Source organism: Lolium perenne, chromosome 7, assembly GCF_019359855.2.
Source record: "Lolium perenne isolate Kyuss_39 chromosome 7, Kyuss_2.0, whole genome shotgun sequence".
Classification (NCBI taxonomy): Eukaryota; Viridiplantae; Streptophyta; class Magnoliopsida; order Poales; family Poaceae; genus Lolium; species Lolium perenne.
In genome coordinates, this window is record NC_067250.2 from 2,720,341 (window position 1) to 2,791,979 (window position 71,639).

A 71,639-nucleotide genomic window follows, 5' to 3' on the forward strand; every position below is an offset into this window, starting at 1 on the left:
GCCCACAATGGTAACTGGAGAAATGTAAAATAGCATTAACAGACCGAGCAGCCAATTTTCATCTTCATAATAATATATAACCTCTAGTTGCAGACTTGAATTCCTGAGTGAATGTGTGTCCCTCTGAGCACTCCAGAATGAGGAATAAAAATGGACATATTTTGAATCAGGAATAAAATCGGGTATATTGACCGTAAATCCGTAATACCTTAACCATCTTGGGACCCCAAAGGTTTAGTCTTGCTTGATTCACATCCCCTGCAATGTAAGGACATAATTTGAATAGCCAATATCTTACTCTTACCTAGACTATGGAGGATCACATCGATCAGATATGCAAGGAGAAAGAAAAGACCAAAAGAAAATGCATGCGTAGTGGACAAAATCTTATTTTGCACACTGCCTCTGTGCCTCACATACACCAACTCTCAACTCCAGATGTGAAATTCCTGGGCAGAGAGAGCGCCCAGGTCGCTGGATGAGAACCTTCGAAGGGTGGCTGGCAGGGCACACTCATGGGGAAGATGCTCGTCAACGATGCCTACCAGAACGGTCTGCACCAACAGGAGATCAATGTTGACTGACGGATTGAGTCGGGCCTAAAAAAATCCACTGAGGACGCGGGCTTGAGGTGTCACGACTCACGAGGATGGGAACGGAGAAGCTATAGAGTAGGGGCAGCTGGTGCCTCAGTGGGGAAGATGAGGAATACAAATTCTTCAGTTACATGTAAAAGTTAATAGTAGGCGCAGGAGGTGAAGATGAAGGGGCGAATCCATTAAGGGGAGATTAACTGAGTAAGCTAATGTCCAAGGCCCAAAGTTGTTGGCCATTAGACTTTGTCCTTTCATGGATGAGCTAGTGTCCAAGGCCCAAAGTGCCTTCATCAAGAAGCGGAGTATCCACGACAATTTCCTCTATGTCAAGAACCTCGCCACTAGACTTCATAGAAGCAAGACTCCGACACTCCTCTTCAAGCTTGACATCCGAAAGGCTTTCGACTCCGTGCGTTGGGACTACATCATTGACCTTTTGCAAAGACGGGGGTTCCCAAGCCGTTTCCGGAATTGGATTGTCGCCTTGCTCATCTCCTCTTCTTCGAGGGTGCTCCTCAATGGGGTAGCCGGCCGTCCCATTAGGCATGGGCGTGGCTTGCGTCAAGGCGATCCGCTCTCCCCGCTCCTCTTCGTGCTTGCCATTGACCCGCTCGCCAAGCTTCTTGAGTTGGCTACCTCTCATGGGTTCCTACAAAAAATTCGCCGCCGGAGCACCATCGTGAGGACTTCCCTCTATGCGGATGACACGGCTATTTTTGTGAAGCCGGTGAAAAGCGATATTACGAACCTTGCCGCCATCTTAAACAATTTCGGGGACGTCACCGGCCTTTGTACCAACTTCCAAAAGAGTTCGGTTGTGCCTATTCGTTGCGGAGAGGTGGACATGGATGATATCCTTCATGGCATACCGGTGGAAAGAGCGACCTTCCCAATCAAATATCTTGGGTTACCTCTTACGGTGGGCGCCCTTAAAAGTGCGCATCTACAACCGCTCGCGGACAAGGTGGCCGCCAAAGTTCCCGCTTGGAATGGAAAGTATGTCACTATGGCGGGCCGCACCGCCCTTGTCAAATCCGTCCTCGCGGCTCAATCGATTTTCCATTTGACAACGCTTGTGGTTCCCCCAAGTATCCTCCTCTCCATCAAGAAAACTCAACGGGCTTTCCTTTGGACGGCAACGGACAAGGTCACCGGCGGGCAATGCAAGGTCAATTGGGAGGTGGTTTGTAGGCCTAAGAACCTCGGGGGCCTCGGTGTTCTCAACACCATTTTCTTCGCCCGCGCTCTTCGCCTACGTTGGCCTTGGTTTGAGTGGAAGGACCCCAACAAGATTTGGGTTGGTTTGGGTAACCCTTGCAATGAGGTGGATATGGACCTCTTCTACGCCGCCACCACCATCCTTGTTGGCAATGGAGAAAAGACTCCTTTTTGGGATGCACCTTGGCTACATGGAGTCAAGCCAAAGGATGTTGCCCCCCTCATCTTCTCTATCTCCACTAGAAAGCGTTGGAACGTCAAAAGTGCCCTAAGTAATAATGCTTGGATTGCCAAGATTGATATGGAAGCGACTTTCTCCATTGCGCACGTGCGACAATATTTGTCTCTTTGGTCTAGGCTTAGTGCCTTCGCCTTGAACCCCGGGGTTATGGATGAGATTACTTGGAACCTTACGGAGAACGGCAACTACTCGTCCAAGTCCGCGTACAAGGCACAATTCTATGGGTCGATCGAGGCCCCTATTGGCTCCTCGGTGTGGAGTATTTGGGCTCTGCCGAAAATCAAGTTCTTCTCATGGCTCTTTGTCCAAGATAGGATTTGGACTAGTGACCGTTTGGAGAGGCGCCATTGGGATAATTGCGGTAATTGCCCCCTTTGCAATAGGGTTCTCGAGTCCGTGGAGCATCTCTTCGTCCATTGTCGGTTCTCCATCCGCATTTGGGCGCTTATCAAGGATTGGCTTGGTCTTCATCTTCTTTCCCCCCAACACTTGGACTACTCTCACCTTCATCGATTGGTGGTACTTGATGACGAAGCATAAGGGCGTGGCGTCCATCACTCTTCTTGTGGCTTGGGAAATATGGAATGAGAGGAACGCTAGAGTTTTCAAGAACAAGCACGCCCCCCCTACGGTGGTTTTCGACAAGATTAGAAATGAAGCTAGATTGTGGGCTCTCGCGGGAGCTAAACATGTGAACTCTTTGATGCCGCGAGAGTAGTCGCTTGTTTTTCCTTTTGGGGTCGTTCTCTTTGTAAACTCTCCCTTAATTAATGGAATTGGGCAAGGCTTTTGCCCTCTTTTCAAAAAAAAAAAGTAAGCTAATGAGACTGTTGCTCTGCCGTGAAGAGGAAGTGCCTTTCTCGGGAGTGGGTTTCGGTTACCAATAGGAATAATTTGGTGGATAAACCAAAAGTTCATATCAATCGGCCGGCCAGCTAGTGTTGTTTTTTTTCTAGCTAATGACGTGGTGTACTGATGACATGGTTTAAAAGGAGTAATGATGTGGACCAATTAGAGGCTTGATGAGGTGGATACCTTGCATGTGCAGGAAAATGGGATCACCTATTAAGAATAGAAAGATACATTCAGTGCTGCTCAGTACAGCTTGAGAAAAGAGGGCAGATATGAACATCATCTTCTTCACAGGTGATGAGACCCAATAATGGCATGGGAAATTTGTATGAGAAAAATCGCTGAAACCAAAAACAGAAAACAAAGTAGTGTCACTCATTACAGTCTAACCAACTTCAGGGATTCGATCTCTTGCCTGCCTTGCACCGGCTGAGTTTGAAGGTCAGAGCATCTCCACTCGTCTCCCCACAGAGCCCTCCACGGCCACTTTTTTTCATCCGGACAGCGAAAAACGGCCCAGTCAGGCCCCCGGTTTCTCGTTTTGATCCGGATTTGAGCCTATTTTCGTCCGGACTCCCCATGCCATCCTCGGTTTCCCGGGGGTCTCCCGGGGACTCCGGATGAAGCTAAACCAACCGCCCACGCCCACGTGTCTCCTCTTTCGTCCGGATTCCCCGAGCCGTCCTCTTTTTCCCCGAGAAACGCCGCTTAGGAAGCACACGACTGGAAATATACTGCCCCCCACGCCAAATCTTCCTCCAATCCGGACGAAAATTTCGCCGGATTTGGGCGTGGGGAGCGCCAACGAGTGAGGATGCTCTCACGCCACGAGATACAGTCTGAACTTTTTTCCACATGTTCTTGAATTTTCATTGCATGATCGTGAATCACGAAACCAAATTGTTAGTGGAATTCATAGATTGACCTGGGGATTAACGCACCAGCATCATCATCATCATCGAAGGGGCAAGATTAATTAGATGCGGGCCAGTGAGCACAAAAAAATCCATCGATCCCAGAGGGGAAAAAAATCCCAAGCCGTCCAATCTTTGACGCACGCATCTCTCTTTCCCCCTACTGGTCTCCAGTTTGTTTGACTGGCTCCCCCATAATTATCATCGGCAACCATCCCAGCAGTGCCGGTTGGTGGCTGATGCCTGATTTTTTTTTTGAAACGGAGGCAAAAGCTTTGCCTCATCTATTAATTAAGAAAAGGGTGTCCGTTTTTAGGAGAAAACCGGGCGAAAACCTACAACGACATGATCAAACCCACACAAACAATACACCCACAACCAAACCTAACAGAGTCGCACCCACTCTAGCCAACACAAGAACAACATAGCCAACACTAGAACAACGCAAGGAAGACCCACTAAAAAAAACATGACAACTCAAAAAGAGTCCAACGATCAATCAGATGTCGAAGCTTTTCTTGCTATGGCTCTCTTCCTTCTTTTGCCCCTAATAGATACTTTCTTGAGAGACTTCTCCACCTTTCTGATCATGTTCTCCGAAGCCTTCCCCGCCAAGACGCAGTCAATATCCTTGCCATATCCAGGGGTAGCCGCTTCTAAACTAGCGAGTAAGCCGCAAAGCTCTTTAGCAAAAAGAGCATCAGAGCTAGCAGCCAACACTCCTCCACAATCCAAAGAGGCGACAGACTGGCAAGGCTCCGACTGCGGTGCCGAGGGCGTCATAGCCACCGCCAAGGCCTTCAAAGAGCCCAACACCAACGGAAGCACCACAGAAGAATCCTCACACAACTCATGTAGCTCTGGCATGATCTGCAACATCGGATCCAAGATCCCATCAATGCCCTTGCTCTTAGGGCTGCCACAAGGAGAGAAACTACTGTAGAGATGTTCTTCATCAACCACAAATGACTTCTGCATAGCGGAGTCCAGCGGTAGCGAATCCTGCATGGTGGCAAGCTCCTGCCCACCAGAAGAACATGCCTCTATCGGCTCCAAACAATTACCAACGCGTGCCAACAACAACTTGAGACTTGCCACCTCTTCACGAAGGAGGCGAGAAACCTCCTCGACGCGATCAACAACCAACTGAGCGAGCTCCATGCGCATCAAAGCAAACTGGCACTGAATGCGCGAGTCCAAATTGGCGTTGACATTGAACTCCTCACAACACCTTGGAGGTGGCATTGGCGGTGATGTTGTAGGCGAGGACGAGCAGCACACGACCTCAGCCCAACTCCGAGACTCTGAGGTATGACGAGGCTGAGCGGACGGAGAGTGGCTCCTCTGGCAAGGAGCATGTGCGTCCGGATAACGAGTACGAGTGTCCGGAGAGCGAGAACGAGCGGCTGGAAAGCGCGCACGGCAGAATCGCTCCCAATGACCAGGTTGACGACAACGGATGCACATGAAGGGCGCATGGCATGCGCTAACCTGGTGGTCACGCTCGAGACACCGAAAGCATCTCCCACGAGCCCAATGCTTGAAGGCGAGACTACGCTCGAGACCTTCCTTCCGCGCAGTGCCGGTTGGTGGCTGATGCCTGATGGTGCCGCTGCTAATTTCTCTGTCCATCCCAGCAGCGCCAGTTGGTGTCTGATGGTGCTGCTAATATTTGCTCGCTGGGCGACACGCAAGGCCCTGGTTTGGCTGTGATTAACGGGGTAGGGTGCTTGGCACTGAAGAAACATCGTGACCTGCTAGTCCAAGGGGGCCTGTCCCGAGCAGTGCCTCTGGGACGTTAACCATGTTGTCGTCCAGCGCGCATCAGCAGCTGGCGGACGTCCTCCCGTTTTTTACCTGCTACGGCCATGCTCTACCATCCCAACACTGGCAGCCAATACAGCGGCGCTGCGCGGCTGAGCTTGAAGCTTTGGGTAGACACCAAGGCGCACCAGATCCTGTTTGTGCAACGGCCAAGGACGGCGAAGGACACCGTCGAGTTCCTCTTCTCCCTCCAGGCCCTCGCCGTCGGTACCACCGTGCCTAGAAGCTGTTCGGGGTGGCCTCCATGTTCGGTAGCACCTGCGGGGCTAAACGCCATCGCCAACATCGCGAAATCGATGCCACTGACGTCCTTCCTGGAAGAGTTCATCCAACGTACTCATGCTTAACGTCAACAAGCATGGCCCTTGTAATTGCCTCATCAGCAGCTTAGCGACGGCTCCACCCGATCTGGAGTCCAGGACAGCGTCGTGCAGGAAACCGCCTCCGCCGGTGCACATCCTTCGACTCCAACCTTGAGCAGCGCCTGCTGGTAGAGTACCTGTACGGCACCTCCACCTATTCCTGGAGTAGCGGGGACGGCACGGAACATGACCTCCTCCTGTGCTGCCGCTACGGACATGATGGTTCCTATGCTTCCAAGGAGCCCGCCTTCACCGCTTTCGTGCCCTCACTGAAATCGTTCCGTCGTGTCCTCAATCGGAGGCTCAACAATATATCGCATGCTATTCGTCGGGGCTGCCGGACGGTGGAAGCTCGAATCGCCGAATCGATCGATCGAGAAAACGTAGGAGCGCTGGACTTTTTATGCACCCGGATTTTACTTCCTTTCTTGTGTTGGAATTGGAGTCCCGATCGGATCGAGCTATCTATTTTGAGATCGGAACGGAAGAACATTACGAACTCTCCTTGTTTGATCATGACCAAACGACCAGCACGGGTGATGCGTTGATCGTTTTTTAACTAAAGCGGTGGCATCCCTGTAATTTAGATAAACAATTAGGGGTAGAAACAGATGGACCAACAAGAAGCCTTAGTTAGAGATAGTTTTCTAAGATGGATTAAGTCCCTGCCTTAGTGTCTTTTCCATCTTTCTTTCTGTTTAGTTTTTATTTCTTCTTTCTTCTTGCTAATCCTCAGGTGACTGAGAAATCGTTAAGTCTCAGTCGACCTGTATGGCTGTTCGATTTACTTGAAAAATGAAAAGTAAAACGCGGGGCTACATGATTCGAACTTCAGACCGTGCAGTGTTAGTTCGGCAAGAGAGACCACAACGTTAGGCAATGCTCCATGTTTTGTTCGTGAGTGCTTTCAATACTACAGTTCATTTTGCACATATTTTCTTTTTCTTTTTTTCTTTCTTTTATTTGTTTTCTATATTCTTTATTTATTTTCCAGAATATTATATGTAGAATCTTGTTCTTTTTTGTATCAATTAACTTTTGATACATTTGAGTTTCGTGCAACTTGTATGTTTTTATCCTCATTATTTTTGACACGAGTCACAATTTTTCTCAAGAAATATGCAACTAGAAAATGTTTTTCGAAACAAGTTGCACTTTCATCAAAAAAGCTCTCAAGTAGGAAGATGATTTTGATATGGGTTGCACTTTTCTCAAGATATGTGCAACTCTATTGGTTTTCGATACGAGTTGCATGATTCTCAACAAATATGCAACTCTCTTAAGAAATATGCAAATTTTCCAAAAAAATGTGCAACTACAACCGGTTTTCGCTACGAGTTGCACTTTTCTTGAGAAACATGTAACCGATCTTGAATTAGTTGCACCTTTATCAAGAAATATGCAAGTAGCAATAGGGTTTTCATAAGAGTTATACTTTTTATCATGATATGTGCAACTCCCACCGGTTCTCCTATGACTTGCACTTTTCTCAAGAAATGTGCAACTGGTCTTGAACTAGTTGCACTTTTATAAAGAAATATATAAGTAGCAACATTGTTTTGATATGAGTTACAGTTTTCATCAAGATATGTTTAACTCGAACTAGTTTCTACTATGAGTTGCACTTTTCTCGAGAAACGTGCAACCCACACCTTTTTGAAGAAATATGCAAGTAGCAATATGGTTTTCATAAGGAGATATGTGCAACTCCAACCGATTTCTGCTATGAGTTGCACTTTTCTCGAGAAACGTGCAACCGGTCTTCAACTAGTTGCACTTTTACCAAGAAATATTTAAGCATCAACATTGTTTTGATACTCCAACCGGTGTACGATTTACACTTTTCTATCAAAATATGTGCAACTCCAACCGGTTTCTGTTATGAGTTGCACTTTTCTCGACAAATGTGCAACCGGTTTTGAACTAGGTGCGATTTTATATTGAAATATGCAAGTAGCAACAAAGCTTTGATACGAGTTACTTTTTCAAAAAAATTGGGCACGAGGTTTAGATGTTACATTTTAAAGAATTTTTTCTCTCTTCCAAAGTCTCACGTACAAGCTAAGTACATTTTTTTTAGAGAAACAAGCAACCTCATTTCACTTTGCTAATGATTCATTCGTGTGGATGGCCGCGTCAAGCCAAGCGCTAGCTGCATGCTACACCGAATCGGTTGGAAGGAAAATAAAAACATGAAAATTAACATGATGCTACACGCCGTACACAAAACCGATCGACTGAGACACAACTGAATCTCAGTCACCTGTGACTCAGCCGCATAACAGTAAAATTGAACAACCTAGGACTCTTCACAGCGATTTGATGTTCTAGCCCGTTGGATCATGTTATTCAACGTCTCAGATCGCCGGATCGTCCCACTAACAGTCCTGGAACTTTTTACCATCAGATTCGCTTGTCCCGTCCAGCTCACCGTGATCGGGCTGCTTCTCCGGAGATTGATCTGGAGGCTTTCTCGTGAGTCAGGTCGATTTGAGTTTGATTGAGTTTGCTCTAAGTTTGGAGGGAGAGGGTGGAGCAAACGCCCTTGGATGAATGGATGTGAGGAGTCGATCCAAGACCTGGCAGGCGCCACGTCAAGTCAACCGAGAAAACTGTTTAAGAACTAATGAGTGAGAGAATCAAGTGATCTTTCATTGATGATTGTTGGGGGTATATATACCCACCGAACAGACGCCTATAAGGCGGTTACAAAGACATCCCTTCGGGATTACAGCGTTTGGACAAAAGTAACTACCTACTTAGCTTATGATCTAAGCAAATCTTAATAACTTCCTAGTTAGCTTAGTATCAAAGCTATCCTATTTCTAACACTCCCCCTTGGACAATGCTGTCTCTTGTATAATCTTCAAGACCTTCTCGCATAGTCTTGAAAGTCTTCTTGCTTTTTATGTGAGGATGTCCTTGTAAACAATTGTGATCTTTGTATCATCTTGAAAGTCATCATCTTTAAAATCTCTCCCCCAAAAACCCTGTGGGAAAAATATGAGGAGAGTTGTAGTTGATATGTTGTTAAAACTCCTTTAAACCCTTTGGAAAAAATAAGGAGAAAATAGTACAACATGTAAAGATTGTTGTCTCCATGAGAACTCATATGAGAAAACCATAGAGAAGGGAAAAACCTCACGAATGAGTTTGGAGAACAATAAATATGCCTTTTGTACTTCCTTTAAAAACCCCAGCGGGGAAAATAGGAGGTACGACATATATCTTGTGTAAATATTGCAAAGAGTGCAATATGATGTGCCACGGAAAACTCCTTTAAAACCCAATGGGAAAAATATAAGGAGAAAACAATGTGGCATATCTTAACACTTGTATTTATATCGTCTCATTAAAAACCTTTTATGAGAAACCATTAGGAAAAACTCATTAAGGGAAAAAGAGTACAATATATGATCTAATGATCATCAACGGGTTATAATTTGGGAGTTTTACTCCCCCTGGACTTTGCAAGACTAAGAGTTGTCTCACGCCAATCCATGAACTTAAATTCAGGAATATGGGAATATGTAAAGCACTGTGAATAAATCTGTTAGATTTCACATGATATGTTTGCAAAGTGTTTATCTCCCTAGTTTGGAAAATATTAATTTAACCCTTATGCATTTGAGCAATACAAGTGGTATAATCTGATAAATAATGGTGGGTGATTCTGTTGAATCTCAACCACATAATCTTGAATGTGGTCAGTTGAGCCTATTTTGTTCTCTTAGTTAGAAGGCTCTTTCATTGAATTCAGTCTATGATATGGCATTTTCGGGATCGGTAATTATAGCCAATGTAGATTACACTATGGTCAAATCTTGATATTCCTAAGGGAATTAATCAAGATCGTTTGAGCCTTAAATATATCGGAGGATATTACTTACACTAATCTTTTAGTTGGGGCTTGCACTTTAAAGAAGTTGACAACAAAATATTCACATTCATGATGTAGTTTGTATTGAGATATGGAACAAGAGGTCCAATATCACTTCATCACTACTACAATGTATGAATGAATTTGTATCCCTCTTAGGGATATTGTGACCATATGTATTTTTGATTTGATTTATCCATATTTAATTTCTCCAAAACTTTATGGACATGTAAAGACTGATATATATGTATTCCAAAGGAATATACTCAAGTTATAAACTTGGTTAATACTTGGTTCAATCCAAATCTCCGTCTTGATATGATTGCAAGGACCTTTCATGTATATTATATACTTTGATGATAAAAGCATTGATATATACAAATGTCATGTAGAATCCAATTAGGGATTTTGTTTATGACAACATATAAGCAATCATCACTGTACGAGTAATCCTTTATAAGAAGGACCTCTTATAGTCAAATGTACCACACAATTTGTGTTTGACTATTTTAAGTCATAGAGTGACTTTTGTATTATTACACATATGTTGCGATTTAATTTTGGATTTGGATTTATAAGTCTTAAGGACTTTAATATAGATATCCAAATTGAGTGACTCATATGATTATGTAATCACTACATCCATCAGCTACATGGATAGTTTATTTATAATTGCCAATAATATTAGTATCGAAACATAATTCCACTTATACCAATAGGGTATGTTACATCATATATAATTGATGTCGGGTCTCTGCGTGAACCCTTGCGCTACAAGCCTCACTTTATCACCACCTCATTGTTTTTTTTTGTTGTTAACAAAAAGTCATTTGCCTTCCAGAGGGAAGATGCTTATGAGGAATAGGTATTACGATGGTAAATATCTCCCTTATTGAGTGAGTGCTATTCTTATTCAATTGCATCCTTCTAGTTGAACCAACATATGAGTGCTTTAGGCACTCTGCCATGGACTTTGGTTCAGGGCCCCAAAGGTTTTAGCAATTTTAAGAATAAATATTTGTCGACAAAATGTAGTCTTTGTTGTATGATTCTGTTGAATCAATAAGATTTGTGGAAATTTGATTAAAATATTTGAACTCCTCATGATTTCCCATAACAATGGAGTCAAGGTGTTTCGATGTCCCAACACCTAAAATTATGTGCACATTTGTGCTGGGTTTGGATGATGAGCATCCACTATGTGTTATTCAACTTGAGGTTGAACTACATTTACTTGTTGAGGATATAATTTCCTCTATTCCGCGGAAGCATGTGAGAATTTATATCTCATGTGGCCAATTTTCTCCCCCTTTTGCTCTCATTTTGGAGGAAAGTGGTTACATTAGGTACCTTCACTCTTTTGGCACATAGGTTGCATGCATAATATGATTTTGTGACATATTTGTCACGAGTAAATGTATGTGGCAGATTTACAATGTGTTGCAAATTTATGACTAAACTTGTCGTTTAGATTCTCAAGTACGTGAATATAAGGACTGAAAGTCTATGACATTTATTATTTATTTATCGGCATTCTTTGTGGTACTAATCTTCCCCTAATGCCGAAAAATGTCGTTATTGCAAATGCAATCAGCGTACGGGCTATCAATAACTCCCTTGTTAGGGTCTTGAGGCATTTGACGGATAAACAATTATACCTAAGTTATTTATCACATAGATCCCAAATTGATGTGAGGGCCCATGATGTACGATGGGGTGGTGATACCGGTATATAACCGAATTATCGCAGATGGGAAATACTTGTTTGATTTCCACGTACTTACTACAAGGGAAAGTAGTATGATAAGCAACTGTAATGATCTAGATTAGATCTACGGCGTGTAAGACCGCATGTCTCCAACAATATGTTGGTATATCAAAATTTTGTTGCAGTGGCCATTTAATTAGTTTGATTCTTTTGACAAAGAATTTAGTTGCACTATTCTGGGTATGTACACGCAGGTACTTAGTAAAATCATGAATGCTCATAAAAAATATTAGTATTGATTTAACCAATATATATAATATTTTGCTCTTAATTTGATAATTTGAGCAATTAATTTAGTAAAATCATGGATCTGTGGAGATTAAAGACCCATGTAAGACCATCCACTAGATGTGTCTATCAATACCATGAAATACTTATATGACCCGGATAGTTGTTGAATAGTCAACAAGTATCTTCTTGAATAAATTCAAGTAATTTGAGTGGAGTGTGAGAGACTTAGAAGAAAAAAAATTCTCATGGCACATTAGGTGCTCAAAAAATCTAATGATTTGAGAATTTTGCAACTTGTAAATTGTGACCAGCAAAATTTCACTAATTTTTCGCATTATCCCTATAATGGGTGATCAAGGAGATTATGAAAAATCTTAGATTCATCAAAATCTGAAAAAATTAGTTTCGACGCAACAAAGTTTAGTATGAATTTACTTCATACATTGAAATGTCATGTATGAGAAACATGATATTAATGGACAACATACCACATTTAATAGTATGCGTATATGTTAAATGACATATTTGGATAGTCATGAGACAAAATGAAGTCCCAAAAATCTATTGGGAATTTTATTCCACAAGAAACATGTTATTGTGAAGGAGTGTATCTCCTGCCGGATTACACTTTTGTTTTCTTCATGATGAAGAATATAAGTACAATCCATAACCATATTATATTCTGGTGTTTATTGAAGTGAGCTTCAAAATTATCGAAGTGACCTTCAAAATTATCCAGTTGAACTCATATTATATGATGAATTTAGGGGAATAATCCAACCAAAAGTCTTGGGAATTGGGATTTCATATGTATAATGATTCATACAATAACATCTTTGATGAACTTGAGAGTTATGTTATCCCCTTTTAACACGGCCATTATGTTTATGCTTGTCATTTTACCTCCACTTTACATTGATTTCTCATGGTTCTTTTCAAGACCATTGAGATTCTTAGTATTATGAGTAATACTTGAATTTCAGGTCGTGCTATATATCACCCGTAGGGTGTATCTAATGAATCTTCATAAGAAGATAACATATATATATATATATATATATATCCTGAAATAAAGACGATGATGTATGTGCATTACCATCAAAGTAGGATGTAAAGTGCATTGAGGTTTTTGAATCAGGCACATATTTGAAATTGCCTAATCACAAAATATAAACTTGGAGTTGATTTTATAGACAACAGAAGTGAATAACATCAATGGACTAGAAATCCTCAAAAGTGAATGAGAACCTATTAACATTGTATTTATACAACAAATATCTCCTTGGTGGAGATTTTAGAGAGGAATAGATATTTATCCATTTTCTCTCATCTAATATGAGTTTAGTGAATTCCTTTGATGGAGATTTTAGCCTTGCATGAGATGATCATGCAAATCATTTACTATGATAGTAAATAAGTTTGTGAAAATGCTTCGATTGAGCATATTAATGGCCGAGGTAATTCCTTAATTAATGACCATGGAGTAGACATTCAATATTGAGATATTAAATGATACTTCTATCAATGCTTTGGACTTCTTACCCAAAGTGATGGGAGATGTTAAATTCATTGCCAAAACATAGATATGTATTTTTGACATTGGTTATTTATAGTGAATACAATTATCACCATATAATGGAGAACCTATAGTAGTTTTGTGAGAAACTCAATTAGTGTCATGTATGATGGATTTTTGTCTTGATAGACATATGACACGATAATAGTTCTATGATGTAGGTTCCATAATTTTATGTAATACCAATGTAAAATAAAGCATATAGTGATCATGCCGGAATTCAATTTTACTTTGATAGTAAAATTTTCATTTGGTAAACAACAAGTATGCTCTAGAGGAACAATTGAATGTTAAGCTAGTGCTTCCATGCATGCCATATATGTGTGTTGATCTCAAATAGTAAGTTAACACATTGTAGATTTTTCCCATATTTATGGAGTACATCTCTCATTAAAACATGGTGGATAATGAAAGATTAAATTTGAGGTAGTCACATATTTTATTGGCAATTGTATCTCATATTTTGAATGAGAATTTCACAAGAAAATTTGATTTAAATTGCAAAATAAAATTGTTGTATCAAATTGCATGTTATATAAAATGCTAGAGGCAAATATATACAACACTATATATTTCAGAAATATGCGAAATTTGAGTAAAATATTCTAGCCCAATATGTGGAAGTTTGAGGGCTTGACGTGGTACTTTTACATGATGTAAAATTGTACATAATTATAATTGTTTCATGCAATTTAGCAAGACCATATTATAATTATTTCATGCAATTTAGCAAGACCATATGATCTGTAGTAGTTGTAATGCTAAAGGCTTAAATGTAAACAACAATAAGCAGTTGGTCGAAAACCTCGGTAATGTAAAAATATGCAAAGTCCCACGAATAGGATGACTCGTCTGTAACATGCAAAAGCTAGAGAGCTAATTTGTAAGTATCAGTTTAGCCTAGAGTCTGAACCAGAAACTACAGGGACATTTGCATAAATTACTAAATCTGAAGGAGTAAACGAAAACAACCAAGAGATAAGGTTTCCTATCCTTCCTGCGTGGATAGATAGGAATCAATGGATTCGTTTGCTTCTGCCCAACTTTGCTGTGCGATGGCAACCCGGCCGGTCGCTGTGGCCACCGCATAAATTTCTGTTGTGGAGCCGATTGAGGAGAAGGGGTGTGAAGGCCTGAAGGGTGGACTCGTTGCATCGATTTCTGGCGCCGCCTAGAGGACGAGCGCACCGCGCGTTGCCAGTGGGCATCGCGGGGCACTGGCCGTGCTGCAGTGCTCAAGAACATCGGCCCTGCGGGTTGGTGGACGGAGGGCACCGCTGCGTCGCCGGCAGAGGCCGCGGCCGCGGCCGCCGCCATCGGTCGTCGCCTTCGCCGCGCCTGGTTGCCACGCCACCACGAGGAACCGGGCCGAGGGCCACGGCCGTCTCAGGAGGACGAGCGCCGGGGCCGGCGTTGCCTCTGCGCTCGTGTGAGCATGGTCGAGGACCGCTGCCGCGGGCGTGGGACGCCGTGATTGTTCGCGCCGGTGCGAGTAGACGAGGGCCAGTGACGAAGACGCCGGCGGAGACGACTAAGCTTCCTCCCTGATATTTCTTTCCTTCCTCTTCTCAATCTCTCATGTTGCTCTCGGTAGAGGCAGTGCTGATAACGTGTTTAAGAACTAATGAGTGAGAGAATCAAGTGATCTTTCATTGATGATTGTTGGGGGTATATATACCCACCGAACAGACGCCTATAAGGCGGTTACAAAGACATCCCTTCGGGATTACAGCGTTTGGACAAAAGTAACTACCTACTTAGCTTATGATCTAAGCAAATCTTAATAACTTCCTAGTTAGCTTAGTATCAAAGCTATCCTATTTCTAACAAAAACAAAAGTCAGTTCAAACTGGCACTAATTAATTACACATGGGAGCAAACGTGCTACATACTACTACATTCCTACTGAACGGCGACACTTTTAGATTTAGCACCCGTTTTTCTTTTAACGCAAATACAGTCGGCAAGACCTCCACTGCGTCAACTTTTTATATATATGGATATGTGCAATGGAGGAAAAAACGAACAGAATTACATCAGCTCTAACCAATCCTGGTTCCATCTCTAAGACTGGCTTAACCCTATGTCTAATATCTTAAAGAGGGTTCTTAAAAAAGTACAGCAGGCAAGCAATCGTAGCAACTTTGAAGATATTTTCTTTTCTTTTTTGCTTCAATCAACATATTAATGAAATGAAAATCAGTATTCCATTCTTCTCCAACCTTCCACCAAAGATTATGACTGAAGTCACATGAGAAAAATAGATGCAGCATAGTTACATCACAATGTTCACCGCACAACACAAATGGTTTATCATCAATAGGGGAATTCTTTATTTCCATAAGATTCCTTGTAATACCTCAGTTCCAGTAATACCTATTGCTATATCAATGTCAGCAAGTTCAAGAGCAGGGGCAGTCCTTGGTACATAGGGAATTTCATCCTTGGTTCCATTAGAGTCCCCAGTAGGAGGCACCAGAAGTGAAAACAATGCACATGCAAAACGTGTCAAGGCCTGGTCATCAAAAAGGCTGGAATTCCTTTTAACAAGATACATACTGACTCCATATTAGAACTTAAATAATCATATGCACTTGAGTACTGCAAACATGCCGTTTAGAAATGTAGACTGGCCTCTGATCTACACGAGAATCATTAACTTTCCGAACCCCCCACAGGTCTCGCTGGACTTGCAGTTCAAGAAACCAGTTGAGGAACCCTTTCCTGACTCAACATAAAATAGAAACCGTAGAACAAGTGTGCACATCAGGATCTGGCATTAAGATATTCCGTATCGTTAAGATTGTGCCATTGTAACTCTTGAAATCTTGATTACATTTTTCTATCTTCTTATCTGGTTCAGATCGCCATCATAACAGCCAATGTAGTACCAAAATCTAGGATATATTTCAAGGTTGCTCCACGCTGGAAGTGCCACTTTTGACCACATGCTTAATACATGGATGTACATGTAAAAAGAAATTATTACAAAGAGGAGCATACAGCCAAGCATCAACAAGAAGCAAAGATTGCCTGGCTCATTCAGCATAGCCTAGATCAGGCTGAGCTGCAGAACCAAAACGATCCGCACCAGGCACCACATCGGCAAAGCAGGCAAGATCGCATCAAGCTGCAGTAGCAGGATCATATAACAAGGGCGTGGCAGGTGAATATTTGGAGGTGTGGGAAGGGCGTCAGCTTGCGAGCTGACTTTGGTCCAAGCAGACTTTGTGGGACACTAGCAGTTTGGACTCTAGGGTATAATTTCACAGTATACTCATGGATTCTGTAATTTCAGAGTAAGAGAGGAGGAGAGTACCTTCTTGCGAATCTTCTTCGGCAACTTCCCATGGATTTCACCGAACATCTTCAGCTCCCAGCCGAACTCGCCGGATGTGTGGAGCACCACATCAACCTCACCGGACGCGTGCGGTTGAGGATCCCCAAGAACCAAGCCGGCCGCCGGGAGCCCCGCAAAGGTCTGCTGGGACAGGGTGAGCTTGGTTGTGGTGAGAGAAGGGGAGCAGAGGGAGGGAGGGGCGGCCGTTTGAGCGGATAGAGGGAGAGGATGGAGAGGTGGGCGGATTTTATCCGGCCATAGCGCGGCAGCGTGGCGTGTGTACAAGGTGAGCGGGGAGATGGAGAAGTCTCGATTCTCGAAGACCTAATCCTGACAGGGCGGCATGACGGCGGTAGCGAACGCGTAGCGGGAGCCCATCACATTTTTGCCCCTGCCATGGGTGTTCGCTTCAACGTTTTAATTGGGCTGGGCTGGCGGGGCCGTGGACGGCCCGTGACTTTGCTCGCCTCAACAGTCCAAATCAGAAACCAACCAAAAAAAAACACGAGTCAGAGCAAACCAAAAATTTGAAAGGGAGGCAGTTTTAGGAAGAGCAGCTCCAGTAGTAGCCAAGTATATGGTGATAACAAGATGAACATAAACCAACGAAATCAAATGAATTTACAGATAAGTCATCCAATTTCTCTAGAACATTTGAACTCAGTCCCAATCAGTGAAGATTACGAATAATGCGAGAGCCAGCTGGACCAATTCAACCAAGAAAAATATGTCCACCTGGCCTCAATCACCAGCCCCAAGGAAAGTGCACATCAAACTGTATGAGAACCAGAAATGTTGAATCTCCGTGCAGCACAACGACTCCGATGCCATGAGAAGTAGAGGCAAAGGCTAACCTAGTAACCTGCCACTTTGCTTGGCTAAACTCTCACTACTTCTACACCAATCACACATCAGACATTAATCAAACAGCAAAAACCACAAACCAAGAAAAATCCTTTAATAACAAGCTCACTTTCCCATTAGAAGGGCGGCAAACAAATAGAGTCAAGTTTGCACATAACAAAATAAATGGATTTGAGGTAGAAAATAGATAGTAAACATGATAACAAAGCTTGATTATCTGATTATCAAACAACAAAATCAAAAAAAAAAAAAGCAAAGGCATCATCTATAAAGATTTCTGACTAATAAGATGCAGCAAGTTGCATGCAGAGTTGACTAAATAATTAAACAAGGAGGAAATCAAGAAATATTCCCTAGCCCCACCTGACCAGCCCCTGAAAAAAAAAGTGGCCAGATAATAATGGAGAAACAGGATATCAATCTCCGAGCAGCACAACGACTCCATTGCCATGAAACAGACGCAAAGGGTAACCTGCCACTTTGCTCGGCTAAACGCACTAATCAGTACTTCTACACTAATCACACATCAAACATTAAACAAACAGCAAAAAACACAAACCAAGAAAATACTTTAATAACAGGCTCACTATCCCATTAGAAGGGCAAGAAAACAAATGGAGTTAAGTTTGCACATAACAAAATTAATGGATTTGAGGTAGAAAACAGATAGTGAATATGATAACAAAGCTTGATTATCTGATCATGAAGCAACAAAATCAAAAAATATGAAGCAAAGGCATCTTCTATAAAGATATCTGAATAATAAGACACAGCAGGTGCATGCAGAGTTGACTAACCAATTAAACAAGGAGGAAATCAAGAAATGTTCCCTAGCCCCTCCGGACCAGCCCCTGGAAAAAAGTGGCCGGATAATAATGGAGAAACAGGATATCAATCTCCGAGCAGCACAACGACTCCATTGCCATGAAACAGAGGCAAAGGGTAACCTGCCACTTTGCTCGGCTAAACTCTCACTACTTCTACAGTAATCACACATCAGATATTAATCAAACAGCAAAAACCGCAAACCAAGAAAAATACTTTAATAACAGGCTTACTTTCCCACTAGAAGGGCCAGCAAATTAACGGAGTTAAGTTTTGATGTAACAAAATAAATGGATTTGAGATAGAAAATACATGGTGAATATGATAACAAAGCCTGATTGTCTGATCATCAAACAACAAAATCATAAAATTAAGAAGCAAATGCATCTTCTATAAAGATCTCAGCAGGTGCAAGCAGAGTTGACTAACCAATTAAACAAGGAGGAAAACAAGAAATGTTCCCTAGCCCCTCCGGACTAGCCCCTGAAAAGTGGCCAGCTAATAGTGGAGAAACAGGATATCAATCTCCGAGCAGCACAACGACTTCATTGCCATGATACAGAGGCAAAGGGTAACCTGCCACTTTGCTCGGCTAAACTCTCACTACTTCTACAGTAATCACACATCAGATATTAATCAAACAGCAAAAACCGCAAACCAAGAAAAATACTTTAATAACAGGCTTACTTTCCCGCTAGAAGGGCCAGCAAATTAACGGAGTTAAGTTTTGATGTAACAAAATAAATGGATTTGAGATAGAAAATACATGGTGAATATGATAACAAAGCCTGATTGTCTGATCATCAAACAACAAAATCATAAAATTAAGAAGCAAATGCATCTTCTATAAAGATCTCAGCAGGTGCAAGCAGAGTTGACTAACCAATTAAACAAGGAGGAAAACAAGAAATGTTCCCTAGCCCCTCCGGACTAGCCCCTGAAAAGTGGCCAGCTAATAGTGGAGAAACAGGATATCAATCTCCGAGCAGCACAACGACTTCATTGCCATGATACAGAGGCAAAGGGTAACCTGCCACTTTGCTCGGCTAAACTCTCACTACTTCTACAGTAATCACAAAAACCAGACCCTAATCAAACAGAAAGAACCACAAACCAAGAACACAACTTCAATTGCAGGCTCACTTAAAATCTTTTTTACGATGAGATCGGCCAGCAAGTAAATAGAGGTTAAATTTCACATAGCAAAAAAAACAATAAATAAATATTGAGGCCAAACCAGAATAGACCCCAAAAAAAGGAGGAAAACGATCCACTTCATCTGACAACAAGCAACATTATCTGAACATCAAACGACCAAATCAAGAGGGCAAGCAGCTGGAAGGCATCTTTTTACCCAGATCGCTAAAAAATACAGCATGTGCAAGCTGAATTGACAGATCAATCAAACGAGATTAACAAAAATGCCCCTCCCGACCAGCCGGCACAAAAGTGGCCAAACAGCCTGAGAACTATAGGAGGATAACCAGCCACTTTGTTCTGCTGAACACTTTCATTAACTATCCTTCTAGCCTAATCAGAAAGCAATCAAAAGCAAAGTACTCACAAATAGGAAGGAATTTTGGTTAACAGTTAAGTTAAAACTATTCTCTCAAGAGAAGACCAAGTAAATTGGTGTTTCAAGTGCTCAATGAATTCAGCTAAAATGAAGACATGTTCCAACATGCTTCTGTATAGTCACACAAACTGAGTACACCACACACTAATTTTCCAGTGTGACTAGAGAACATCTGATTGAATTCAAATAGTAAACAATAACATTGACAGAAGTGACAACACATCATCAATTATACACAAGCAGTGGGTTCTTCACTCAGGGTTAATATCACCATTCAGATAAGGTAAATGTTACATTTATGTCATACATATCATTCAGAATACAGAAACATCACAAGCTCTTTCCCGAGGCCATGACATAAACCTCCAGGCAACAAAAAGTATGCAGCAACATCATTTCATGTACCTATGCAGAAACTTGCGGTGGAAATCACTTCTGATGGTATCATTGATGAACCGTTTTGGTGTCTTGGTCTCTCCACGAGCCTGGTTCTTGAATACAACATCATCATCCCACCTGTGAAGGACACATATAAAGAGCAGGATTATGGTCACCATAAAGCAAGGCAACATTCTTAGAAAAAAGGCAATAATACGACACAAAAAAGAACAATATTGTTTTAACCTTCTCTTCACATTGAAGGAGCCAGCATTATTCATGTTGATCAGCGGGTTTCCTCGCATCAGCTCAGCCTCCTTCAGCTTGGCCTCTTCTTCTGCTTGCTGGCGGTCCTGCAGAAAACACAGGGGCATAGAACTTAAAATTAACCATTTAAACCTAAAGAAAAAAAGCGTACCTCAAAATGATTATAGAGAGAAGAAAACACAAACCTTCCTAAGCTTATCCTCAGCTCTTTCTTTTTTGATCCTTTCGAGCTCTGCCATTAGAGCCTCAGTGTCATCATCGTCATCATCATCATCACTGCATAAAAGTTGCAATTTGATGAGTAAGAGCTAGAATAAACTGAAATGATCAGTTTAAGTACCAAAAAAGGGCCCAAATAAGCAGCCGTGTCCCAAAATAACTCAAGACCCTCAACAAAATGTTGAAACAGTTTGTGCCCCATTCTTTTTTCCATTTTACAATTTGCTGTAAACACGTCCCGACTAGAATGAACTAAGCATGGTCAGGAGTGTATGAAAACGAATCACCCAAATACGAAAATTTATGGTAGATATTACGTATAACACGGAAAGAACCATTTCAGCTCCAATCCATTTATTAATGCAGTTAGAAGATTTACTCCCTCCGTCCCAAAATAAGTGACTCAGCTTTGCCTGATACGAATGTATATAGACGCATTGTAGTTATAGATCCATCCGTATCTAGAAAAAGTTGAGACATTTATTTTGGGACGGAGGGAGTCCCAGTTAATCCCATCCATGCAACATCAAGAAGAGTCTCATCTGTAATTGTACTAGCATGATTTATTAAATACCGAGCAAGATATAAACAGACCTTTCATCGTCACTTCTGGGCTCCACGTCAGAGTCATCTGCATCAATTTCCCGTGGAACTATCTTGTCCTCATCCCGTTTTGAACCTGCAATTGCCAGAAGAACAGAGCAAGTAAATCATCATGCTGCCTTCAACACACGCAAACACTAAACAGATTTTGCTATAGCATTAGTTTCACCGACCTTCTAAGAGCAGGCCTGAACTTTTTCGCCGGTCCCTCTCGTCTGCAAGGAGAAAGAGGTTGAACTTATCGCTTACAATTCACATATGTGGTAACAGCAAAAGACAAACATCACAGAAGAGAATTTATTGCAAGCACGAAAGCGCAATATAGACCCGGAGGTTTTACCAACATAGGACTTATCCTTGGACGAGAAGTGCTTGCGCTCGCGCTCCTCAAGTTCATCCCTGAGATTCCTCTTCTGCACCTCCTCTTGAGTTTGCTGCCCCTCTTTCCTGCACATAAGAGGGCGAAGGTCAGTACATACCGAGAGGAAGATATCTGAGGAAGTCACTAAAACTGCCGGCCAACTTCACTCGGGGTTTGTCTAGGTCAATAAACAAAACAATCGCGTGAAGGCTGAAGTATTAGTTAGCTGTATGTGCTTTAAGTTGATTCTGGCCAAATAGTAAACCCCAGATGAGGAACATATGTACTCCTCCTCTAAAGAGGAGACGACATGGTTCCTGCTCTACATGGCTAGCGTGGCTCTGTACAGATGAAGAGAGTATTATAACATGTTGGATACAGCGAGGATCCCTGCCTCCTCCATGGCCATCAGTTCCTCTCTTGCTCGTTGGACCAGGGACAGGACGCGCACCGTTCCGAGCATTCGTGGAGGAAAGGGTGTGCAGAGTACATCAGAACCAGGAGCTCCTGTTCTATTCTTCTTTGGCTGTACAAACCAAGATAATGATTTTTTGTGCAAGGAATTCTGGCTAAGCCGTGCCCAGGAGCAGGGGGTGCTGTCCCTTGAAAAGGGTGGTGGTTTCTTCGCTGCTTTTCCTAGGGATCAACCTCATCAGGTCTATGTGCAAGCCAAAACAAGGGAGCAGCGCGGCGCAAGAGTGCTGAACATGCTATCCTCTGAGGAGGCCGCGACATGCGTTGCTGGTTAGTCTATCCACCACAGAATGCCCGCTGACGTTACAGCTGCGTTGCAAGGAGTTTTACGCCAACAGGGTGGTCTTCCAGTAGAAGATGTTGAGGTGTGGCCGACGAAACTGAGAATATGTGGTGGATTTATCGCCGAGACCTGGTCATAATTGGGATGCATGTCGAACTTGCACGGAGTATTATGTTTCCAAGGAAAGTAAGCGCGTGGGTTTGTTGCTCTGTGTAGAAATCGGCCTACTCCTAAAAACCTTGAACCAGGTAGCAGCAAGTGCGTTTGCAGACGATGGTGGAGCAAAGTGAGTTTACCGGCCAATTCATTCATGCTCTGAAGAGATGCAAAACAACTAGAGAGTAGGCGGTATACCAGCCCCAGCTTGGGGCGAGGTAAGAGAGCTGGTGGTGGGCGTCTGTCCGTAGCAATTTCTACCGCACACAGCTGAAGAGCACGTCCAGCCACCACGGTCTGAACCCGGTGGTAAAAACCAGTTCCCCACGGGGACGAACCCTATCCCTTTCCCACCGCCGAATTCAATCATCAAGCAACTAAACGCCGTGCGCGCGCGCGCGCGAGATCCCTGAGCCGGCAGGAGCTGGCGGACGAGGATGGATGGATCGGTGAGTGGTGTTACCTGGGCTTGAGGGAGGTGTGTGCGGCGAGGTCGCGGGAGGAGTACTTCCCGGAGGGCCCGAAGATGCGCGTCCCGCCCTGCTCGTTCCCGCCCTTGGCCGGCGCCCACGTCGGCCGCGCCGCCGTCGTCATCTCCCCTTCCGATCTCTACGCCGCGCGCGGGGGATCGAAACCCTAGCCGACCTCCGCTTCTCTCCTTGGGATTTGTTTGGGGGCGAGAGCGAGCGAGCGACAGACGAGGAGAATTTGCAGAGAGCACCCTGGAAAAGGGTTTATTTCGATTTCCTATGAGATGTCTGGGTGGGCCGGCCGTGCAGCATTTTAGAAAGCTGGACCGCCCTCTACTAACGGGCTAGCCCACTGTGTTCTTTTTTTTTTTGACAATAGGGCTAGCCCACTGTTGATTATTTGCTTCGTATTATTTCCTTTTGATGATTTTTTGTTTTCGAATTTTTAGCACGTCGCGAGGCTCTCATTTCTCTCCTCTCTTCCTCTCTCCCCTACACTCTCTGTTGTGGGAGTCTCCCGTTTCTCCACGGCTCCTCCCCCTCTCGTCTCTGGCGGCCTCACCGGCGGGAGAGAGGTGGGGGAGGAGCCCGGCTCCTCCTTGTTCATAGTAGAAGTAGGTTAGCTCTAGATGTTTTTACCCATGTGGAGTACGGTGTTTTGCCGAAGGAGATCAAGGCGTTGAAGCTCTCAGGCGGCTTCTGATGGCTGGCGGCGGGGGTTCTCATGCTCGTCGAGCTCCTGAGGTTGGAGCCGAGGATGAACGACGAGAATCTCGTTGTCTACCCTCTCTCAATAAGCCCGCGGTTTGTGTGGCTGCTCAGATCTGTTTCGTTGGCGAGATCTCTGCTCTTCTCCTTGGCCGGCATGGTGGCGGAAGGGAGTCAGAGTGGGTTGCTGCTGATGGAAGATTAGGGCGGTCCTGGAGCATTTCTTGTGCGGAACACATGATAGCCATTGTGTCGCTGTGATTCTTGGCCGAGAAGGCCGCCCTTCTTCAACCTCCAATGTGGAGGCCATTTCTTTGATCCATTGCCGGAGCTTAACGTCTCTAGAAAGCCAAGCGGTTTGTCCCCGGATTTCTAGAGGTGGCCGGTGGATGGATATCATTGTCGAAGGAGAGTTCTTGACCAACCAGCTCTCGGATTTCGGCGTCCACATGTGGAGATCGCCGATGACCTGTGGCAGCCACTGTCCTTGATTGCTTATTTGCTCTTTTCGTTAGGGTGCTTTTTGTAAATACAGAGGCCTTGTCTTCAAATATAAGGTTCTTTAGGGTGAGCCATGTGAAGGGTCTCTTTGTAATTTGTATCTGCCACGTGTAGTTTGAATGAAGTTCCATCGAGATCTCTTTAATCCCTTTAACTGTTCAAAAAGAAAGTACTAGTACATAGTTCATGTTTTTAGGAATCCAGCAAAGTGGTGCCCGTTCCCTCATTATATAGTTTTCAAAAAAGGATGAAGAAAAGGCTATAATTGCAATTTCACCATGGTAAACACTGTTCTAGGTCAACTAAAATCCTGAAATTCTCCTTAGCACGAACATGCCGAACCCGATGCCAAGGAAGGTGGCCGTAGAGATCCCAAATATCCCAACAAGTATCCCCGGCACGATGAGCGAGCTCCACCCTTTCGCCGTCGCCATGGCGGCCGCGGTGGTCGGCCCGCCGACGTTCGCGTTGGACGCGATGAGCAACGACTTCCTCTCCAGCCCCACGGCCTTCCCCACCCCGAGCACCACCGCGAGGTGCACGGCCACCTGCACCGCGGCGAACGCGAACACGGTGGGCGCCTTGGTCACGGCGTCCACCACGCTGCCGTTGGCGCCGACCACCGTGAAGAACACCTGCATCAGGATCAGCGCCATGGTCTCGCCGCTCGGCGCCAGCGCGCCCAGCACGCCCGGGAACGCCGTCGCCAGGAGCACCACCAGCGCCGTCACGCACGGCAGCGTGCCGCCCTGGGCGACGCCGAGCAAGGCGGCGATGGACGTGCCGGCCTTGCAGATCGCGAACGACAGCGCCAGCGCCACGCCGCCGTGCAGCACGGACATCCCGCCCCGGGGATCGCCGCCGTCGTCCTGGGACGAGGTTTTGGGCTCTGGTGGTATCTTGGACGCCAGCGAGAAGAGGACCGTGAAGTAGAGCGCGGAGATGAGGTTGTCCGCGGCCACGCCGGCGGCCACCACCGACGGCGACGTGCCCAGGGCCTCCGAGATCGCCACGAAATTCACCGCTGCCCCCATGAATCATTCACAAGCTCGGATGATTAGATCACACCATGACCGCGCGTTCATCGATCACCGGCCGTACCATTCAGGAATGATTCAGCTACTAGCTGGTGAGTTAGTTAGTTAATTACCTCCGCCGATGTAGCTCCCCATGAGAGCAGCCGCGATCTTCCAGCTATCTTGGCCGAGCGATCTCATCGGGAACAGCAAATAGGCCACCGTCGTGCCAATCACAGTCGCAACTAGCATGTCGAATTACACCAACCATTAGACATGAATGAACTAATCACGAATTAATCACACTACCAGGTCAAAAAAAAAAAATTAATCACACTAGAATCTGAGTGGGAGTGGCCACGAATTTCGTTGACTGTTTATGTAAGACAAAAGATAAGACGAAAATAAAGGATCTTGGCAGTTACCCGATCCGATGAGGAAGGCCTTGAGGAGGTCGCCGGTGGTGCGGACGACGCGGCGGAGGTCGGCGCCGAGGAGCAGGAGCGGGACGGCGACCGGGAGGAGGTACTCCATGACGACGCCGTGCGCCGGCGCGCCGGGGGTCACCAGCCCCGCCGACGACGCCGCGAGCCCCGCCAGGATGCTCACCAGCGCCCCGCTCAGCGCCGCGCCCCATGCAGTCCTCTCCTCCGCCCTGATGAACTAATGAAACCCATCAATCGCGTCGTACTCCAGGAGCTGAGCTGAGGTCTCGGTTCGCGGTTGGTTACCAGGTGCCGAATGCGGCGGCGGAGAGGAGGAAGGCCCAGTTGCCCCACTGGTCGCCGGCGGCGATGATGGACACGGCTGCAGGCGGGCGGACATGGCGCAGCCGAGGCGAGCACTCGCTGCTGCTGTTGTTGTCATCCGAGAGGCGACGGAGGAGTGGGCGCCGTGGCAACGGAGGCGCTAGCGGCCGGAGGCTGGCACGGCGGCGGAGGACGCGATGGCACGGCGGCGAGGGCGAGGAGGAGGGGAGCAGGGAGACGGGCGGCGCCATGCCGCGCATGCCAAATCCTGTTTTGTTGAGGCTCGGCAGCCAACGCTCGCTGCAGCTGGGCCAAGAGTTCCCGTGAAGAGAAACGAGCGGCCAAAGTGAGACTTGAAGCTGATTGTGACCGGATCTGGCCATTTCTGTTCTTTGCTACTACCTCCATTTCAAATTATAAGACGTTTTGGAAGGCTAGTCATGTTACATGTTATGCTTGGGAGCTACAAACACATAGAGAACTGTCAGTTTTTCACAATTTTTGTTTTGTTTTGAGAAAGTAACATGCATTTTATCATGTTACCAGCTTGCTTGGGCAAAATCTGCATTCTTTGGGAAGAAACCCTCAGTTATAGTGTTACCAAAAACAACCTCACTGCAATACCTAGCTAGTGTCCTAGTACATGTATGTTGATGGTCCTGGGAGTATTTGATGTGACATGAAACAGCAACCTTATTTGTAATCCAACTATGCAAGATACAGCCGGCCGTAGTGTCCTTGTATACTCTGGCCTGCGCCTCTTCCTGGCCTTTTCCTTGTCTCCAAATGCTGTACAAACTGCCGTTCTATCCTTAAACCGGATGCCGTCCATCAGATTCAGGCTCAGCTATCTTGATTCATTGAATGGAAATGATTAGCAGAAAAGTGCCATGTCAAGAAAAGAAAAATGCACTGCTTTTTATCAATCATCGCATGAGACATCCATGCCTTAAATAAACAAGAAAGGTTGACTGCAATGTGTTCCAAGGTGTGCAGGAGCACAGGTGTTGAACCAAGACCCTGTCAGTAGAATGCAACAACTACATCAGACAGGCTAACGCAAATGATTAGCAACAAGCATGAGACAGATGCTAGGAGGAACCTTCCGATTGCCCCTTATTAACAAGCATATAATCACAGATGCTTCTTCTAAGACAGATGAACACTCTGGATCTGGGAACATCACAGGTTGGCAACCATTCTTTGCTATGCAGAATTGCAGATACATGTACCTGACATCACAGGTGTCTAAAGTGACAAATCATTTGGTCTAACAGGCGCGCACAATGTCTGTTCAAGAGTCAAAGATTTGCAGATAACGCAGAGACAAACAGCCCAAATTATGTCTCTGAGACAAAACAGAATCAACAGAAGCTTCTCAAACCAGCAGACACTACATACATGGTTGCATTAAAATGGACATCATTCAGATACAATGTTGTTATCCATTCATATGACAAAGGAGCAAGAATTTAGCTGGCATGTCTTGTGTCAAGATAAAACTAACTTCTTGATGCCTTATAAATAGAAGACCACACAGGGAGTAAACATCAAGCATAAGTGCAAGCAAGCAAGCAATCAAGGAGCTCGCCGATATCTCCTTCAAAGACATGGCCGAGAGAGTTAGTGCAGGTGATCTCATCAGAGTCTACAAGGGTGAGAGGCGAAGCGGAGTTCGACAGATGCCACGTCGTGGGCAGATAAAGCTGAGGATAGCGCACATCGTGGCGCACTCGGTTGCTTCAGCACTCCTCAGGACTACGTCGCAACTTGTGGTTCTTGATCGGAAGTGAATGTCAGTTACACTGTGATGTTAGGATATGTTGCTGTAACCGACCCGCTGTGTAATTCTTCTTATCAGTTTGGAAATGTTGCTCCTCTTTCTACGCATCATTGGTGTAGACTTCAAGGTTGATCGTGTGGCTCGTCCTCACTTTTTGCAGCTTGCTCTTGTGTTGCGTCCTTTTGGTCCTCGTTCTGATCACTGCAAGGCTGTTTGCCATCTGATTCACTCTCGTCATCAGATGTTTTGTCGTCTGAGCTTGACGATGGATCGTTCATAAGACTCCTTGATGGCTTCATGCTGATGCCAATAATGCTTCTGATCCATGTTCCATCAAAAATAGATCTGCTTGTTGAGCCGCCCGTATCCTCCACATCTGATGGTGTACTCGACGGTGCACCAGTCAGGTATGTGGAGGCAGTTTTGCATGCAGTAAAAATCTCCTTTTTTGCTTGTTTGAGCTGATTGAAAATTAGAAAGATGGGCATGTGATTAATGTATGTGCATGAATAGATAAAACGATAACACTCCAAATTTTATTCAACCAAGCACACATAGAAGATAATGCTATTGCTGTTGTTGCACACACGTTGCTAGGCCTGCAGCTTTCTTCAGAAATATCTTTCTGAACCAGAGTGTCAGAGAACAATATTTTCCAAAAAAATCTCTTACGAATTTCTACAGCTAGCATGAATATCTATTTGATGATTCTAATCCATGGTTCCACAATCTTTCTGGTTTTGCCAATCAATCTTTCTGGTTCATTTATCCAAAAATCTCTTACACAATTTATTTACTTGCTACTGAGTTTTCTCCAACCGAGAGGTTCTGCAAATTCTAGCTGATATATAAGACCTACGACGAGAAACCGAGAAACATGACAAATTCTAGCGATAGTGGAAGTAGTTAGGAAATCCTGTAAGGCACATCAAACTAGCAGAAAATCCCAGAAGGTATACATACCTTTTCTGCTGTAAGTTCAGCAGCCTCTAGAGCTGCATCTCCAGCATTAGCGAACCGATTGATCCAACCTGAATATGTAGATAGATGGAACTTAGTTACACTATATGAATTAACTTGCTAAAAAGCTAAAAATGATATGGATCGCAAGCACAGGTGCGGTAAGATAATCGCTTAGATAATGTTTAAATTAAGGATATCACAACATTAGGATTCTTTGACTAAAGATTTCGTTTCATTTCTTCTAAAAAGACATTTAGCTTTCAACAACCACCATCAAAAAGACCAAGTACGGAATTTATTCTGAGGAGAAATCATCAACAATTCAAAGAACCTGGAAGCTTTGGCACGTCAAGCTTATCGCAGAACTCGTTGCAGAAGTGGTTGCAGTTTCTTGAGAGGATCTCATACGAGCTTCCAGGCCATTCCAAACTAAGTTCCCTCGCTATGTGATTTACTTTCAACATTGAGCAGCTCGTCTTCCCCAGCACGATGGACTCACGGAATGTGTACATGGGGTTCTTGCATGGAGGGCAGCTAAAAACCCCGCTGCCATGTTCGCAGTAACCAAATGACCATTCTTCCTCTCCATAGACCTGTCAGTGACACACGGAGTAAGTCAGGAACTAGGCACTCATCTAAGGAAAGAGCCTCAAGTGCCCACGACCTAGGCTTGATTAAGCCACTAACCAACATTTGATTTCACGTTTTATCACTCATAAGTTCATAAAATACATACATCCAAATTTTGACAAATCAGACAACCTTCATGGGACGGAGGGAGTAGTATAATTAATTTGGTGTACTTAATCAGAAGAATTTATAAGGTAGCAGTAAGCAGATCAAAATTCTAGATATGACAGGAAAATGCATAATTCATTTTTTTTGGGTGCATGTTCACCATCTCCTTGCATTGCATTGCAATCCTTATCAGACTCTCACACTTCTTCCACCATAGCCTGACATTCAACCCAATTGACTGAATAGACAACCTCAGAGTTTCCATTGAGCAATTCAGTAACAGATTACATATCTTTTTTATGAAGCAAAATTATCATTTACAAATAAAGACAGAATCAGGTTTTCTACACACTAGCAATTCCATATTAAAGAATCACCCAAGTTCTCACCACAATGTTCAGTACCCACAAAACCTATACAGTGAGTTCAGTACCCAAAATAACCGATGTTTTTTTTCTCTCTCTATAAGGCGAATCAATTAGGCTGAAGATCCAATCTCGTTGGCATCGCAGACAACACGGAGGATAAAATACACGAAAAACGAAGATGCGGCGGCGGGGAATGGGTCCTGACCTGGATGGCGGTGTGGAAGATGCCGCCGAGGCCGATTGCGTCCTTGAAGATGCGGTTGAAGTGGAGGACGGTGGCGCCGCCGCCGCTGGCCCCGTCCGGTCCGACGCACGCGACGTCGTAGACGTGCGCCACCACCTCCTGCTGGTGCCCCATCTCCGGCTCCTTGCCGGAGACGGCCGCGGATCGCTGCAACTGCAAGCTCATACTGGCAGGTGGGGTCTACCTGTCGGTCACTGGCTGGGTCTGGGTCTCTGCACTTTGGTGTGTGTACCTTTTCCTTCTTCACCCTCTTCTCCTTTTTATTTCCTCTCAAATTTACAGCAATTTCGCCCCGTGTAAATCAAGCTGCAGTTCTTATGGCATCCTGCAGCTGCAATAACTTTTCTTTTTCTAGTACCCGCAACTGCAAGATATTTAGAAAGCGGTCGAGTATGAATCCACCACACCAACATGTATTGTGAAGTTTATCTTTTCAACGGTAAGAAAAAATAGTCCCATATTTTTTTTTCTCGATATTACAAGTGTGGAGGCTTGTGACGAATGTGATGATCAATCTACCACAGCAACTTATCTATACCTATAATAATAAAGGAGCTAAGGTTTATGCCAACACTTTTTTTGGACCGTTTTGCCCTCCCACCAAATCGCATAACACAGACAGATGCCACGTACCGGTTCGATTCAGTTTATACCTCGCCGCGTTGTGTTTTCGGGTCGACCAAACGCTCGTGAGCTGGGGCTGTACGGGGAGTTCCAAGCATCATCTTTGAAGGAGGAGCACTGGGGGAGTGGAGGAGTCCAAGCTGCGGGGTACAGTAGATGCACAACATAGGACTGGAAATCCCGGGTTGCGGGTCGCAGCTCAATGCGCGGGTGAGCTTGCGCTCTTAGCGTTGGTCGGGGTGTGCCTTGACGAGGGAGTCACGCGGGGACATCTGGAGTGTGTGGAGGAGGGGTGGGACAATGGCCGGCTTGGACATGGGTTTGGACGCACGAGGATCCGCACGCGAGCTTAGAGTGGAACGTCAATTTCGCAAAACAGGGGGATTAACGCCCCTAATCACGTCCGTCAGGCTGCTTTCAAAGTCAAAAGAAAAGTGTCGGGAAAGCACATGAGCAGACTTAAATGAAAGAATTGCCAATGCACCTACTTGTCCCACATCCTGCCCCGCTTGCAACCCTACATGGGGCCAATGGGAGAGTGAAACAACGAACCAGCCAGGGATATTCTCTCGTTTGCTCCGTAGCGAAGCACGGGTTTTGTCCTAGTTTTCTTTAAAACATTTATTTCAGCTAATAGGTGAATATTATCTAGATGCGTAGTTGCACAAGTTGCCAATTATTTTAGTGCATATAGAACGAATGATTTTATGCATGAAATTTATGTGAAACACGGCAAGAGCGATAACAAATGAATGAATAGTGATCGGATCTTTCATGAAACTCCCTCGTGTCTTTGAGACAAGTGCATGGTTCAATGAAGTGTGTGGTTCAGTATTGGGATCTTCTGTAGTGGAGTCGGGGCTCCACATTTATAGGATCCTAATCTTAGTGGTATGTTTGGTTATGGCGTGTGATTTAGAGGCTGACAATATCAACGTGAACTTTGTTCTACTCAAAAGTGAAAGGATCGTATGCCGCACCTAGAGGGAGGTGAATAGGTGCTAACCAATTTTTAGTTCTTTTTCAATTTAGGCTTGACACAAAGGTAAATTCTCTAGATATGCAACTATGTGAATTTACCTATATGACAAGGTCAACGACTAAGCAAGATATAGCAATGCAATATAGAGGAGATAAAGGATAGAGGTAACCGAGAGTGGAGCACACGGAGACACGGAGTTGATTCCCGTAGTTCCCTTCCTTTGCAAGAAGGTACGTCTACGTTCGGAGGAGTGTGGTCGCTACGAAAGCCAGACCAACAGTCACGAAGACTTCACTCAGGTCTCCTGTGAGCAACGTCACGAAGGCCTAGCCCACTTCCACTAAGAGATTTCCTCGAGGCGGAAACCGGGCCTTTACAAAGTTCTTGGGGCACACATCCACAACCAAATTGGAGGCTCCCAAATCTGTAACAACACAACAATCAACAACAATACATCAACAATAAACAACTAGGGATCCAAAGAGGAACACTAGCAAGAGGGCCCTCAAGCATATGAGGGGGAAATGAAAAACGCTTGAGGATGTAGATCGGAGTCTTCTCCTTCGATTCTCCAAAGCACAAGTGACATAGGCACACCCAATGGGCCTGCCAAAGGTGGTACCCGAGGTTTAATGAAGGCCCACGACCCGAAGAATAAGAAGATTCGGAAGCCCAAGATATTATTAAGGAAAGTTAGAGTTGTAATAGAAGTCATCATTTGTAATCTTGCGGGACGGGTCAGAAACCCTCCCGGACTCTGTAAACTTGTGTATTACGAAACCCTCGACTCCACCTCCTATATAAGGGGGGGTCGAGGGACAAAGAAAGGATCGAATCTACTGTCAACACAACCCTAGTTTTTACATTGTCGAGCATTTTTCGGCTGAAACCTTCGAGATCTACTTGCCCTCTACATCCAACGAAACCCTAGTCTACAATCTGTAGGCATTGACAAGTTAATCCCTTGTCAATTGGCGCCGTCTGTGGGATTTAGAGGTTGCAAGGAGCTGATCTCGATGGCACGTCCAGAATCGTCGACTTCGTCGGTAGCAAGCAATACGATGGATCGAGGTAAACGGGAAAAAACTGATCTAGTCGATTTTATTCCTCACCCGCCCTCCCGTTTGGATGCATGTGCGTATCTGGAGGAGCCCATCGTCCTGACGTTCGGAGAATTCCGATTTAGCGTCAACAAGGAAGGATCTTATCGTCTCGAAGTTCCGATCTCGTCGGAATTTTCAGCGATCGATTCTGACTTTGTTATCACCAGAATTTGACCGAGTCAGAGGTGGGCCGCGATCAGGATGGATTTGAAGGTTATATATAGAAGAAATATGTGAATCGGCCTTTATATGCAAGGTTTGGGCTAGTTGGCCCGTGTATCTGTAATATATTAGTTTACGTATTGGTTAGTTAGAGTTTTACCCGTGCACGATTAGGTGCACGCCTGAATTAGAGAGTCCCTTGGATTATAAATATGTATCTAGGGTTTATGGAATAAACAACAACTCACGTTCAACCCAAAACAAACCAATCTCGGCGCATCGCCAACTCCTTCATCTCGAGGGTTTCAATCAGGTAAGCGACATGCTGCCTAGATCGCATCTTGCGATCTAGGCAGCACAAGCTCCACGTTGTTCATGCGTTGCTCGTACTGAAGCGTCTTTGATGGCGAGCAACGTAGTTATCATAGATGTGTTAGGGTTAGCATAGCTCTTCGTATAACATGCTTACGTAGTGCAGCCCTTGCATGTCTAGCCGCCCTCACGCCTATCTCAGGCGTGGGGGCGGCACCCTGCTTGTTCATCATCTAGTAGATCTGATCCGTTACGATTGCTCCTTGTTCTGCAAGGATTAGTTTAATATCTGCAATAGTTAGGCCTTACAAAGGGGGGGAGGATCCAGCGGCACGTAGGGTGGCGTTCGCAAGTCCTAAACAGGATGTTCCGAGGATCAACGTCATGTTGGTTTTTAGGCCTTGTTTAGGATCGGCTTATGAGCACCGTGCGTGGCCGCGAGGCCCAACCTGGAGTAGGATGATCCGATTATGCGGTGAAAACCCTAAATCGTCGTAGATCTCATTAGCTATATCTTGATCAAGCAGGATCACCAAGTATTCGTGCACCCCGTACGAATCATGGGTGGATCGGCTCTTTGAGCCGATTCACAGGATAACCTGAGAGCCGATCGAGGCTCGTATTTAATGTTTACGTGTATGCCATGCAGGAACTAAGCGAGGCATCCCCATCACCTTCCTGACCAGGTATAGGTCAGGTGGCACGCCCTTGCACTTCGCATCGCCGCGTGTGACCAGAAGAGTATTGCGGGCCGTCGCTCGGAGGGGTCTCAGCCAGCCGCAGCTCTAGGCTCTTCCCGGCTCTACACTGTGTTGACAGGCCGCTGCCCGCCGGTGGGTTTTGGCAGTCAACACATTCTGGCACGCCCGGTGGGACGAGCTTCTACATCAACCACATCGCCATCTACATCTGAGATGGCGGACGGCACGCCAGTCACCTACGAGGAGCTGCCCGACGAGCTCAAGAAGAGGTATGACGAGATCAAAGTCACCCTCGAAGCCGACCTCATCGGCTCTTTTCAGAGAACCCGTTCCCATGGCATCAGATGGAAGGGGTTCTCACCGCAAGGTGCACTCGATGGGATAGACCTCTCTGCCCCGTCGGAGGAACGCACCAGGTCCCTGCGGCAGGAGATCAACCACTTGGTGGCTCACTCGCTACACCGTCACTCTGAGAACCTGGTCAACACGTTGGAGCGTGTCGCTCTTCGCGTGATCCAGGAGATCATGAGGCACCAGTACTCGCCGTCAGGACCAGCCCTCGGGACGCATCAAGGGGAGTTGCCACTCCAGTCCCGTCCACCGCTGCCATATGCGTTGGCAGCACCAGAAGTGCCGGCTACACCGGCATTCGTCGTCTACAAGATTGGTGGTGACCCTAGTGACTACCAATTCTTGCCCGAGGCGCCCAAGGAGATCCCTCAAGGGTACGCGTGCACGTATGTGCCAGACTGTGGCAACTGGGCACTCACAAACCAGGCCACAACGTCAGGGACTTCTGGGAAAACAGGAGGAACGTCAGCGACAGAGCCTGAGAAGCGAGACGTGGCTAACTAAGTACGCCACCCCGACGAACCTCCGAGCTCAGCTCCTGCGGTTGGCTCGGAGTGGAAAAGCAAGCATGGCTGGCTAAGTACGCCACCCCGGCGAATCTTCGAGAGTTCAACTCCTGCAGCCACAGACGGATCAGATCGATACCATCTTGAGAGACCAGTTCGGCATGGTGCCGAAAAGGAGGGCAATCGGCTATTCCAAGCCGTACCCCGACGACTACGAGATGATCCCGCTGCCACCTAAATATCGGCTCCCTGATTTCTCCAAATTCAGTGGATCAGATGGCTCCAGCTCCATCGAGCACATCGGCCGATATTTGGCGCAACTAGGACCGGCTTCAGTGTCGGATCAGCTACGCGTGAGGCTCTTCTCACAGTCCCTCACGGGATCGGCTTTCGGATGGTATACCTCTTTGCCACCAGACTCCATACGGACTTGGAAGCGCTTGGAAGAGCGATTCCATATGCGTACCATTCGTAGGCTTCCGAGTCCGGCATTGCCGATCTAGCACAACTACGTCGAAGCGCGGAGAAACCGTGACAGAGTACATCCAGCGTTTCAGAATCTTAGGAACCGATGTTATTCGGTTCGTATAACTGAAAAAGAAGCGATCGAGTTGGCGTAGCAGGCCTTGCAACACAGCTCAAGGACATGGCCTCCCAAGCGGATTATCCCTCATTGGCGCACATGGTTCAGAAATCACAAGATATGAACAGCGCCACCCGGACTGTACCAAGATAAGTTCAAGCGTGCGATAGTCCCGGTCGATGCGAGAGGAAGACGAAGTTCTGCGGGAGACCAAGAGGTAGCAGTGGCTGAATGGACTCGGGGAGGAACCCCCGTGCCCTGCAAATGGGTAAAGCCACCAGGCCCACCTAGGGGATTTGATTTTGACGTGACCAAGACTGAGCAAATCTTCGACCTCCTGCTCAAGGAGAAACAGTTGACGATTCCTGAAGGTCTCAAATTCCCCACGGTGCAAGAGCTGAACGGAAAGCCATACTGTAAATGGCACAACTCGCTCTCCCATGCCACCAACGACTGCAGGGTATGGCGTCAGCACATCCAAGCGGCGATAGAAAAGGGGCGTTTAATTTTCAACCAGTACGCCATGAAGGTCGACACCCAGCCCTTTCCCGCCGTTAACATGGTGGAGTGCACTTACCCTGAGGGTTGCCAGCCAGGATCCTCGTTCAGCATCAACATGGTAGGACCTGGGAACCACTCTGGCAAAGATGGAGACGAGGGCAGCTGCTCTCGTAGCAAGGACACAGAGGAGGCCGCTCCACGCGATCGGCTCCGTCATGATGGCAAGTGCTACGTCACAGAGGGAGAGGTGAAAAACATAAGATATCAGCGACCCCTCTCTGATCACCTCCTCAACAAGTATGTGAGTCAGTACGACCGACGCCGACGATCCAGCGATGATGATGAAAGAGATCGTCTGGCTAGAGAAGCCAGAAGACATCGTCGGCACGATCACGATGAGGAGGAGCACGAGCGCTGTGCCATGGAACAATCAAGGGAGCAAGATGACAACGCCAGGCACTGGGACTGCCCCTTCTTCAGACACTGCTGTGATTCAGGAATGAGCCGATTACCCACAATCGGCAATTGCCCAGAATGCAACCAGAAGAAGAAGGAGGCAGCCAACGTGTCTGTGTTCAAGCGCTTAGGGCCTCTCCCGCCACAAAGCAAACGTGCTGAGTCCCCTCGGTGGGCAGATCTCGAGGATTCCGAAGACGAGGGACAGGAAGAAGAAGAAGACAGGTACCACCGTCCAAGGTGGTGCCCTGACGGACTCAGCCGTTCCCAAAAGCGCAGGGTTCAGCGGTTGCGCGGCCTGGAGGAAGCCGAAAGGTTATACCTGCATACGCTAAGGAAGGCACGGCCTGATCTGGCTGCGAAAGTTCAGCGAACCCTGGATGAAGAGGGTCGTCCACGGAAAATGGAGTGGCGTCCCAGGCAAAAGAAAGCCGATGATGAAACATCGGCTGGCACGAACATGGTGCTCGTCCTTCCGACAGAGCTTAGTGCTCCACAATTCTACGATGCACTCAAGGTGGACGACAGCAGGCGTATCAAGTCAGAGGTTGGGCTGGTTTTATCCACCAGCCTGACCGAATAGCAAGATTAAATCAATGAGCAAATGGGGCGAGGCTGATCTTTGTGATCGGCCCCAAAAATTTATGAAGGGACGTTACAGAACCTTCAGTCAATGGATGTGGAGGCCGATTCCAGCAATCGGCCAAAATTATCTTCACTACGTGTTCTGCCTGTGTTCAGCGTCGATCCACTGGGCAGCGGCCACGTCGGCAGATGAAAGTCAGCACGAATCCTCGCGGAACCGACGTGCAAGTGCAGTACCCTGGCTAACCATAAAAGCCGATATCTGCAGTCATCTGGCAGATTCGGCTCGGGGGGCATACAGTCAGATAAAGAACATGTGAAGATAAACATGTGTAAACATGCGTGCAGTGAAACATTGGGGGGGCCGATTAAGGAAAATCGGCCAAATAAAAAAAAAATTTAAGCACAGCCGATGCAGCAGACATCGACTTAAGGGTAGAAAGCTGATGCATGACCTTCGACTCCAGAGGTACAACTGTTACAAGCAGAGGGTCAATGGAGCAGGAAAGGATTCTTTTTGCAAGTATTCAAGTTCGCAGTATCAGCTGGGGCAGGTTTGAGGGATCATGACCCTGACCAATACCAAGAGCAGCATGGATGTGCAGATCAGATTAAGGGTGGGTTGCATCAGATCCACCAAAGGAAAGGAGCCGATCTAACCTGCAAGGCGCGAGAAGTGGACTGAAGAAGCTCGGGGGGCAGCTCGCCCTGAAGGTTCTCTGCTTTGGGAAGCCGATTTTGTTGAAATCGGCTGACCCTGCATAGGCGGCACATTTGGCTGATCCATTACCGTTCTCGCCTCGACTGAGACTCGGGGGGCAGCTGGCCTGGTGGATGCTCTGTTTTTGAAAGTCGATTGGTGGCCATCGGCTAGTCCTGCGCCGCGATTTTCGTCAAGGGTGGTGATCCGGCGGAACTCAAATTCATTGTTCGGAAGAACGAAGGATAGTTTGTGAAGGCTTGATGCGCTGACATTGGCTTTTTGAGTTTTGACCAAGATTGCAGTCACCCCGTTGTCAAAGAAAGGAAGGGCGGATTATGAGAGACCGATGCGTTGCCATCAGCTCATTAAGAATCAGTTAAAAGAGATCGGCAAAGTCGAATTGGGGAAACTTCCTCATTCATAAACAGGATTTCTTACAAAGAAAGAGCCGATTGTTCAAAGAAGGAAGAACAAAAGAAGGGTCTATTGACCAATCTACTACTGCTAGGCCTACACTAGTAGATCCTAATCTACGGGCCATCACTTCCCTCGTCGTCATCCTCGGAACTCTCATCGGCACTGCTGCCGATGGGTTCCTCGTCGCTACTTCCATAGCCCTCTACGGGAGCTTCATCCCCGTCTTCATCGTCGCTGCTGTCGTCGTCCCACCACATGCGGAGGCGTTTCGCCGGCGGGTAGCCCTCGAGGGAGTCGTCGTCGTCGTCGTCTTCCTCTTCCTCTTCTTCAGAGGAGGGGCAGCCGTCCTAGGGGAACCGGTCGTCCTCGCTTTCCGACTCCAGTTCCCCGACGGCAAGGAACTGAAGATCTTCATCCCCGCTGGTCAGGGACTGGTCGTCTTCGGACCAGATGGAGGAGGCGTGGTCTTCCAGGTCCCATTCTTCTGGGGCGCGGATGTCCGGCGGCGTCTCGCGGGAGGAGGAGGACCCGTAGGAAAGCTCGGAGGAGGAGTCATGGAAGACCGACGAGGAAGAGGAGGAAGAGGAAGACATGGCTATGGGAGGTTGGGGGTTTTTCGGTGCCGATGGCCGGAACAGAGCAGGATGATGAAGTGGCAAACTGCTCGGAGCGGTTAAATAAAGGGGCTATGGTGAAAAAATTCAATACCACAGCAGTTTTCGAGGAGGCAGTGCCCAAAGACAACGGTCAAATCACGCGGAACAGTTGAGAAGACAGGGGATCGTGATGAAGAATGCTGCAACGGTTCTGCTCTGCCACGACATGACCCGACGAAAGAAAGCGTAATGATTTTGGAAATGTTATTTCCAAAACCAGGGGGGCATGTGTTATCACCAGAATTTGACCGAGTCAGAGGTGGGCCGCGATCAGGATGGATTTGAAGGTTATATATAGAAGAAATATGTGAATCGGCCTTTATATGCAAGGTTTGGGCTAGTTGGCCCGTGTATCTGTAATATATTAGTTTACGTATTGGTTAGTTAGAGTTTTACCCGTGCACGATTAGGTGCACGCCTGAATTAGAGAGTCCCTTGGACTATAAATATGTATCTAGGGTTTATGGAATAAACAACAACTCACGTTCAACCCAAAACAAACCAATCTCGGCGCATCGCCAACTCCTTCATCTCGAGGGTTTCAATCAGGTAAGCGACATGCTGCCTAGATCGCATCTTGCGATCTAGGCAGCACAAGCTCCACGTTGTTCATGCGTTGCTCGTACTGAAGCGTCTTTGATGGCGAGCAACGTAGTTATCATAGATGTGTTAGGGTTAGCATAGCTCTTCGTATAACATGCTTACGTAGTGCAGCCCTTGCATGTCTAGCCGCCCTCACGCCTATCTCAGGCGTGGGGGCGGCACCCTGCTTGTTCATCATCTAGTAGATCTGATCCGTTACGATTGCTCCTTGTTCTGCAAGGATTAGTTTAATATCTGCAATAGTTAGGCCTTACAAAGGGGGGGAGGATCCAGCGGCACGTAGGGTGGCGTTCGCAAGTCCTAAACGGGATGTTCCGAGGATCAACGTCATGTTGGTTTTTAGGCCTTGTTTAGGATCGGCTTATGAGCACCGTGCGTGGCCGCGAGGCCCAACCTGGAGTAGGATGATCCGATTATGCGGTGAAAACCCTAAATCGTCGTAGATCTCATTAGCTATATCTTGATCAAGCAGGATCACCAAGTATTCGTGCACCCCGTACGAATCATGGGTGGATCGGCTCTTTGAGCCGATTCACAGGATAACCTGAGAGCCGATCGAGGCTCGTATTTAATGTTTACGTGTATGCCATGCAGGAACTAAGCGAGGCATCCCCATCACCTTCCTGACCAGGTATAGGTCAGGTGGCACGCCCTTGCACTTCGCATCGCCGCGTGTGACCAGAAGAGCATTGCGGGCCGTCGCTCGGAGGGGTCTCAGCCAGCCGCAGCTCTAGGCTCTTCCCGGCTCTACACTGTGTTGACAGGCCGCTGCCCGCCGGTGGGTTTTGGCAGTCAACAGACTTTTCATCGAGCAATGAAGAACTTTCATCGCCACGCTTCATCAACACCAAGGCAGGCGGAAAGCTCGCCAAGATATTCAGCGACACATCCTTCGGGTCGTCTGCGGACTCCTTTATAAGCAGCGACTCCGACAGCGTCGACAGCTTCAACTTCATCGACAAATCTGCTGCCTTTGGAAAGGTCTTCACCAATCTTCATGATGGTGTCACCAATCCTGACAAAAACCAACACCCAAAATATCATCAAGTCTATGCAATCGAGGAGGCAAGCCGAGCAGCACTAGAGACGTCAGAGGCTTTCGACGATTTGGGAAACCCATACGTCGATCCCGCTGATCTCAGAAGAGGCCTAGGCACTAAATATGTCGGGTCTTCACCTCGTGAAAGAGTCCAACTCCCGCAAGCAGCATGGGATAGAGCCGCAAGAGCCATGGACGGTTCAGAACCAATGACCACAACTGCTACGGCAGAAGAATTACAAGCTTATCAATATAGACTTGCTCGTGTGAGTAGGGAACTGGAAAAACAAATAGCTTCCTTGAACAGGAGAAAGGAGGCAGCTTCTGCGTCAAGCAGGCGAAGAGCAGAACTAAGCCGAAAATCAGGAACCTCGGGAGATAGTTATAGAGAAGCTCGGAGAAGAGCAAGATCTCGACTACAAAATATACCCGAAGCAGAGAGGGAGCATCTGGTTCAAAACCTCGACATGTCTTTCATGACGATCGACACCAGGGGAAATATTATCCCTAAAACACCAGAAGTTGGGTACATGGCAACGCAAGCTTATATCCTCGCGTCCAGACCACCCCCTGGGGATCCGAGAGAAGCGTTGTTCAACATGGCAATGGCAAGAGTTGGAGTCATGGGAACAACATTCACAACTACACCTCCCGAAGGAACTGCAAGGTAAAATAGTCCACGACCCACTGCAGTAGTGCAAGATCCACCGAGAACAAGTGGAGCAAGGGATACAACGGCTCAAATAAGAGTAGACAGAGCGCGGCAAGAAAGAAGAGAACATCGGCATTCACCAGAAGTAGCCGATGAAGATCTGTGCGGATTCCCGTGCTTTACGAGACGAGTCCGAAAAACTCGACCCGTCAGGGTTCAAGCTACCCGAAAATTTCAAGAAATTCGACGGTTTACAGGATCCTGAAGATTGGCTCGTTGACTATCTAGAGATGGTGAAGTTGATAGGAGGAACCAGGGCAACAGCTATGCAAAGCATCCAGGTACATCTGAGTGGAGCTGCACGATCTTGGATAAAGAAACTTCCCCCAGGTTCTATCGATAACTGGGATAGTTTCGAAGACATCTTCGTGAAAAATTTCCGGTCCACCTGCAAGAAACCAGCATCATTGGAAGAGTTGAGGGCGTGTAGACAGAAACACGACGAATCTATGAGAAAATATATACAGAGGTGGAACATCATCAAAAACTCGGTAGAAGATATATCTGACGAGAGGGCAATAGATGCGTTCGTGGCAGGAATTCGACGAGGAGATTTTGTCGAGGACCTAGGAAGAACTAACCCGAAAACAATATCATCATTGATGGAAATAGCAAATAAGTGGGCAGATGGAGAAGATGCTATACATAACAAGCGACACAGGTCGCCAGAGGAGGACCGCAGTCGGAATTTTCAAAATAGAAGGCGATTTTCTCGCCAGTTCTACAACAATGATGCTCCTGGCCACATATCGGCTGGTTTCCGAGGAAACTCTGGAGGAAACAATCAAGATAATTACCAAAGAAGTAACGAGCAACAAGGCGACAACAGAGGTGACTACCGCGGTAATAGGCAAAATAGTGGACCAAGGTTTCAGAGACCATATGTGTCTCCCGAGGAAATGATGAACGGACCATGCCAGATGCATTTCTACCTTGATAACAATGGGAAGAGGCAGTCCGAACATCTGCAGAAGGATTGTCGAAACTTTCAAGCAATGTTGCGAGCCGCAGGAATGGCCAACGCTCAAGCGATGAACAGAAACCCCCAGGGGCCAAGAAGCGAGATACATCTCCCACCTCCTCCCGCAATTACGGACGAAAATCGACACCAGCTCAGAATAGCAGCAGCACCACAACCACCTCCATATGTTGACCCTAATTCTAATGGTACAGTCTTGATGATTCAGAAAGCCAGGCCATCTAACAGGGCGCAGAAAGTAATTTCGCGGCAAGTATTCATGGCAGAAAAGATGCCTCCACCAACAGTCGAGTACCTAAATTGGTCGGGACAGGATATTGGCTTCACAATTGCGGATCACCCACAGCAGGTTCCTCGACCAGGGCAATCCGCACTTATCTTACCCGCAGTAATTGCTGGTTTTGATGTGTCGAGAGTCTTCATAGATGGCGGCAGCAGCTTAAACCTTATGTACGCAGATACATTAAGGAAGATGAATATATCCCTGGCAAATTTAGCACCAACTGATACACGTTTCCACGGGATCACGCCAGAGAAACCAAGTTATCCGTTGGGCAAGATCAATCTCGACGTTCAGTTTGGGACCCGAGAAAACTACAGGATAGAGAAATTGGAGTTTGAAGTCGTGGATTTCCCATCGCAATATCACGCTTTGTTGGGACGACCAGCATATGCCAGGTTTATGGCAGTACCTCACTACACGTACTTATTGTGGAGGTTGCCTGGACCCAAAGGACCAATCACAGTCAAAGGAAGCTTTGCGTTAGCTGACAAGTGCGACAGAGATTTTCATCAACTGTCAGAAACTTTCGGGATGCAAGCAGAATATATGGCGCCAAGGCTCACTGATTATGATGTGTTGCCAGACACAGGGAGGCCACTCAGAGAACCAACCTTTAACACGACAAAGGATTCAAAAGAGGTGCAGATCCACCCGACGGACCCAAAGAAAACGACGTCCATTGCAGCGAATATGGACCTCGCATAGGAAAGCGCGCTCGTCGAGTTCCTCCATGAGCACTGGAAAATCTTCGCATGGTGTCCAGCTGACATGCCAGGAGTACCCAGGGAACTTGCCGAGCACCACCTAAACTTGGATCATATTGCGCGACCAATCAAACAACCTTTGCGGCGTTTTTCGGAACCAAACCGCAAAGCTATGTTGTCAGAAATTGATCGACTCAAAGACGCTGGTTTTATTAAAGAGATATCTATAGAAGCCACGTGGGTAGCTAACCCAGTGATGGTGCTGAAGAAAAACACGAAAGTCCTTCGCATGTGTGTCGACTTTACGTGCCTCAACAAACACTGTCCAAAGGATCACTTTCCCCTACCAAGGATCGATCAAATTATCGACTCCACGGCAGGATGCAAACGTCTTTCCTTCTTGGACGCATATTCTGGTTATAACCAGATACGATTAAAGGAAGACGACGAAGCCAAGACAGCATTCATCACACCGTATGGCGTGTTTTGTTACAAAACAATGCCTTTTGGTTTGAAAAACGCGGGAGCAACATATCAGCAGATGATGCAAAAATGCCTAGCAACACAGATTGGAAAAAACGTACAAGTCTACATCGACGATGTCGTCATAACTTCAAAAAAGGGGGAAACATTGATCGAGGATTTGAAAGAAACTTTTGCCAACCTCGACAAGTTCTGTCTCAAATTGAATCCGACGAAATGTTCTTTCGGCGTTCCTGCGGGAGAACTTCTCGGGTTCCTAGTCTCAGCAAGAGGGATTGAAGCAAATCCCGAAAAAATCCAGGCTATCGTAATAATGAGGAAGCCAACAAAGTTGAAGAAAATACAACAGTTAACTGGGCGAGTCGCAGCCTTAAGCAGATTCGTCGCCAGGCTGGGAGAAAAGGCGCTACCGTTTTACGCCTTAATCAAGCAAGGAGAAAAGTTCCAGTGGAACGAAGAGGCAGACAGGGCTTTCGAGGATCTCAAACGGACAATTTCGACACCACCAATCTTGGTGGCGCCAAAAGAGAAGGAACCTCTCCTGTTGTACATTGCGGCTACACCTCAAGTGGTTAGCACAACGCTAGTTGTCGAAAGAGAAGAAGAAGAAGGAAAACTCCACGGAGTGCAGAGACCGGTATACTTCATCAGTGAAGTCCTATCGCCTTCAAAACAGTGGTACCCGCAGTACCAGAAGCTCGCATACGGAGTGTTTACAACCGCAAGAAAATTGCGGCACTATTTTTCGGCGCATCCGATAATAGTGGTTAATGAGGCTCCCCTATCCAATATACTAAACAATCCAGAAGCTACAGGCCGTGTCTCCCTTTGGGGAATAGAACTTTCCCCTCGGGACATCACGTATGAAAAAAGAAAGGCAATAAAGTCGCAAATTTTGCCAGATTTCATCGCAGAGTGGATGGAGTTGCAAAATACAGGACCTCCGGATTTATCGAGAACTTGGACCATGAACTTCGATGGATCTAAGAGATTAGAGGGAGCTGGAGCAGGAGTAATTCTCATATCACCTGAAGGCGACAAGTTAAAGTATGTCTTACGGATGACGTTCCCAAACGCGTCCAACAACGAAGCAGAGTACAAAGCTCTTATACATGGGATGAAGATGGCGAAAGCTTGCGGTGCAACCCGACTGAAAATCTTTGGCGACTCACAATTGGTGGCACAGCAAGTCATGAATCAATGTGATGCAGTCAACGAGAGTATGATAGCATACAAGGAGATGTATAATGAGCTAGGAAAGCTGTTCGATGGATGTGAGGTAAATCATATCAGCAGATTGAGCAACGATGAAGCCGATGTTCTTGGAAATATCGGGTCGCAATGTCTGGCGATTCCTCCAGGCGTGTTCTGGGAAGAAATAAGCGAGAGATCCACCAAGCCGATGAAAACAAAAAAGAAGGAGAAGGAAGCAAAACCCTCGGGTGTTGCAAAAGAATCACTGGACGAAGAAGAAGATGAACAGGAGCTAGTCATGATGGTGCAAATTCCATGGATGCAAGCATACATATCATATATCCTAAGGAAAACAATACCCGATGATCCAGTTGAAGCAAGGCGGATAATTAGACGTTCTAAAGCATTTACTGTGGTCAAAGGGGAATTGTATAAGCGAAGTATTTCGGGTGTGCTACAGAGGTGCGTCACACCCGAAGAAGGAAGAGTAATACTGAAGGAGGTACACGAAGGAGTATGCGGCCATCACGCAAGTAGTCGAGCCATCGCGGCCAAGGTTTTTCGAGCTGGATTTTACTGGTTAACGGCAATTGAGGATGCGAAGGAAATAGTGCGAACCTGCGATGCGTGCCAGAGATTTGCCGCAAAACCTCACTCTCCAGCAGCGGAATTAATGCCAATACCCTTATCGTGGCCCTTTGCTCAATGGGGTCTCGACATGGTAGGAAAGTTACACAAAGCCTCGCTAGGAGGATATGAGTATATGCTCGTCGCTGTCGACAAATTTACCAAGTGGATAGAAGCAAAGCCGATAAATTCACCAGATGCAGCGTCAGCAATAAAATTCGTGAAGGGCATCGTTTTCCGGTTTGGAGTACCTCATAGCATCGTCACGGACGACGGCAGTAACTTCACATCCAAGGAATTCAAAGCGTACTGTGTAGAGGTAGGCATCAAATTGCACTTCGCGTCAGTTGCACATCCTCAAACCAGTGGTCAAGTCGAAAAAGCCAACGGCATCATCTGTAATGGCATCAAGAAGCGTTTGTTAGGGCCACTGGAAAAAGCTCGGCATACTTGGCCAGAAGAGCTGCCGAGCGTGTTATGGAGCATCCGAACAACGCCAAATACATTGACACAGGAGACTCCGTTTTTCCTGGTCCATGGGGCAGAGGCAGTGCTGCCGATAGAAATAGAGCACGATTCTCCGAGAGTTACGGAGTACAATGAAGAAGTCTCCAGGAAAGCATTGGAAGACGACGTCGATGCACTCGACGAAGCTCGAGACGAAGTATTATCAAGGGTAACGAAATATCAGCAGGACCTGAAAAACTACCACAGTCGACGATTACGACCAAGATCCTTTCAGGTGGGAGACCTAGTCTTACGACTCAATCAAGATCGTACTGAAAAACTCGAGTCACCTTGGCTTGGCCCATACGTCATCACGGAAATAATCGAAGGAGGAGCATACAGGATCAAGGATAAGAAGACAGGGGTTCCCGAGAAAAACCCCTGGAACGTAGCGCAGCTAAGGCGTTTCTACGCCTAATATCAAAATATAGCTCTCCTTTGTAAAAATACAATGTACTGAAACGCCCGCGAGTTTTCAGACGCACTCTTTTCCTTTTTCGGGGCACCGAGTGGGGCCGGGAAAGGTTTTTAATGAGGAGGACTCGCGGTGCTACAATATAATAAAGATAGTGGAATCATATATCTTCTTCGACTGGCTCGGGGGCTTGTACCCAGAATATACAATATATATATCCGTGATATCGACGAGTACAACTTACAAAATATCTCGCCCTGGTGCAAAAGCACCTCGCAAAAATAAAAATAGCAGCGCAAAAATCGATCGACATAAAGCTTGGGGGCTAATGCCTGCAAATATAGTACTCAAAATAATTTATTTTGCCTTGGGACAACCTCACATTATGAAAATCATCGCCAACAAAACGCCTGGAGGCTCGGCAAAGACAAAACAATAACTTTACAAATATAGCTTATGTTCACAACATATGGGATACAAATCCTTGGGAGGCAAATCTTCAATTATTGCCCAGGATGTTATCTATGGTCAATCGCTCATTGTTTACAGCACGAGTGCTATGTTCCGCATAACTACCCTTCACGAAGAACTCGGCGTCCAGTCGAAGAAGTTCATCCATCATATCCTCAGCAACAGGGGTGACAATGTCATCATACTTGCCGAAGTTCCTTTTCCTCTTCGCCATCTTTGCCAGGCATTTCGGAACAATTTGACCCATGTCTAATTTCGGGCAGCAGATTTTTATCATGATCATGGCAAACCTTGCGCCAACAGCTAATTGAGCTTGCACAAAGCCATGGATCCGAGGAGTATCTCGAAATTGTTCCATCAAAGCAGGGAGGGTCTCTGGCATCTTATTACGCGGAAACATGGTCCCATAAACTAAAGACAAAGTCCTCGTACAAAAGTCGAGAAAGTCGCGGACCTGAAGCGCACGATCTTGAAATCTGACGATCTGGCGGGTACGTTCAGGTGTGCCCCAAAAGTTAGAACCATGCTCCTGTGCAAGTCTGAGAAGTACATTGGATCGAGCTTCAACACGCTCATTTTCGGTAGCAGTGTTCACGAAAGAACCTATTTGAAAAGATTTCTCAGGAAAAGAGGAGATAAGAAAAAAGGGAAAAGTGTGATCAAGTTCAGTAAACACACCTGCCATATCCAAGCTAGCATCAGTCAGCAGTTGCAACATGAAATTTTCTCGAGTAGAAGCTGCTGCAGCTTCAGCAACCGCAGTTTCCTTTTCAGCTATGGCATCTTGAGCTTGTTGAAGTGCAATTTGCTCCCTCTCGGAAGATTTTCGAGATTGTTCCATTAGTACAAGTGATTGCTTCTTCGTGGACTGGAGCTCTCGGCGAAGTTCCTCCAAATCTGGTGCCGAACCTTTACTCGACAACTTTTCAATAACTTCGACAGCAACAGGTGTTTTCTTCGAGTAAGAGGAGGCAAGTAAAACAGCGGAAGGACGAGGAGTTGTGGAATAGTTGTCAAAAATCAACTGAAAATAAAGATTTTTCGACATCAATCATCCAGCAAACATAGATTTCCATTAAACTTCGAAGTATGTACATTGCTATTACAGAAGAAAGGTCACTACTGGACTACAAAAGTAGTTGTCGCCAAAACTACTAGGGCGACAGCATCAAAAGATAGAACTAAAAAAATAGAAAGGACAGGGTGGTCTACTTGACCTCCGGCTTAGACGTGCTTGGAGCAGGTGCTGGTTCGACACCAAGGAAGGAACGGATTGGTCTTGCGGGAGGTTTGGCAGCTCTAATTAGAGATTGCCATTTCTTCGTCTCCATCTCCCCTATGTCGCCAACCTTGGCCCAGTCGACGTTTTGCTGACTATTAGCGATCAGTGCAATGGTGCCCTCAACGCCAATCTTCAGACCTTCTTGGCGAAGCTTCAGTCCAAGATCTTCCGGCCCATTGAAGGCTTTGGCAAGATCAACAAAAGTAATGGGGACCTCTTTCTTCGGAAAGAAGTAGGGAAAAAGCTTCGACAGACCTGCCTCAGCGTTTTCAAGGCCGTCGCGTGCTTCATCCCCATGAATCTCAAGAAGGGTCAGCGCATCAAGAAGATCGTCGCCCTCAGGACCCTCAACTTCGTACTCCTGATGAGTTCTCCCTAAAAACAAGCAAAGAGCAGCTTATAAATAAAGAACGCGGGGAAACTGTGAAGTAACCCGAGGAAATACACAGGGATTCTGGCACTTACTGACAAAACGACGACATTGCGACTCAAAGCGAGAGAGGATCTCTGCTTCTCGAGCTGATTGCTGAGATATATTCTCGCTCAAGGAAGTTTCTGCGTCATGAAGCCTCTTTCGAAGATCTTCAATGGTGGCAGCCTCTTTTTCAGCCTTCTTGCGGGCTCTCTCGCTCTGCTCCAATTTAGCAGCAAGAGCGTTAGCACACTTATTGGCGTCCGCAAGTTGTCCTGACAAAATACGCGACAATTAAGTGTTATGACAAAAGGAGTAGAGTGAATACAACAAAGGAAATGGATAAAGATAGTACCTTCCAGTTTCGTGCTATGATCAAGATACCCGACAAATTGGGTACCAAGACGGATAAATTCCTTCATTAAAGGCTGAAAGGAGGACCAAAGGAAAAATAAGTCAATATAGTTAGTCTGGAGTCGACAGCATATCGTCAAAAACAAAGCAGCGATAAAAACTCTGGAAAGCTTGGCACGTGACTAAAAAAGAGAAGATTGAAACACTTACATCATTTAATGAAGGTGTCGAAGAGTCACCAGGGAATATGATGGTTTCCTTGGATGGCTCAACCCTTGCCCTCTTTGGTGAAGAGGCACGGGGGCTCGCAGGTGGAGTCGAATGCTCGACGTTTTGTTGAGGAGGCGAAGTTTCCTCCCCATCACGCTGAGTTTCGGACACAACTATAGTACGCGACGTGCTCGTTCGAGCAGCCGCGTCAGTAGGTTGTTCCTCTTCTTCGTCATCACTACAATAAAAATGGCGGCAGTATAAGAAGCAAGATAGACAAAAAACGTCAAAACAAGAAAGTAAAGAGTAAAAAGTAATTTACGAGCTGACGAGGGCATCGGTATATGGATTGAAAGCTGCTTTCCCATCTGAAGGCTCAGCTTCTTCGGCTTTGGAGGTGCCGGAATCTTTGACTTCATCCCTTTTTCTCTTCACCCTTGGAGAAGCGTGAGGAAGAGAGTGTGTCGAGGCAGTGGCTTCTGACTCAACCGAAGCCGCGGATTTATGAGAACCCGCGACTTCAGTGGCAGGGCGCGAGCTGCCTTGGTTATCATCATCGACAACAACACGGTCTTCAACTTCTCCACCCTCAGGAAGAGGAGGAAGAGAAACAAGGACGGGGTGGTCCTGAGAAAAAGAAAGGGTGTCGACAAAAAGGCATTAATAAGATAGTAGTCGACAAAAAATAAAAACTCGAGGAGGCAGTATAGCAATTAAAAAGAAGAATTACCTCGGGAAGGGGATTGGCGCAACTATATGGCGCAATACGGCAAGAAGATGGAACTGAATCCTTCTTGTTGAGCGATGAGATTTTGCGGATAAGCTTTTCAAAATCCTTCAAAGGAAGATCTTTCGAAAGCCTGTCAACATCTTTTTCACCAGCGTACTTCCAGAAGGGGTTTTTGCGCGCCTGGAGAGGCTACACTCTAGTCCTAAGGAAATAGGCGGTAATCTCAATACCCGACAATTCCTTGCCGCGGGTGTTCTGTAGCTCATGGATGCGAGTCATCAGCGCCTCTGTCGCCAACTTCTCAGCATCGGTAGCTTCAGCATCCCAAGAACGGCGGCGAAGGATTTTGGCTTCTCCGTCAAAAGGAGCGATGTTTTCCTCCACTGGATTGGAGCTTTCTTCGTGAATATACAGCCATTTCTTCCGCCAACCTTGGACGGAGTCGGGAAATTTGACATCGAAATATTCGACATCAGAACGAACGCAGATAACAACGCCGCCAATATTGTAGGCGACGTTGTGAGAGCCATTACGGCGGATGCAGAAGATGCGCTTCCATAGAGCCCAATTGGGTTGGACCCCGAGGAAGCATTCACATAGTGTGATAAAAATCGAGATGTGGAGAATGGAATTGGGCGTCAGATGATGCAACTGAAGCCCATAGACAAAAAGGAGACCACGAAGAAATTCGTGGATTGGGGGAGAAAGTCCTCGGATCAGATGGTCAACGAAACTAACCCGATAGTCGATTGGAGGATTCGGGTAGCTTTCTTCCTTGGGGAACTGGAGCGAGTCCTCCTTCTTGTTGAATCCCATCTTCTTTAGCATGTTGATGTCTTGGGCAGAAATCTTGGATCTCTCCCACTCAGCGCTTCCCAGATCTGTTGTCGTCATCTTCGACTCTGGCGTGCTATGCCTAGTCAAACGGATGCGTGGCGGCATCAACGGACTTGGCGGCGAAGGGCGTGAGAGTGGTTGAGCGCTTGAAGCAATGGAAGCAGTGGAGGAGTTGCAGAGGAGGAGCAGAGATACGGTGCGAGCGAAAGTGCTGAAGGAAGAAGATGATGGCCTTATATAATGGTGTGGCGAGTCGATGCAACCGTTGGATGAAAAAATTATGGCACAGATAGTTACCACGTGGACAAGGGGTAAAAATGGATTTTTACTGAGAAGTGAACGGACAGACGATACAGTATAAATGCCAGAAAAAGCGGAGGACGTGTGTCCCCCACCTGCACGATGTGTCAATTGGATAGGAAAATTGGACCCACAAGGTAGAGAGAGAAGCGGTTCTCGCATGTTCCCAATACAGTAATCGTGGCTATCGTCAGCAATGATGTCACCGTAAAAAGAGAAAATTTCGACAAAGATGCATGATAGAACATTTCGACAGCAAAAGATTATTGATTATTTCGGGAGCCTTTGATCAAATACAAGTTTTTGCCCAAATGCTCGGGGGCTACTTTAGAAAAAATGAAAAGTTTGAGAAAGACAAAATAGAAATGGCAAGAGTCTATGATCAAATACAAGTATTTGTTCATAGCCTCGGGGGCTACTCCCATCGGGAGCGCTGGTCGCGCACCCGATAGATATAAGAAGCTCGAGAGAAAGTAACAATATATCGACAGATGGTATTAATTTTTGGAGCCTACAACCAAGCACAAGTCCTTGGCTGTAGCCTCGGGAGCTACTCCCATCGGGAACGCTGTTCGCATGCCCGATGAAATTATAAAAAAAAGATAGAAGAATAAGAGAGTATATTTCGAGTTAAAATAACTCTACATATACTCCCATCGGGAAAGCAATATAAGTCATCCGTTGACTCAATAAAATGTGCTATTCCAACAGCCGAATAAGCACTCGACAATATATTCTCAGAGCGCCGAAGTTGCGAATAAATCTTTGAATGCCGCAAAATTTGCGAAGGTAAGACCGCAGATCCGTTCTGTGCGGCGTGGCGCCGTCTCTGACGTCGGTTTGCTACTTTTTTCCATATCAACAGATACGAAGAAAAATCCTAACGGACGCGTTAGGTACCCGATAAATATGACTGGGACTCGACAGAATGGTAAGACCTTAAGCGACACCTGTCGAAGTTTACACCAGTATCCCGAAATCATGTCCAGGGACGTGATTTTGAAGTAGGTTTTTGCGGATTGCCACTAGATCAGTTAACTAGTACCTGATCCGTCAGATGAACTAGCCCCAACTACCATTATCCCTGTACAATATAGAAATTTGTATGCAAAGATATGTGCGAAAATTCAGAGTTGTCGAATAAATATAAAAGTAGAGATTTTCCCTGACTCTGCGATTCAAGCAAAATCTCGGGGGCTACTGACATAGGCACACCCAATGGGCCTGCCAAAGGTGGTACCCGGGGTTTAATGAAGGCCCACGACCCGAAGAATAAGAAGATTCGGAAGCCCAAGATATTATTAAGGAAAGTTAGAGTTGTAATAGAAGTCATCATTTGTAATCTTGCGGGACGGGTCAGAAACCCTCCCGGACTCTGTAAACTTGTGTATTACGAAACCTTCGACTCCACCTCCTATATAAGGGGGGGTCGAGGGACAAAGAAAGGATCGAATCTACTGTCAACACAACCCTAGTTTTTACATTGTCGAGCACTTTTCGGCTGAAACCTTCGAGATCTACTTGCCCTCTACATCCAACGAAACCCTAGTCTACAATCTGTAGGCATTGACAAGTTAATCCCTTGTCAACAAGGGATTTGGGTGGTTGAGGGAGGAGATCTGGCTATTTTGGTGTTCTTGGTAGCTCAGCAATGGTGGATGAAGTTCTTAGGGTTTGAGCACCTTTCCAAGGTAGGGGAAGGGGGGGTATTTATATCCCACCAACTTTTCTGCCCGTTGGAAGAGAATCGCCGGCAGTGCCGGCCTTGAGAAGCCGGTAGTGCCGGCCACTTTCTGAATCTTCAGGTCGACAGGCAGACCGGCAGTGCCGGGCCAGGAACGCCGGCAGTGCCGGGGTGCACTCACCGGCAGTGCCGGCCTGGAACCACCGGCAGTGCCGGGGTGCACTCACCGGCAGTGCCGGCCCAGTATCGCCGGCAGTGCCGGCTAGGGACAGGCTTCAGCTTGTTCTTCTTCTTTTCTTCCTTTTTGAGTGGGTCGAGATTTACCCGTGGTATCTTTTCTATATCTGTAATCCACTTAGCACATGATTAAATTGTCACCGGTGTTGTTAACAAACACACAAAACTCAGAGATCATGAAATGTTCTTTCAATCTCCCCCTTTTTGGTGTTTGATGACAATACCGGGATTTTGCAAGGTAGAGAGCAAGAATAGCATTGTGTTTGACATAAGAGAGAAACTCCCCCTAGATGTGTGCATGCAAGAAATTTAGTGCTTGACTATATATGCACACATTAGGTATAGAACAACTTTAACTTTCAAGGTAGAAAGCACAATGCTTATAAGACAAATATGACAGATGATGTATGGAAAATGATAAAAGTTGAGATGTGAAGATCATACCCTTTCATAATGACATCCTCAACATTTCATGACAATAATCTCAATTGCATGAACAAGAGTCCCATAATCATACCAAGTATCAATTTGAGATAAATCCATAGACAAGTTGAGATATATAAGATGATCATACCATTTCATGACAATACTCTCAACCATATAGAATACCGAAAACCATAGCAATAGTTCACTCACTAAATGGTCTTGCCCACCACACATAGAACAGAGTTTTAAACAACATAAAACACATGATAAGGTTCAACATAATCATAGAAGATAAACGGAGGACACAAGCTTTAACGGAATGATAAAAAGCAAATGCTTGTGCCCTCAAACCCTAGCAAATCCCATGCAAGTCCTACTAGACCTTCTTCTCCCCCTTTGGCATCAAGACACCAAAAAGGAGAAAAAGAAGCGATGCTACATCGTCCCATGAAAGCTCACTCATCCTCGGAGGATTCCTCCGTCTCTTCATCGTCTTCAGACTCGGCGGGCTCAACTTCATCACTAGTGGGGAGCCGACGGCGAGAAGGACCGGGAAGCCCAAGCTGTTCAAACTCAGTCACATTGCCATGCTTAGAGAGCCATTATTCTTCAGGAGTAATAATCTCCTCAGATCCACTCTCAACAGGAATATCCAACTTGCGCATGTTGAGCTTTGTGTTCTTCCTCTCCATTTTCCTTTCCCTATGAGCTTGATACTGACGCTTGTTGATGTCAGACTTAAGACAGAACATCTTGGCCAACTTGGCCTCTATGCGAACAACCCGGCCATTGTCAGCAGGAGGAGCATACTCCATATCGGGGTCCTCTTCAGCAGAATCCTCAGCACTAGGAAGACGAGGAGGATTAGGATGAGTCTTGACCTTGAGATCCTTGGCCTTGTGAGGTAGAAGAATAACCTCATCAGTGAGTTTGCCATATCCAGCATTGTCCCAACGAGAGAAGATGAAGAACATGAAGTAGGGAGCAAATACAGGAGCCATGCAAGCTATAATGCATGCCCAAAACTCATTCCACAGAAAGTCCATCACATCAAGCTGAAGGCCAGTGTCACGGTGCAGGTGAGAGAGATATAACAAGTTTCCAAGGTACCCATAGATCTGATCAACGCAGCCAACCTTGGGATTAAGGACCTCTCGGTAAATGCGGAGAAGGATGTCATACACCGGGCGAAGGAATTTCTGAGATCCATGTACCACTTCTCCTTCAAGATAAAGATCAGCAAGGAGAGTCTTCTCAATGGGCTTGGGAGTGTTGTGAGCTCTAAAAAATCCGTCTTCATTGCCAGAGAGCACCGGATAACCAAGACAAGCTGCAAATTGGTCCCAAGTGCCATGTAACATGCGACCCTCTGTCATCCAAGTCATAGTCTTGGCATCATCATTGTCAACATAGACTGTGGCAAAGAATTGCCCAATCACATCCACACAGTAAGGATGTTGAAACTTCATCAGTGGAAGAAGACCAAACTGCTCACAAATCTCTCGAGCTTCTGCAAAGTATTGGGCGTGTTTATCCATGTGAGCAAAGTTGATGTGATGCATAGGAGCAACTTTATAGGTGGCATTAGCATAGAGATCATCAAAAATCTTCTCTTGATACTTAGTCCAGAACTACGCAGAGCAATTGCCGGCCTTGGGAGAGGTGTAGATGTTGGTCTGACGCAGCCGAGCATACTCATGATCCTGCCACTTCCCAATAGGCAAGCCTCTCAGCCTCCGGATGAGGTTAGCTCGAGGTTCAGCCGGAGCCATGTTCTTCTCCCGACGAGATGACTTCTTGACAGGTAGGATTTCAGCTTCAAAGTCATTAGGTACCGCCTGTTTGCCCGAGCTAGAGCGATGAGGACCACCTGCACCTGTGAGAGCAATGGGTAGAAGGAGCAGATGATAAGGTACACTAAAACATAGAAAACATGATAATCATAGCATGGTGAATGAAATGTTCAAGATACAAAAGAGGAGGCTAAAGTTGATCTGGCAACTGCTACACCGGCAGCCCCCTGGGTGGTATGGGCGGCAGTGCCGGCCCAACCGGCAGTGCTGGTGAGACTTGGGCGGCAGTGCCGGCCCAGCGGCAGTGCCGCTGGGATGAGGCCGGCAGTGCCGGTCACCCTGAAGAACGACCAGATCTGCTCTAGACTCAACCATTGTTCCTCAAGTTTTCATCACACAATGCACAAGATCATCCACCTCTATGGCAAAAAAATTCGGAGAGATTCATCCAGCCTTCTATCTTCTAGAAAGGTCTACCCATTCTAGAGAGGGAGAGAGAGGAGAGGAAGCTAACTGGAAGAGGAGGCCATGGAGGAGGGAGGGGCCGCCCGATTCCAGCCGTCCAGGGGAGGAGGAGGGGCACGGGACGGCGGTGGAGGGCAGGGACGGCGGCGGCGGCTGGGGCGATGTGTGGGAGGAGAGGGGCGCGCGGGGGAGAATGGGGCGGTTGCCCTAACTCCCCCACCAGGCCCATCACTTGACCCCACCCCACCAGCGGCAGTACCGCTCAGCCGAGGCCGGCAGTGCCGGTGCCACCGGCAGTGCCGGGGTGAAGGCGCCGGCAGTGCCGCCAAACCATCCCAAAGCCCAAACACCCTCGAAAATTTTCAGAGTTTTAGTGTAAAAAGATGAGAATGGTTTCTTTAGGAAAGGTGGGGCTTAGGTAAGGAAGATCACACTGTTGATGGTACGATATCACCCATATTTGCAAAATATTGCAAACAAAGACCAAACATGAGTGATTTCCCATAAGAACAAAAGATAGTCAAATAAAATCCATGGAAGATCCAAATAACTCCAACTCTTCACAAAGAAGAGTGTGGTGGCCTAGGCCACCATATATGAGTGTTATGGCATGGCACCGCGAAGATATATCTTGGGCCCAAACCACTACTCATCATTGAAGCTCACATATCAACATATGATATAAAGAGAATGATATCTTAATGTTTGGCATTATGGGGGGAGGGATAGCTCAACAATTTAAACCGCACTCCCCCTATTTCCATGCCCACATCTAAACCAAATAAAGTTTTGAGATAGAGGTGTGTTTGCAAGATGGTCAAGCTATACTCCTTGAATCAATGATATTTAGCTCATTCCTCAAATAGCAAAACCTTGCTTCATCAAGAGACTTCGTGAATATATCGGCAAGTTGATCTTTGGTAGGAACATAGATAAGCTCAATATCACCACGGGCAACATGATCCCTAATGAAATGACTCCGGATCTCAATATGCTTTGTTCTTGAATGTTGCACCGGATTATAGGCAATCTTGATGGCACTTTCATTGTCACATAATAGAGGCACTTTGTCACAAATGACACCGTATTCCTTTAAAGTTTGCCTCATCCATAACAATTGAGTGCATCCACTTGCGGCGACAACATATCGGCTTCGGCGGTGGAGAGAGATATACAATTTTGCTTCTTAGAAGACCAACACACCAAGGACCTACCAAGAAATTGGCAAGCCCCGGAAGTTGATTTCCTATCATCCTTGTCCCCCGACCAATCCGCATCGGTGTATCCATTGAGAATAAAACTAGAGCCTTTGGGTACCAAATACCATATCTTGGGGTATCAACTAAATATCGAAAGATTCTTTTGAGAGCCATCATGTGACTCTCCTTAGGAGAAGCTTGATACCTTGCACACACACCAACACTCAACACTATGTCCGGTCTAGATGCACAAAGGTAAAGCAAGGATCCAATCATGGAGCGATATACCTTTTGATCCACCTCTTTACCATTGGGATCTAGTGCAAGATGACATTTAGTAACCATAGGAGTGGCTACGCCCTTCATCTCGGTCATCTTGAACCTTTTGAGCATGTCTTGGAGATATTTTGCTTGGTTGATGAAAGTCCTTTCACTTGATTGCTTTATCTCAAAACCAAGAAAGAACTTCATTTCTCCCATCATAGACATCTCAAACCTATCGGTCATAAGCTTTGAAAATTCATCATTGAAAGCTTGGTTAGTAGAGCCAAAGATAATATCATCAACATATAATTGGCAAACGAAAAGCTCCCCATTAACCCTCTTAGTAAAAAGAGTGGGATCGATTAGCCCAACATCAAACCCACGGTCTACCAACAATTCCTTAAGGTGCTCATACCAAGCTCTAGGTGCTTGTTTGAGACCATAAAGTGCTTTATCAAGCTTATAGACATGGTTAGGAAAGTTGAGATCCTCAAATCCCGAGGGTTGCTTAACATAAACCTCTTCATGCAAAGGACCATTAAGAAATGCACTTTTCACATCCATTTGTTGTAACTTAAAGTTATGATGCGATGCATAAGCAAGAAGGATACGGATGGACTCAAGGCGAGCCACGGGAGCATAAGTTTCTCCAAAGTCAATTCCTTCAACTTGAGAGAAACCTTGAGCCACCAATCTTGCCTTGTTCCTCACAACATTTCCAAACTCATCTTGCTTGTTCTTGAATATCCATTTAGTGCCTATAACATTGCAGCACTCCTTTGGCTTCTCTACTAAGGTCCACACTTTGTTGCGCTTGAAGTTGTTGAGTTCCTCGTGCATAGCTTCCAACCAATCCGAATCTTCAAGAGCTTAAAATACTTTCTTGGGTTCCACTAAGGAGATATAAGCATGATGATTGCTAAAGTTAGCCAATTGCCTTCTTGTGGAGACCTTTGCTTGAATATCACCAAGGACCTTGTCATGTGTGTGTTCACGAATTTCAAGGTTCCTTTCTCTTCTTGCTAGATGACGGGCTTCGATCTCCTCCTTGGTTCTTCTTGGCCTTGGAGGTGTCACTTGATCAACTTGATCATTTGGGTCCCCGTCTTGACCTTCAACTTGAGCTTCCTCAATTTCTTGAGATTGCTCATCCTCATGTGCTTGATCTTGAACATTGTTCGGTGAATGACAAGAATTGAATGGATCCTCATCGGAGCCATCATGAACCTTTGGTTGATCTTGTCCTTGATCTTGCACACAAGAGGGAGGGTTTTGTTCTTGTTCTTGGGTAGGTGCATTATTTGCTTCAAGAGATGGGGTTTTTTGATGTTGAGAAGATGAGGGCTCCACCGTGGTAGAGCATAGTCCTTCCCGAGACGCCACACCGTGTCCCTCAATGGGGCGGAAAAATCCCACACCCATTCTTACTATGGCATCTTGAGGTATTTCATCACCTGCACATACATCAACTTGCCACACTTGGGAGCCATCATTTTCTTCGAACTTCACACTACAAGATTCAATGATAATCTTGGAAGATATATCAAAGACTCTATAAGTGTGAGATTCGGCAACGTAACCAACAAATATACCCTCCAAAGCTTTAGGAGCAAATTTAGATAAACGAACTCCTTTGATTTTGTAGAAACACTTACACCCGAACAGCTTGAAGTATGAGATATTAGGCTTGTTGCCGGTGAGTATTTCATATGGAGTCTTGTTCAAGCCCTTGCGAAGATAGAGCCGGTTAGAAGAATGACAAGCGGTGGAGATAGCTTCGGCCCAAAAATTATAGCGGGATTTGTATTCCGCCATCATGGACCTTGCCATATCCAAGAGAGTCCGGTTCTTCCTCTCCGCAACACCATTTTGTTGAGGGGTGTATGCAGTGGAATATTGATGTCTTATCCCCTCATCACTAAGAAAATCATTGAGTGTGTAGTTCTTGAACTCGGAGCCGTTGTCACTTCTTATTGCCATAATAAGGAGATTGTGTTGGCGTTGCACCTCGGTAGCAAAGTCAATGAATATTTGTTGAGTCTCATCTTTCGTCTTGAGAAAGTAGACCCAAGTGTATCTTGAATACTCATCAACAATTACCAAGCAATGTTTCTTCGCACCAAGACTTGCATGAGAGGTAGGACCAAAGAGATCCTCATGAAGGAGCTCCAAGATCCTCTTGGAGGAGATGATAGTATTGCTTGGGTGCGGAGAGTCATGCATTTTGCCTTCAACACAAGCCCTACAAACACGATCTTTGGCAAAAGAAACATTTTCCATTAGTCCCACAATATGGTTCCCCTTGTGAAGACTTTGCAAAGTTCTCATGTTGACATGGGCCAAGCGGCGATGCCACAACCAACCCACATCCGCCTTTCCGAATAGGCACATCGCACTTGAAGTGGTGGTCCCCGAAAAGTCCACCACATAAAGTTATGTTCGCGATACCCAACGAAAGCGACTTTTAGAGTCTTGCTCCACAAGAGGACCACAATATCATTATCAATAAATACGGCGAAACCCATCTTGCCAAGGGCGGAAACAGAAAGCAAATTGTAACCAAGGGTTTTGACAAGCATGACATCCACAAGAGTAACGTTGTGTGCAACCACAACCTTGCCAAAACCCATTACCTCGGATGTAGAATTATCGCCAAAGGAGACGGTGATATTATTTATATTGGGCCTCAAATCCTTGACGAGGTTCTTGCCGCCGGTCATATGACTTGTACATCCACTATCAAGTACCCATTTTGAACCTCCGGCGGCATAGTCCTACATGAGATCAATTCTTGGATTTAGGTACCCATTTCTCAATGGGTCCTCTTTTGTTAGCAACAAGGGTCTTTGGGACCCAAATAGACCAAGCAACATAACCATCATATGGGCCAACATATTTAGCATAAACATCACCATAATAATCTTTAAATAGAACATAGTGAGGGTTAGCATTTCCCGCATCATCATCATTAATGGTTTTGCCCTTAGGAGCTTCACCATTAGTGATATCTTTCTTCTTCTCTTGTGCGGGCTTGGCCTTTTGCTTATTTGCCTTCTTTGCCTTGGCATTATAACCAAGGCCCTCCTTCCCATTGTTTGATCTTTGCTTACTCAAAAGATCATCCAAAGAAAGTTTACTTTGGGGAGAGGAGGCCTTAGCAAGTTCATCCTTCAACCTAGCATTTTCCTCAATAATATTTGCATGATCACATGAGGGGGTAGAGGAGCTAGGCACATCATATGAAGCAAGCCTAATTTGAAGTTGCTCATTAGACTTGGATAGGAGAGTGTATTCACTCTTCAAAGCTTTGTGAGCTTTGTCTAGTTCATCTAGATCCTTCACAAGTTTCTCATGATCAACACCAAATTGGGCCTTTTCCTTTTTAAGCACTTTAGTCTTAGCCCTTGCAAGATCTCTAGCTTTGATGAGTTTGTTAATTTTATCTTGAGGCTCTTCAAGAGTTTCTAGCCTCTCTTCAAGAGAAGCTATAGTTTCTTGACTTTCCTCAAGAGCATTTTTAAGAGCATGAATTTCAAGAGAGTCTTCTCTCTCTATTTGACATTTTTTCTCAAGAGTATCATTTAGTTGAGCTATACGAACCATGATATTTGAAACATGCTTTTTAGTGTTACCTTGTAAGTTAAGAATGAATTCATCAAAATCAAGCATTTCTTGTTTCACTTTTAAACTAGCATGATTAACCCCTAGATCATTTGATATGTTAGGCATAGAGGGGTTAGGAGATGATACCTCGGAGGATTTAGCCATGAGGCAACTTTCTTCCTCCACATGAATGACTTCATTGGGGGATTCATTTGGTGATGAAGAGTTGGTGGAGAGGGAGGCAAGAGCAACCAATCCGTTTGAAGCATCATCTTCTTCATCATCAACATCATCATCTCCGAAAGAATATTCTTCTTGAGTTGATAGCACAATAGATGTGTCCAAGGTGGACCTTGCCATGAAGCAATGTGCATTCTTGATAGGAGAATTCTCATTGGGGGATTCAAAGAGAGATCAAGAGGGAATGTTGGTAGTGACAATGGCGGCCACTTCCTTTGAACTTTCTTCTTCTTCATCATCACTAGAACTTTCAACTTCATCGGAAGAATATTCTTCCCTAGTCACTAGCACAATCCTTGGGGACCTCTTGCCCTTCTTGCTCTTGTTGTTGTAGAATTTCTTGTTGGGGGCTTTTGAATATTTGCCCTTTGAGTCTTTGCTCTTGTCCTTGGGAATGAGCCTTCTGATACGTCTCAAACGTATCTATAATTTCTTATGTTCCATGCTAGTTTTATGACAATACCTACATGTTTTATTCATACTTTATATCGTTTTGGTGCATTTTCCGGAACTAACCTATTAACAAGATGCCGAAGCGCCAGTTCCTGTTTTCTGCTGTTTTTGGTTTCAGAAATCCTACACAGGAAATATTCTCGGAATTGGACGAAACAAAAGGCCACGTTCCTATTTTTCCAGGGACTTCACGGAGTCCGAAGGAGAGACGAAGGGGGGCCACGAGGAGCCCACACCCTAGGGGGGCGCGGGCCACCCCTTGGCCGCGCCGCCAGGTGGGGACCCCACCTCGAGACTCCACCGACATCGCCCCTTCGCCTATATATGCTCCCAGATGTGAAAACTCTACAACAATTGACGAAACTCCAGAAAGACTCCAGGGACGCCGCCGCCATCGCGAAACTCCGTTTCGGGGGGCAGAAGTCTCTGTTCCGGCACGCCGCCGGGACGGGAATTGCCCCGGAGTCATCTCCATCGACACCACCGACATCTTCATCGCCGTTGCTGTCTCCCATGATGAGGAGGGAGTAGTTCTCCCCCGAGGCTGAGGGCTCTACCGGTAGCTATGTGGTTCATCTCTCTCTCCCATGGTGTGATCTTTATGTGATCATGAGCTTTGTATCACTATTAATCTATGTGCTACTCTAGTGATGTTATTAAAGTAGTCTATTCCTCCTCCATGATGTAATGTTGACAGTGTGTGCATCATGTAGTACTTGGCGTAGGTTATGATTGTAATCTCTTGTAGATTATGAAGTTAACTATTACTATGATAGTATTGATGCGATCTATTCCCCCTTTCATAGCTATTGTTGACAGTGTGTATGCTATGTTAGTACTCGGTCTAAATTGCAACGGTCTATTATGCACTCTAGAGGTTACTCTAATATGAACTCCGGATGTTGTGGAGCTTGTTTACTCCGGCTTGAGGTGTGCTTTTGTAGCCCTACACAATGAATGGTGTTTGTTATCCAACAAGAGAGTGTAGAAAGTAGCATTTATTTATTCAGTTATGTGATCAATGTTGAGAGTGTCCACTAGTGAAAGTATGATCCCTAGGCCTTGTTTCTAAGCATTGAAACACCGTTTCCAACAAGTTCTGTTACATGTTTGCTTGCTGCCATCTTTATTTCAGATTGCAATTACTACTTACAATCAACAAGCTCAAACACTTTTACCAGAAAATATCTAGACCTTATAGAGACCAATCATGCAAACCAATTTCAACAAGCTCTACGGTAGTTCTCCACTAATAGGTTTAAACTACATGATGCAAGAGCTTAATCATGACCTACTTGAGAGCTCAAAACAATTGCCAAGTATCAAATTATCCAAGACAATATGAGGCATTTTCTTTTTCCAACCAAATAGCAATAAATGCAATAGCTTCCAACTTTTGTCATTGAACATTAAAAGTAAAACGAAAAACATAAGTGTTCATATGAAAAAGCGAAGCGTGCCTCTCTCCCAAACAAGGATTGCTAGGATCCGAATTTATTCAAACATAAACAAAAATAAAAACACACAGACGCTCCAAGTAAAGAACATATGATGTGACCGAATAAAAATATAGTTTCAATAGAAGAAACCTGATAAGTTGATGAAGAAGGGGATGCCTTGGGCATCCCCAAGCTTAGATGCTTGAGTCTTCTTGAAATATGCAGGGATGAACCACGGGGGCATCCCCAAGCTTAGACTTTTCACTCTTCTTGATCATATATCATCCTCCTCTCTTGACCCTTGAAAACTTCCTTCACACCAAACTTCTCATAAACTTCATTAGAGGGGTTAGTACTCAAAAAACTTTAATCCACTTTAGTCCTGTAGTGACACATTGCAAGAACTCAATAAAACATTAGCTACAGCTCTCCACGTCTAGAAAGCCTTACTTAAAGTCCACAAGAGACAATGCAAAAAACAGAGACAGAATCTGTCGAAACAGAACAGCCAGTAAACACGAATTTTTAAGAGGTACTTCCGTTGCTCAAATCAGAAAACTCAAAACTAATGAAAGTTGCGTACATATCTGGGGAACACGCACGTAAATTGGCAGATTTGTCTGAGTTACCTACAAAGAACCCTGCCCAGATTCGTGATAGATAGAAATCTGTTTCTGCGCAGAAATCCAAATTTAGTATCAACCTTCTATTAGAGACTTCACTTGGCACAAGATTGCAATAAAATAAAGATAAGGAGAGGTTGCTACAGTAGTAACAACTTCCAAGACACAACAAAACAGTAGCAAAATAAAGACATGGGTTGTCTCCCAAGAAGTGCTTTCTTTATAGCCATTAAGATGGGCTCAGCAGTTTTTAATGATGCACTCGCAAGAAATAAGAGTTGAAGCAAAAGAGAGCATCAAAAAGAAAGTTCAAAACACATTTAAGTCTAACCCACTTCCTATGCATAGGAATCTTGTACACAAATAAATTTATGAAGAACAAAGTGACAAGCATAGCAAGATAAAACAAGAGTAACTTCAAAATTTTCAGCATATAGAGAGGTGTTTTAGTACCATGCAAATTTCTACGACCATATTTTCCTCTCTCATAATAATTTTCAGTGGCTTCATGGATAAACTCAACAATATAACTATCACATAAAGCATGCTTTTCATGATCCATAAACACATAATTTTTATCAAGCTCAAAAATAGTGGGATTAAAACTTTCAAACCCACTTTTATCAATAATATAACAAGATGATTGATCAATCTCAAAAGATATGGGACTCATAGATAAAGTCAAGAACTCTCCAATCCCATTTTCATTAGTAGTACAATTAATAGTATCAAGTAACATAGGACCATCATCTAGAGATTTATCATAAACATTTGCCAAGCAAAACTCTTTAGTACCATGCATTTCGACATCAGGCACAAACAAAGCATTATCATAAAATTTATCAAAGTAGCATGGATTATCATAGATAACAGTAGCATAATTATTCTCACAAGTTTTACTCATAGGAAATATTTCAAGAGAATCCACAGGAACATAACATTCATCCGCCTTTGGTAAGCATGGAGGACAATCAAATAATGTAAGAGATAAAGAGTTACTCTCATTAGAAGGTTGGCATGGGTAGCTAATCCATTCTTCCTCCTTTTGTTCATCACTCTCCTCTTCTTTTTCATCCAATGAGCTTTCAGGTTCATCAATTTCCTCCTCTTTTTCATCCAATGAGCTTTCTGGTTCATCAATTTCTTCTTCCACAGGTTCCTGCAAATTGTGAGTGCATTCTTGTGCATTAATGAGTCTCTCTTTATAATCAATGATATAAGGATTATTGCTGTAACTTTCTATGCAAAAATTAAGGATAGAAGAGACATAATCTTTAAGGTCCTTACAAACAACACAAGTTTCATAATTTTTTAGCAATGAAGGATTCTATCTCAGAGGCTCCCATAAATATGACAAATTGTTCTACCTCTTCGAACCCAAAATGAAGATAGCTATTCCAATTATAGTTCTTAATTAAAACTTCCTCACTAAAGCCACATTGAAATTTAAGATGTTTAGTATCCTGTTTAGAGCAACAGTTTATATCATGGCGTTTAAGCAAGATTTTAGCAATTGTATTTAATTTTTCTATCACATCACTCATAACTTTTCCCGTTCTTGATTCTCTATAATTATTATATAAATCTATAAGCTCCAAATAGGTTGTAGGTTCTCCCATAATAGCAGTTTTTAATTTTTTGGTTTTTCAAATTTTTATGGATTTTCGGGTATATAGGGAAAATAAAACAAAACAAAAAGAAACTAGACAAAAGTAAACTAGGCAAAATAATACTAGACATAAATAAACTAAGCACAAATAAACTAGACAAAAGTAAACTAAGCAAAACAAAATAAAATAAAACAGAGAGAGAGGTGGAGTGTACTCCCCAGGTGAACTTATGAGTAGAGCTATGCCTCCCCGGCAACGGCGCCAGAAAATAGTCTTGATAACCCACAAGTATAGGGGATCGCAACAGTCTTCGAGGGAAGTAAAACCCAAATTTATTGATTCGACACAAGGGGAGGTAAAGAATACTTATAAGCCTTAACAACTGAGTTGTCAATTCAGCTGCACCTAGAAAAGCACTAGTAACAGGGGTGATGTGAAAGCAGCAGTAATATGAGAGCAGTAATGTGATAACACAACAGCGATGCGATAATATGAGAGCAATGGCACCAGAAAATAGTTGATGCTACTTCCAATGTCATGTAGAACGAGTATATGATGATGAGAGATGGACCGGGGTTCCCAGCTATCTACACTAGTGGTAACTCTCCAATAACAAGTGTTGGGTGAACAAATTACAGTTGGACAATTGATAGGATTGAAATAGCATTAAGACAGAACATCAAGATTATTAATCATGTAGGCATGTTTCCCATATATAGTCATACGTGCTCGCAATGAGAAACTTGTACAACATCTTTTGTCCTACCAGCAGGTGGCAGCCGGGCCTCTAGGGAATCTACTGGAAATTAAGGTACTCCTTTTAATAGAGCACCAGAGCAAAGCATTAACACTCCGTGAAAACATGTGATCCTCATATCTAAGCCTTCCCCTCCAGTTATCCCAATTTCTGTCACTTTGGGGCCTTTGGTTCCAGACATAGACATGTGCATACAACTGGTAGATACAATCTAAGCAATAAGTATAGAGCTTAAATCTAAGATCATGCCACTCGGGCCCTAGTGACAAGCATTAAACACAACAAGATTGCAGCAATAATAACTTCATAAACTTTATAGATAGACTAATCATAATGTAACAATCCATCGGATCCCAACAAACACAACACCGATTACATCAGATGAATCTCAATCATGTAAGGCAGCTCATGAGATCATTGTATTGAAGTACATGGGGGAGAGAATACCAACTAGCTACAGCTAGAACCCGTAGTCCATGGGGGAACTACTCACGGAGCATGATGGAGGCGGTGGCGTCGATGGAGATGGCTTCCGGGGGCACTTCCCCGTCCCGGCAGGGTGCCGGAACAGAGACTTCTGTCCCCCGAAACAGAGTTTCGCGATGGTGGCGGCGCCCCTGGAGTCTTTCTGGAGTTTCGTCTATCAGTCTCGATGTTTTAGGTCACCAGGGCTTAAATAGGCGAAGAGTCGGAGTCGGAGGGGCCACGGGGCCTCCTCACACTAGGGTGGCGCGCCCCCCTCCTGGGCCGCGCCGCCACCACGTGTGGGGCCCCCAGGGCACCCCTCTGGTCCCCATCTGACTTTCTGGAAGGTTTCGGGAAAAATAAGGTTCTGGGCGTTGATTTCGTCGAATTCCGAGAATATTGCCCGAACAGCCTTTCTGGAACCAAAAACAACAGAAAACAACAACTGGCCCTTCGGCATCTCGTTAATAGGTTAGTTCCGGAAAATGCATAAAAACATTATAAAGTGCAAGCAAAACATGTAAGTATTGTCATAAAACAAGCATGGAACATCAGAAATTATAGGTACATTGGAGACGTATCAGTGATTCACTTAAGGGAAACTTGCTGCTGTTCTACAAACCTCTGCTCTTGGAGGCCCAACACTGTCTACAAGAATAGAAGCACACGTAGACATCACCTTCCACCATGAGTCTCCCTATGCTCATAGGGGCATTCGGCGATGAAATGACGCTTGTCATCACAGTTGTAGCATGATCTTGTTCTTGGACCCAAGCTAGTGAACCCACTTTTGTTGTTTCTCTTGATGTTGTCTTCCTTGGCCTTGGAAGGATCAACCCAAAAAGATTTTGCATGGAAGGCCATGTGATCATTGTAGTGGAGTTCCAAATCTTCCGGATAGGACATACTCCAAGATGCCCTATATTGTTCTTGAGGGTACACTTCTTCTACGGAGTTGACCGTCAAGGCAAGATTGTTCCCTCTTGACATACCAATGGCACGGTTGCGAGAATCATGAGAGTTTTGCTCGAGCACCTTGAGGGCTTGCATCTCGTGCACGGCTTGTTGAGAAGTGAGAGAGGAATAGCATTCTCTCCCAACAAGAGTCTTGACATCAATGGGTTCAAACGGCATCATGCAATCGATATACTTATCTTTGATCCAAGAGTCATTGATGTGGGTGGCACCCACATTCCGGAAAGCATCGGCAACGGTGAGAAGCCTTCCATACATGGCTTCATGATCTTCATCCGGTAGCCTCATGAATCCTTCGGCTTGATTCCGAAGAAAATTGTACTTGTTCCTTCTCATGCTATCACTTCCAATGCAACTAGTGGCCAAACCATCCCAAGCTTCCTTGGCGGTGGTGAAATTCCGAACACGAGACAATTCTTTTGTCCCCACACTAGTTTGAATCATGTGCAAGGCGGTGTCATTGAGTTGACTATCAACCGCTTCTCTTCTAGTCAACCTGTCGGGTTTGTATGGCTTGAAGCCTTCCACGATGATTCTCCAAAGTTCATTGGAGGCACTGCGAACATGAGAACGAAACTCAAATTGCCAAGTATCGTAATCTTTAACATTAAACTTAGGTGGGTCGCCCCTAATGTTTATATGAGGATGGGGAACCGGGATATCGGGAGATAGGAAAGGTGGAGCCACTCGATTGTAGCTCACACCTTCACTAGTTCCCGCAGGAGAGGTACCGGGGGGTATAATAGTGTTTAAGTTATCACCATTCGAGGGTTTGGTAGAGAGGGGTGATGTCGAAGCATCTCCCCCTTCTAACGCACCCTTGTCCTTCTCCTCTTCGGTGGGGATGATGGGAGGAGCCGCGGGAAAGCGGTCATTAAACATTTTCATCAATGTTTCCATTTGGGTTTCCATGGCGGATCTCAAGGATGTTTCCACCGACTTGAGATCATCCATGGAGACCGGCTTTGCGGCCCCCTCCGATTGTTCATCCCCCGGCATACTCTTAGGCGGTTAAGCCCGAAATAAGAGCCGAGGCTCTGATACCAATTGAAAGGATCGTATGCCGCACCTAGAGGCGGGGGGGGGGGGGTGAATAGGTGCTAACCAATTTTTAGTTCTTTTTCAATTTAGGCTTGACACAAAGGTAAATTCTCTAGATATGCAACTATGTGAATTTACCTATATGACAAGGTCAACGACTAAGCAAGATATAGCAATGCAATATAGAGGAGATAAAGGATAGAGGTAACCGAGAGTGGAGCACACGGAGACACGGAGTTGATTCCCGTAGTTCCCTTCCTTTGCAAGAAGGTACGCCTACGTTCGGAGGAGTGTGGTCGCTACGAAAGACAGACCAACAGTCACGAAGACTTCACTCAGGTCTCCTGTGAGCAACGCCACGAAGGCCTAGCCCACTTCCACTAAGGGATTTCCTCGAGGCGAAAACTGGGCCTTTACAAAGTTCTTGGGGCACACATCCACAACCAAATTGGAGGCTCCCAAATCTGTAACAACACAACAATCAACAACAATACATCAACAACAAACAACTAGGGATCCAAAGAGGAACACTAGCAAGAGGGCCCTCAAGCATATGAGGGGGAAATGAAAAACGCTTCGGTGAGGATGTAGATCGGGGTCTTCTCCTTCGATTCTCCAAAGCACAAGGGATTTGGGTGGTTAAGGGAGGAGATCTGGCTATTTTGGTGTTCTTGGTGGCTCAACAATGGTGGATGAAGTTCTTAGGGTTTGAGCACCTTTCCAAGGTAGGGGAAGGGGGGTATTTATACCCCACCAACTTTTCTGCCCGTTGGAAGAGAATCGCCGGCAGTGCCGGCCTTGAGAAGCCGGCAGTGCCGGCCACTTTCTGAATCTTCAGGTCGACAGGCAGACCGGCAGTGCCGGGCCAGGAACGCCGGCAGTGCCGGCCTGGAACCACCGGCAGTGCCGGGGTGCACTCACCGGCGATCTTGCCCCGATATCAGCCGGCGATCTGCGACTAGGGACAGGCTTCAGCTTGTTCTTCTTCTTTTCTTCCTTTTTGAGTGGGTCGAGATTTACCCGTGGTATCTTTTCTATATCTGTAATCCACTTAGCACATGATTAAATTGTCACCGGTGTTGTTAACAAACACACAAAACTCAGAGATCATGAAATGTTCTTTCAAAAAGAATATGTAAGATCTTGATCAACTTGTCGTCCTATGTGAACTCGTCGTCGACTTCACTTGCCGATCCGATCGATAAAACCACATATATTCGGTATGATGATCATCGTTGCAGAGCAAGTCACCTATAACAACCACTGAAAAAGCTGGCAAGGAGTGGCCCGAATTCTACTCGCGAGGAGCTGATTTCAAGATTTGTCTTTGATCAAAGAATTAGTCCAAATATCCAAGATTATTAGTATATAATTATCATCATTAGAAAATGATTCTTAGTATGAATTCAACAATATTAACTATATACTATATAATCACTATGATGTTCCTCAATTCTTGTGCTTAAAGTTCATCCTAAAATGCTTGTGCGTTTTATTCATATCAACGGAGGTAGTATCTCCATCCAACGGTCACCTCCACCATGCAATGACAAGAACCGATCCACATCGGGCGGCCACGCTTGTGAGATCATTGGGAGAGGAGAGAAATGTTGACCACAAATTAGAGGCAAACATGTCGAAAATTCACTTACATAGTGAAATCCATCAGATTGATTGTTTCATTTTTTGTGAAAGTCAGTACAAACACAAAAACCCCGCTAATAAATATGTATACTCACTCATATGAATGTAAATGCAGACGACTCGCTATCGACGGAAACACCACCCAACAACGGAGCCAGGCAAATTTTATGAAGGGCCTCGACAAGATAAGACCACTCTTGTGTAAAATACAAATTGCCAAAAAAATGATACTACAAAGACAGAGGCACAATGCAATTCTCCACTACCTAGGTTTTAACTCTGGTGGGTTAGGTGATACTCACATCAGATAAGATGACTCATTCATGTTACTTGGTGGTGTACGCATAGATGTGCACTTTATTTGTACCCGAAAACATGGAAAAAAGGGACATGGAATTTTACCTAGCAAGCTTGAACATACATTAGGGAAATTTTCCATGTAGCTGGTGAGGGGGCGTCGCGCCGCCTACCAGTACACGGGCAATGGACTCTGCCAACTCCATCACATTCAACGGGTAAGCTCCGTTCCAAGTTGATGTCAATTTACTGGATGTACAAGGTGAATGTATTAGGCTATCTAGTCAATCATTTTGTATTGCAATTTGCTGGATGGTTTGTTCATCTTTGAAGTTGAATGTATGCTTAATTGTTTAATATTTGTGGTTAACATGTCCAACAAAAGGTAGTGTTCTGCCAAAACAAAATTCAGGTTGTGGTTTTGTGCAACTTTAGCACCAATAAGTCGTAGTACTCCTCGAAGAGGGGGAAAAGGGGGCTCATTCTCCCTCCTCACCGCTCTCGCTAGTGAACAGTACCCTTGAGAGTCGCCCTCTCTCTGATGGCTCCCCTCTGCCTCTCCTCCGGTGGCTTTGACGACCAGGGTGATTGGGAGAGGGGAGGCTGGTCCCTCCTTGTAGATAGTAGTCTAGGTTTAGTTGTTTTCCCCTCTGTGGAGTCTGGCGTCATGCCGTCGGATTGTGAGCTTTTGGCGTCATTGAGTGATGTTGGGGGGGGGGGGGCATGGATGGAGGCCTTGGTGGTGCTAGCGGCTTGGTGCCGATGGCTGCTTCTCAAGATTTTCTTCCCTCAGTCCAAGAATAAGCTTGAGGTCGTAGGCAGGCTCTAGATCTAGATCTGGAGGCCATGGCCGGTTCTATCTGCAGCTCTACGGCGGTTGCCCAGGATATGATTCTCCTTTTCGCTGCTCATCATGGTGGATGGGGCTCCTAGTCATGGTGCTCTTGCTTGGAGATCTGCGCCAAGGGAGTCTTGAAGCTGCTCCTAGGAGTTCTTCCACGATGGTCCTACATCGACAGCCGTCCAAAATGGTCGTCCGGCGACCACTCCCGTCTCATTCGTCTACATCAACCTCCAGGCCAAGATGCCAAGAAGGAGGCCCTCCTACATCACTAGTGCAGTTGGCTCCTGGTGCCTTGTCCCAAGTGGTTTTGTCCCCAGCGGCGTGGTACCTGGCTGCGCTGAGATGTAGCGACGCGGCGGTGAAGAAGCTGGACCCGATTGCTTTTCGAGTTTTATCTTCAGGGTTCTTCCTGAAAATGTTTTTGGACTGGATTATAATTTCCTTTTTC

The 71,639-nt window shown here is 45.5% G+C and overlaps 3 protein-coding genes and 1 pseudogene across 3 annotated transcripts; 1 reads left to right on the forward strand and 3 right to left on the reverse strand.

The window, feature by feature from the left end:
- Nucleotides 1–20,243: 20,243 nt before the first annotated feature.
- On the reverse strand, nt 20,244–23,479 carry LOC127311673 (uncharacterized). Its single transcript, XM_051342123.2, has 7 exons — nt 23,272–23,479; nt 21,875–21,981; nt 21,708–21,749; nt 21,526–21,610; nt 20,898–20,988; nt 20,692–20,798; nt 20,244–20,583 (listed from the first exon to the last, which is right to left on the reverse strand). The coding sequence occupies exons 1-7, from the start codon at nt 23,400–23,402 to the stop codon at nt 20,460–20,462; spliced, it is 687 nt and encodes a 228-aa protein (XP_051198083.1). The 5' UTR covers nt 23,403–23,479; the 3' UTR covers nt 20,244–20,459.
- LOC139834195 (NADPH-dependent diflavin oxidoreductase 1-like) lies at nt 22,166–22,791 on the forward strand (annotated as a pseudogene).
- A 1,144-nt stretch (nt 23,480–24,623) lies between the features above and the next one.
- LOC127311671 (uncharacterized) lies at nt 24,624–26,595 on the reverse strand. The gene is made up of 4 exons (XM_051342121.1): nt 26,235–26,595; nt 25,929–26,158; nt 25,638–25,748; nt 24,624–25,511 (listed from the first exon to the last, which is right to left on the reverse strand). Exons 1-4 carry the CDS (start codon nt 26,510–26,512, stop codon nt 24,790–24,792), a joined length of 1,341 nt encoding a protein of 446 aa, XP_051198081.1. The 5' UTR covers nt 26,513–26,595; the 3' UTR covers nt 24,624–24,789.
- Nucleotides 26,596–27,627: 1,032 nt separating this feature from the next.
- LOC127311672 (uncharacterized) lies at nt 27,628–30,581 on the reverse strand. Its single transcript, XM_051342122.1, has 4 exons — nt 30,310–30,581; nt 29,330–29,591; nt 28,999–29,066; nt 27,628–28,496 (listed from the first exon to the last, which is right to left on the reverse strand). Exons 1-4 carry the CDS (start codon nt 30,511–30,513, stop codon nt 28,158–28,160), a joined length of 873 nt encoding a protein of 290 aa, XP_051198082.1. The 5' UTR covers nt 30,514–30,581; the 3' UTR covers nt 27,628–28,157.
- Between the last annotated feature and the right edge of the window lie 41,058 nt (nt 30,582–71,639).

Bases quoted from the DNA above. Each gene is read 5' to 3' on its own strand.
- LOC127311671 (XM_051342121.1), bottom strand. From the start codon at position 26,512: ATGCGCGGCATGGCGCCGCCCGTCTCCCTGCTCCCCTCCTCCTCGCCC. The intron at 26,159-26,234 runs GTAACCAACCGC...TTAGTTCATCAG, and splicing joins GCCGCCGCATTCGGCACCTG to GGCGGAGGAGAGGACTGCAT. The intron at 25,512-25,637 runs GTAATTAACTAA...TCATGGGGGCAG, and splicing joins GGGGAGCTACATCGGCGGAG to CGGTGAATTTCGTGGCGATC.
- LOC127311673 (XM_051342123.2), bottom strand. From the start codon at position 23,402: ATGACGACGGCGGCGCGGCCGACGTGGGCGCCGGCCAAGGGCGGGAAC. The intron at 21,750-21,874 runs GTAAAACCTCCG...TTCTCCTTGCAG, and splicing joins CAAGGATAAGTCCTATGTTG to ACGAGAGGGACCGGCGAAAA. The intron at 21,611-21,707 runs GTCGGTGAAACT...TGGCAATTGCAG, and splicing joins TTCAGGCCTGCTCTTAGAAG to GTTCAAAACGGGATGAGGAC.
- LOC127311672 (XM_051342122.1), bottom strand. From the start codon at position 30,513: ATGAGCTTGCAGTTGCAGCGATCCGCGGCCGTCTCCGGCAAGGAGCCG. The intron at 29,067-29,329 runs GTTCTTTGAATT...CTACATATTCAG, and splicing joins TGACGTGCCAAAGCTTCCAG to GTTGGATCAATCGGTTCGCT. The intron at 28,497-28,998 runs GTATGTATACCT...ATTTTCAATCAG, and splicing joins CTGAACTTACAGCAGAAAAG to CTCAAACAAGCAAAAAAGGA.